This window comes from Sphaerodactylus townsendi, linkage group LG03, assembly GCF_021028975.2.
Source record: "Sphaerodactylus townsendi isolate TG3544 linkage group LG03, MPM_Stown_v2.3, whole genome shotgun sequence".
NCBI lineage: Eukaryota > Metazoa > Chordata > Lepidosauria > Squamata > Sphaerodactylidae > Sphaerodactylus > Sphaerodactylus townsendi.
The window spans coordinates 60,399,978-60,472,066 of record NC_059427.1 but is presented as its reverse complement, the minus strand read 5'-3'; the positions used below and the strand labels follow the sequence as shown (position 1 = coordinate 60,472,066).

General features: G+C 41.4%; 2 protein-coding genes across 6 annotated transcripts in view; one reads left to right on the top strand and one right to left on the bottom strand.

Moving 5' to 3' along the window:
* The window catches only part of MKRN2 (makorin ring finger protein 2), a 16,883-nt gene extending 8,484 nt beyond the window's left edge, over positions 1-8,399 (top strand). The window contains exons 5-7 of the mRNA XM_048490731.1: positions 739-849; positions 7,278-7,422; positions 8,069-8,399. Coding sequence (XP_048346688.1) covers positions 739-849; positions 7,278-7,422; positions 8,069-8,209 — 397 coding nt within the window. The 3' untranslated portion in view covers positions 8,210-8,399. The remainder of the gene's footprint in view (positions 1-738; positions 850-7,277; positions 7,423-8,068) is intronic.
* A 4,378-nt stretch (positions 8,400-12,777) lies between these two features.
* Positions 12,778-69,363, bottom strand: RAF1 (Raf-1 proto-oncogene, serine/threonine kinase). 5 transcript variants are annotated; one of them, XM_048490726.1, is made up of 18 exons: positions 69,202-69,363; positions 47,438-47,664; positions 44,127-44,239; positions 43,170-43,272; positions 41,220-41,377; positions 38,890-38,988; positions 36,956-37,109; positions 34,231-34,290; positions 32,005-32,032; positions 30,938-31,062; positions 28,216-28,333; positions 23,199-23,283; positions 22,359-22,535; positions 22,012-22,058; positions 18,290-18,408; positions 17,325-17,456; positions 14,595-14,729; positions 12,778-13,898 (listed from the first exon to the last, which is right to left on the bottom strand). In XM_048490726.1, the coding sequence occupies exons 2-18, from the start codon at positions 47,642-47,644 to the stop codon at positions 13,758-13,760; spliced, it is 2,001 nt and encodes a 666-aa protein (XP_048346683.1). In that variant the 5' UTR covers positions 47,645-47,664; positions 69,202-69,363; the 3' UTR covers positions 12,778-13,757. The 5 variants fall into 5 exon arrangements, with proteins under 5 accessions (XP_048346683.1, XP_048346684.1, XP_048346685.1 ...); XM_048490727.1 differs by lacking the exon at positions 69,202-69,363 and adding an exon at positions 48,971-49,093; XM_048490728.1 differs by lacking the exon at positions 34,231-34,290 and having other exon boundaries at positions 69,202-69,361.
* Positions 69,364-72,089: the final 2,726 nt, after the last annotated feature.

Here is a 72,089-nt window from a genome sequence, read left to right as displayed (position 1 = left end):
CAAGAGAAGGTGCTCTGAGTTAGTGACTGGGTTTATAACAGTAACTAAGGATTTGTTGATGTAGTCATTACATGATTTTGGAAGTCAGGATGGGAAAGGATCCAGGGCACAATAAGACACGGCCTTTACTGATTCCAGGAACTTGTCAACATCTGTCATGGAAATTGGGTCCATGCATAGAACAGGCAGCATTTTAGGTTGTTCTTTTGGTAGACCTAAGTTACAGTGGAAATTGGGCAAGGCAGAGCTTGAGGCTGCCTCCTGGGTTTCTTATGCACAACAAACATGATAGCAACGCAGTAGTTAGGGCTGATTCAAACTGCCTGTCTGTGTGAGTTCTGTTAATATTTTTGACGTGGCATTGATCCTTTGGTCCAGAGCCAAGCAAACAATTTCAGAGCTTGCTAACTGTTCTCTGTTCATAAGCAGAGGAAGTCTGAAGCCCCTTTCTCGAGAAGCTTTTGATCAGGGACTTAGAAACAGACCATCCCTATGGGGGACTGCTAACATTCATTCTGTTTATGTCTGTAGTTAGGAAGCCCATGTTAGGAAAGAAACTAGCACCGCCCATTTCTTAAATTGCTGGTCCAGACTGTAGGTGCAAATCACTGGAGCAGCCTTAGAATGTTGTAATGGAAACAGACAAGATTCTTGGTGCTTATAGTCTGGAGACATAGCAAATACTTTACTTCTCACCAAAATTGTGCTTTTCACTTTGCTTTTCATTGCCTACTCAAGGTCCTGCCCAGAGTGTCGTGTGATATCTGAGTTTGTTATTCCCAGTGTGTATTGGGTAGAAGACCAGACCAAAAAGAATGAGCTGATTGAAGCTTTTAAACAGGGCATGGGGTAAGTATAATGATTCAGAGATGAGAAACGTTTGATAGGTCTAAAATTAGGTCTGAAAGTTCAACTAAAAGTTCAAAAGCTTTCAGTCCAAATCCAAGGCTGGGGTGAGGGTTCCTGAATCATCACCACTGCCAGTTTTCCAGCTTGTATTTGACAGTAGCAAACCTACTTGCTTCATCTACTGGATGCCATTTTTTCCCACTGTTATTCCTCAGCAAAGAAACACCAAAGTAAGTACTGTAAACTGCCTGTTTGGATTCCAAGCACCTTTATGTAGCAATAGCATTTTCAGGAAGCTAAAATATAGTGTGGGCAAAAATCATCATGCCAGCACCCTGTAGCCAGTGAATTTTTATCTACATAATACTGAAGTCTAAACAGTGGCATCTTTGGTAAAGAGCTGTAGAGGAAAATGGTGCCCAGAGGGGATAGAAAGCACAGTCTTCAACATTAGTAGGTAAATGAACACTTCACCCTCTTTTACATATGTATAAAACTGTTTTTGTTAGGAGGAACTACATGTTATGTGTTTGGTCAGTATGTGAAGGGACACATCCTCCACCTTTCAGATGTTCCTCTAAAAATTTGAGCCCTAATGGCTGCAACCTATAAAATGTTGCAGCCAGGATATTGAGAAGAGTGGGTCGTAGTGCCCATATCATTCCAGTCCAGGCCTATTTACAGTGGCTCCTAATCTGTTTCTTTCCATAATTCAAGGTGCTGATGTTACCACACACCCACAAAAAACATGGAAATACATTCAGATTAATATGGTCAATTAGCTTGCATGTTTATGCAGAGTGTAGCAAACTAGGATTTTTTACCTAAAAGATGGCTGGGAGTAGCAAGTGGGGAAAGGATAACAGAGTCCTAATTTAAAAGGAATACAACATTTATTGAGAGATTTGATACAACAGTGCTGGGACACTTATCTCAAGCAAATACTAGCAGTGCTAAACCGAAGTACAGACACATATTTTTATTTCCTTTAATATAGCAACAATAACCAAATGTCCATCAGAGCAACTCTAGTTTGGAGCAAGAGTAAATATTTGATTGAAAAGTGCACAAGTGTGGAAAGTAGGGAATAGATGTTTGGGAAATAAGGAGGTCAAAGAGAAGAGCAAAAGGGTACTTGTCCTATTCTGCAAAGAAATGAAATGGAAGGAGGGATCCAGTGTGTTTTGGGAGTCTCTTTGTTGCAATTGATATCCAATATCTGACTCCTTCCTGAATCTAAAGCCAGGGTAGTTGTACAGTTTTTGGCCATAACCTTCAATGAAAAGATTGCAATAGAGGATAAAGGTAATATTTAAAGTTGGGCAACTGATCAGGATAAATCTGTAGAGTTGACTAAACGATACCAGGAAAGTGCAGTTTTGGACTGAAGAATAATTCAAGATTACAAAGGTGAAGCTATTAAGGTGAGTCATGTATTCAGTGGGAACTTTGGAGATAATAGGAAGCTTTGAGTCAGGTTCCAGGTTGACACAGGACACGGACAGCCCAGTCCACAACCTGAGGCAGCCAGAGATGGTGTCACTGCTGCACTGCCTCCAGACGGCTTTCTGGTGGTGTGGGGAGGCATACCCAGCTGCAAAGTGTGAGTGGAAGCCAGCCCTGATGGAAGCCAACAGCTCTGACGTATGGGTTTTGCTGACAGGGAACTGAGTGGGTCACTGGCACCTTTGTCCCCTCTACCAGTGAGTGTACCCCTTGCACCAGTGGAGGGGACAAGTGCATTGGCACAGCCCCATGCCAGCTCTGCAACTCAATTTGCCCTCCCCCAATGGATTGCACTCTCCACATCTGAACTGTGTTAATGGTCAGTGACTGGCTATTGTGTAAAAGACTATATAGGAAGAGGTATCTTTGTCTTTTTGCCTGGAATAGCTTCATAATTGTTGTCCTGCTGGCAATCCCTGATGTCTCCCAAAAAGCCTTCCCTTTGAAGCATTTGCTGTGGTTGCCATCCCAAGATACTCTGCTGTGTTCACCTTGCAAGGTTGTCTGTGAGACGCAAAACATGGCAGTGTTCCCCATGTTTGGTGTATGCCTCATGGGACTTGCTGAAAGTACTACTCTGATGGTATATACATTCAAGCTGGGAGGAAGAGTGTGCAGGTGAAAGGGGGGCTGGCAACACTGGGGTTGACCTTTTTTTCTCTCCTGTAAGGAGACTCAAGGCATCTGAGAAATTATTTTCCCTTCCTTTGTCTACAACAGATACCTTGAGAAGTAGGTGGGGCTGAGACAGTTCCAAAGAACTGTGACCAGCCAAGGTCACCCAGCAGGAATGTAGGAGTGAGGGGAAAATCTGGTTCACAAGATAAGGCTCCACCGCTCATGTGCAGGAGTGGGGAATCAAGCCTGGTTCTCCAGATTAGAGTCCACCTGCTCTTAATCACTACGCCCCACCGGCTCTCATTTAGGCAACAAGCTTGTATTACCAAATTAGCCCATACATTATTTTGAGAATGTTGTTCTTAGAATTGCAATATGGCCTTCATTTTGACCAATGACTCTTTGTGGAATATATATAGGGCATCTTTAAAAAAATAAATGGCTTTCTCCTCTTTATTGGGATCAAAAATTAGCAATTAATCCAACAAATCAAAGTATTTCTTTGGATATCCCACAACATTTTGACCGAAGTGTCCCCATGGAAAACCTGAAATCCTTAATCCCTTTTTTTTATTTAGCAAGTTAATTAACATGGTGTCTTTCGGAACAAAGAACTCCCACGTCAGCTAATGGCCAATCGAACATAAGTTCTATGATTAGAATGACATAAAATACAAACATAAAATACTATCATTAGTTAATCCCATGATTCTGTGAATTATTCCTTTGGGTATAAAGACACTTATGAATAGGAAATGGAAAAACTGCAGCCAAGACTTTTTAAATTTTCTGTGAGCCAGCCATGTATTATTTGCATTCTGTGTAGCGTTTGGTTAAAATGCTTGTTGCATCTAACAAAATGTCAGCTGTGTGATTCTGTGACCTTCTCTTTTGGTTTGTTTAAACATTGTATTTGTTTCTGAGTCGTGGAGGCTTTTGTTGTTTACATTGTGTTACTCTGTATTTATGCAATGTTTATGCTTATCAGTCACATCAAGGACTGTGCTATTAATAAATCTAGAGCTAAAATCTGCAGCTGCTGATTAGAACAAACAGCTTAGGGCTTTGGTGCCGTACTCTGTGTGCGTACTATCTGCCCATTGGCTATAAATCATATATTCCTGTGGGGAAAAGCGTATAATGATTCCCAAAGCAGACCACTGGACGGCATGACAGGCACTGGGCAGTAATCCTCCTGACCTATGACTGTGTTCCTCTGCCAATATTTTAGAGAACAGACCTATCAAAATTCACTTTGAATTTCTGACCTCAGGGTATTTCCAGAACAAGTGAAAAAGTATGATAGTGGGTGAGTCATTTGTGTAACTTGACCCTCCTCAGTACTGAAATAAATGAGTTCTCCACCTGATAGATCTACAGAGAGGCTATAGAGTTCTTGAGAGAACTGTTCTGGTAAATCTGTTTTGAATCAGTTCATTATCTACCTTTCTCAGTTATTTATTTTACTTATTTATAGCCTGTCTTTCTCACTGGGTCTCAAGGATCATTACAGAGTACAGAACAAGAAACAGCAATAGGACATCCATTGAACAATGCAGTAAGGCTAGGAAGGCAACTTCGATTGACAATGCAAGCAACAATGTATTTTTTTAATGTTGGATAAAAGACAGATATTCTTATATTTGTATCATAATTTTGGATAGCAAGCACACCTTTTGTAAAATTGATGTGAAATCTCTGCCACAAAAGGAAGCTGTGTACAACTTGTATTTTGGTGACTGGGTTTTTAAAGGAAGAACCTTCCTCTATTTTCTTTCTGTTGGATTATTTATTTGTTCTTTGAAACATTTACTAGCTGCCTTTCTCCCGTGCGGAATTCAAGACAGCTTATAGTACAAACAAAACACTATAAAAATACAGTTAAAAACATCTATTATAAATCTCCACCAGTAATAAAAGCTACATTAATCCAATGCAGTCCTAAATCAAACTATCTTCAAATGCCTCTTGAAGATCAACAATCAGGCAGTCAGGCGCACCTTCCATAATTGTGAGACCTCTGTGAAAAAGTCCCTCTGTTGTGTACCCACCAAATGAGCTTCTTTGATTGAGGGGGCAGCCAGGCAGACCTTTCTCTGTGATCTTAATTTCCAATCAGGACTCTATTGGCAAGGACTGTCCTTCAGATACCCCAGTCCCAAACCATGTAGGATTTTAAAGGACAAAAATAACTTGAATTGGGCATAGGAGCTGTCCAGTATAGTTGTTTTAGCATTGACCCCAAACAGCAGCCTAACCACAATGTTCTGCACTAGCTGGAGCTTCTCAACACCCCTCAAGTATAGCCCCAAGTGGAGTGCATTGCAGTAGTCCAGTCTAGATGTAACTAAGGCCACTTCCGCACGGCCACGATGGGGGTTGGGTTGGCATACATAACACTGACCTTCTCGATGAACCGCTTCGCGATGAACGGTCCCGGTGCGACAGAGGGAGGATCGGCGCAGCATCCGCACAGGCTGTGCTGGCCCCCAGAACGGCCGCATTGTCAGGCCCTCCAGCTCCTCTCCGCGCTGGTCGCGCATTGCGCTTTCAGGGGACACGCTTCCGCTGCTCCCGCGAACACTTTCGGCTGTGGCGCAGGGCAGGGGTGTGTGTTCCCTGGCCTGTGCGACGCGCCAGAGGCCGGAGGATACAGTACGGTGTTTGGGAAAAAGGAGGGGGAATGGCGCCTTCCAGCCGCTGCAGTTCACAAAAACCTTGCTGGGGAAGCGAGGTTGGGAAACAGCGGCTTCACGCCTCTGGGGAGACCCGAGGGTGGCGCGGCTGCACAGCAGCTGCGCCCCCTGTGCGAACAGCTCCCTTGGGATGGTGTTTTTGCCGTCCCCAGGGCGCTGTTCATGGCCCGTGCGGAAAGGGTCACTGTCATGAATCACTGCAGCTAGATCTGACTGACAGAGGAACAGAGGCCATTGATGCATCAGCTGAAGCTGAGCGCATGTACTCCAGGTCTAGTTTTCTAAGGTGACTTCAGCATTCCCAAGTTGTGGACCTGGCTTTTGAAGAAGTATAACCCAATCCAACACAGGAGCATTCTAAAGTTTCTGGTCTGCCTTTCTGCTAACCCAGAGGATTGTCAGAATTTAAATTTCAGCTGGTTCATCCTCATCCAGCCCATTACTGACTCCAAGCACCAGTTCAGAACATCAGTGGCATGTTTGGAATTAGGCAGAAAAGAAAGGTAGAGCTGGGTATTATCTAAATATTGGTGATATTGCAACCCATACCTCCATCTGACCTCTCCCAGTGGCTTCATGTAAATATTAAGTAGCATGATTGATAAGCAGAACCCTGTGGCACCCACAGGTTAATGCCCATGGAGCAGAGCAGGAACCTCTAACACTTACCTTCTGTGACCAACCCTCTAGATAGGATTCTAACAATAATGTGGTGACCCTTACTACTAGAGCTGAGAGGAGGCTCAGAATGATACTGTGGTTGATAGTATCAAAGACTTCTGAGAGATCCAACAGAACTGGCAAGGTCACTTTTCCTTTGTCTAGTTCTCAACAGAGTTCATCAACCAAGGCAACTAAAGCAATTTCTGTTCCAAATCCTGGCCTGAAGCCAGATTGAAATGGGTCCAGAAAATCAATCTCTTCAGGAACCTCTGGAGCTGAGTGGCCACAATCAGTTCTAGTACCTTGCCCAAGAATGGAAGAGTAAAGACTGGTCAGAAATTTTCTAACATAGTAGGGCTCAGGCTGCGTTAACTACTACTGTGGATGTGAGTCCTGATGCCTTATTGTAACACAGCGTAGCTCCAGATTTTCTGTTACTGTTCCTGAATCTTGTAGTGTTAATCTTTTTTAATATTGGATCATTTGACTTTTTAAAAAAATCATGCACTTTAATTGTATTCCCAAAAGCAATACAAAGTAATTATCCAAAAGGAAGAGACAGTAATTTATTTAGCCTTCCCAAAGTCTTGTGGCTTCCCAGAATTCCATCTCACCTTTTAGGCTAAACCATAATTAGTTGTAATTCACTTCTGTAGACATATGCCTTCCCTTTTTGCAGTGTAACAACTTGGGAACAAACAACAACTTTCCTTGAATGAATACTTTAAAAAGGTACTAAGCCCAGTGACTGTGCCATCCTGAAATTGTCTAGAGGAGGATGATGGTGATACTCTACAATCTTATGCAGATTTATTCCTTTGAAGTTGGCAGGATACCCTTAAAGAGTCAGAAAATTAAATAATGGATGCTGCTAGAAATTTATTCCAGTTTTTTTAAATGTAGCTGGTGTAAATCAAATTTAATTAATACTTTCTCATGTTTCAGGAGAAAGGCTTGCAAGTACTTTGACCAGGGTAAGGGAACCTGCCCATTTGGTGGGAAATGTCTGTACCTCCATGCATATCCTGACGGAAGAAGGGCTGAACCAGAGAAACCACGGAAACAGCTTAGCTCTGAGGGGACAGTCCGGGTAAGATGAGGCCAGCACTTCTACTTCTCATTGAACTGTGCATTGTTTAGACTTGCAAACTTAAAACATTCCTATAAGTCTTCAACATGTGAAACTGCTTAGGGGATTTAGCATTTAAAATTCAGCATTTGGCCTGAGCTGTCACCAGAATGCTGATGATACACAGTTTGTTCTGTTGATGGATGGACGGACATCTGCCGCCCAGAAGTTCTGACACAGTGGCCATGACTGTTGGGTTGGAAAAGAGCTGGTTGAGATTGAATCTGTTGAAGATGGAGGTCCTGTGGCTGGGTCGAGGTGGTCCGGTGGAGGGTTTCCAGCTGCCAAAATTTGACAACACAACTTTACATACAGCTGCATTGGTTAAAAGCCTGTGTGTGATCCTGGAGTCCTCCCTTTCCAGGAGGCTCAGGTCACCAATACAGGGAGAATCACCTTTCACCATCTTTGGCAGGCTAGACAGCTGCTTATCCTGTCCTGACTTTGCCACAGATAAATGAAGCAGAAGTGAGCTCCCTAGGTAGAATGATAATTCAGCTGTTCCAGACCCTTTTTGATCAGACTGCATGCAGTGCTTGAAACAGTTTCAAGATGAATGCTGACTCAGATATACCATTAGTAAAACATGTTTATGTTTTTATTTTAGTTTCTCAACTCTGTTCGACTCTGGGATTTTATCGAGGATCGAGAGAGCAGGACACTGCCAGTTACTGATAATGTGACTGAGCTTGGAGAGCTTTTCATGCATCTCTCGGGAACAGATGGTGAATCTTCTGCTCCTTCCTGAAATACAAGATCTCTACTACCACGTTGTCTCCTATATCAGTCCTTCTGTACTTTAGATAGCTTTATACTGTTTACCACAATATTCAAATTACTGTGCCATGGGGCTTATTGAGGTCCTGGTGAAATTTTAGTACAACACTGTTGCTGCAGAGCAAAATTGTTTTAAGTCCAATAAAAGTGAGTGCTTTGGATAAAGTGGTAGGTGTAATCAAATGAGAAAAGAGAGTTTCTCTAACTCGGGATTGGACATATTCCTGTTACTAATGATGGCAACCACCCCAATGGAAGATTCAGCACTATATTTGCAAACATGCCTGAACTCATGTTTATAATATATATACATAAACACACATGCCACCACTACTACCCTCTAAGCAGGAAGGTGAGGGAGCTACATTTTTCCTATAATCTCTTTCAGGAAATGAGGGAAGTGAGGTTTGGAAAGATCAGTTTGCAAGCAAACTGGCCCCTAACTTTTGTGGAAAGCACCAGCCCCCTCACTTTGGAGGGATGAAGGTTGGGGCTTAGGCATAATTTGGGACAGAAGATATTTTACAAACTTTATTTTGAGTCCAGCATTATTTAAGGGGTCCAGCTCAAACTGGATTGAAGTTCTAGAGGAGGGATGTTGACTCTTGGTGCCTGTTGTTTTTTTAAATGCTGCCTTCAAACTTCATTCAGGTAGAGGCAAGGTAACCCTGTGGCATTCACTTGTTTGGAGGCGTACATTATGAACTTGTCCTCACTGTCATTCAGTCTCACATTAAACATTGTTCCAATTAAAACCTACGATAACCTAGTTCTGATCAAACTGTGTGATAGTTCATACAGCCAAATGGGGGTGGTAGGCTGTTAAACATGTAAACTTTAAAAACATTCAATATCTTATTTCTTGAGCAGTGTAGTATTAACTATCACAGCTGTCTAGACTAGTGATTTATAGTCAACATTTTGTCTTTTTCTATCTGAGTCAAATGTTCCAGTTTTGCAGAGAGTGCAGAGAAAATGGGAGTTTAATCAAACTCTCTATTTTGCATATTATGGTCACAATGAGCTTGCATTGGGAGTTGTGACTGTTTGAGAGAAAAAGCCATGAATTACAATCTAACCTATTTCATGAAGCTTGGATTGACGCTACTGTATTACATGATTAATGAAGAACTATTAGCATGTTTATAGCACAGTCCAGTTTAAAGTTAGATAGTGAGAGGTAGGATCTAAAGAAGAGAAATGCTTTTGAAGGGGGAGAAGGAGGAAAATTTCTTCTTGCGACTGAATAATGGACACTGCTTTACCTGTCAGAGGAAACAGCTGAAACTGTGTGTGGTCTCCAGCTGCAGCATGCCCCATTATTTCTTTGTTATACAACCAGTTGGTCAGCCCTAAGTCTAAGTCATTGTGTAAATAGGTTGCCCTTTAAATCTTCCTAATAATTTAGATTTCTTCAGACTTTCACAATAAATTTTTTATCTTGGCATCAGACATCAAAAGAAACTTTGCTACGGCCACCCAAGCACTGCATAGTTAGACAGCGAGTCTCAGCATCCACATACACCAAACAGGCAAGTGGAGAACATTCTGATTAATGAATCAAGATGTTTTTCCTTCAGTAGGGTATATTTATGTGAACGCTGAGCTGCGGCTAGGGTTGAAGATGTTCTAAAATCATTATTAACATTACCAGCTAAAGGGGAGCAAATGAATTCCATCATTTCTGTAAAAATAGACTCCTTCCCCTGCTTTGCAGGGTTATGTTGCAAGGTTTTAGGGTTTGGTGCATTTGTAGACTGAATTATTCTCCCACTTGCATTTAATCAAGAGTACAGGATGGTTTAAATTTCATATCATATTTCCAGTGTTGGAAGTGTGCCACACAAGTGCTTTAAGTGCCCTTTTTAACTGATAGGCCAGTGCCTTGTAGTAGAGTGCAGAAACTAGAAGCTTAAATCAGGCAATAATTTTAGCTTGGACAGGAGCCAGAAGGGTTTCAGAGTATGCTGGTTCCATTTTGCTAACTCTTCAAGTTCTTAGGTTACACAGTGTAGCTCCCAGCATTGCTGTCATGACCACAGGCAGATGCACCCACTCCCCTTCCTGCTGGAAATAATTTTATTTTCAGCTTTAGCTTCAACCATTTAAGTGAAAATATCAGTATTTTACAACTGATGCCAGTTCTTTCAATTGCATTTATTTTACAACCCAAGAGGAACTTTCTATATGTAATGAACTACACCTTAGAGGTATACTATGCATGTTCATTACATCCATGGGTACAGGGCACCATTGTGATTTGTTGTAATAGAACAGCTACTTCCTAGATGTTGCCCATTCACCAGTTCAGACAAAGCTTGTTGCTACTTTTTCACAATCTACTTTGATTTCCATCATCCTGCATTACTTGGTATCATCTATAAATCTGACCACTAATCTTCTCAGCCCCCCAATTCCAAATCATTTATGAACTTATTAAATAGTACAAATCCCAGCACTGGAGCTTTGGGGGCTCTACTGTTCACTTTTCTGTATTGTGACAAATGACCATTTATTTCTTCTGTACTTCCAGAGGTGTATCAGCACCCCTCACTGCGTGCCCTTTGCACCCCGCACCCCCCTCGCACCCCCTACTGGTGGGGGGCGCTCCCCTTCATCGGAGGCTGCACCTGCCTTGCTTGACGCCCTTGAGCAAGGCAGCCACGGTCTCTGATCGAGGTGGGGGGGCGGCAGGCAGCAGCAGTCAGGGCCGGGCCAGGAGCTTCCTGCGGGCCCGTTGAGGGGCTTGCCACAACCCGGTAGGGGCATCGGTACCTGCCAGAGGGACATTCAGGCTCCTGGCCCTTGACCAAGGCTTGATCACGTGGGGGGGCGATTTTGCACACACACACCCCCACGTAATCAAATGGGTGGCACACAGGGACATGTGACCCCTGACTTCTTCCCATTTAACCTATTTAGATCCATGAAAGGACTAGCCATTAATACATGCCCCCAAGATCTATTTACCCCAACTTTCAATGGACAGGTAATGTACATGGCAAATATTACACACAACATGTACTATGAATGCAGTGTGTTCAAACAGCAGTGGAAGCCTGTAGGGTAAAAAACCAGTTCTCTCACTGTAGGTAAGTATCACCATACTAAAGTCAACACAATTATTTGGGAGATGCAACTAATCTCAAGCATTGTCACTTTGTTACTGAATTTTCCTATTTAAGATATTGAACTGCTACAAAATCCATTTGACAAGACCAGTTATCTTATTCATCCATAAATTACACTAATCAGATTATACATGTTTATGCTTAGATTTGATATAAAAATCAAAGGACAGAATGAGGTCTTCACAGCACAAAGCAAAATAGTGCCTCTTAGTGTGAATATCAAAATTATATCACCTTACCCTTTGGATTACATATTGAGTAAAAGAACCCCATAACATTAACATGAATTTTGATTTTATACCAACAAATTTGAACATAACACTTTTGAACTGCTGCTGATAGACATATTGCAAGCATACAGATGTTCAGCCAAATTAACAGCAACTATTAAGAACTGTGACCATAAAACCTGAGCATTTTCTATTCATCAATACTACTTGATTGCACAGCACTATTTCCTTGTTCAAGGAGACAAGAATGTCAAGCATGACAGAAATGACGACTGCATTAAGTGATCTAGCGAGCTTTTTGACACTGTCAAAAAAACTAAATAGTACACCCAAAAAGAAAATATTTTAAAAATGCAAATATCACAATTTATAAGTTCTAAAATTATGACCCAGTGATCCTCCAAAGATAAAGGGAAGTCTCCTGCATTTATCTTCCCAAAGTTAAGGTCAAATTATAAGTAACCTCAGCTAGTTTCCATTCAATACCTATGAACTGAGACAGTGGGTGAATTCATCTGAATGCTTCAACATTTTACAGACTTTAGGTACTTGAAGTATTGACTGTCCATTATACAAGAAGTAGTTTGCTATCTACATCTAAAACTCTGACACTAGGGGGCCTTTGAAAGTAATACATGAGCTTTTACACAAGGGTCTGTGAAACAGGACATTGCATGTATAACGAATGTTCAGAGAATACTGTGTACTGTAAACTCGAGTTTCCCTCTTACAAAAATAATGTATCTGAAGTCACTCTCTTCCATACTTCTTGCTTCCTTTAATCCTCCCCCAGTTCTCAAAGGAAACAAGTGGTGCAATACGCTTTTGGGGTAAATCAGATTTTATGAACAAGGCATTAGCTTGGATCACATGCAAAGATTTTGCTAAAAGGAGGAGGCATGATTTTTGCCAGTTCTGTTTTCCCACCACAAATCTCTGATTCCCGACTCATACAGGTCTGGGGAAGGCCTGTCCCCTAGGAACATTTCTGGGACCATTTTAGGCTGCAGCAGGAACACAAAGTGAGAAAGCCCTATTCCTGCTGATGCAAATATCTTCCATCGACAGAGATTTATCTTGGGATCCAAGTCAATAGTTCTGAATAAAATATATTTCTTATGAGTGTGGCACACAAGTCTGAAAGATCAGTTAGAAAGAAACAGCTAGAATGACACGCCTCAATTTAATTTATTTTATTAAAATAAGATAATCAGAAGAACATTGGTTTACAATAAATGCTTTTTCCTTAGGAGCAATAAAAACAAAATTAAAACCCAAATCAGCACGGGAAAAAACCTGTATATGCCAAAAGTTTCTTTATAGTGCATCTCAGAAAACAGTTTCAATCAGACCAAAGGCTGCTTTTGCAGAAATATATTGACAGCATTATTTATTTGCCTCTTCTTATCCCCCATACTATAACTCCTCACTGGACACATCAGGGCACTGCAAGAACTGAGTCTGAAGTACACAAATAGGTTTCTTGCAATACTGAAAGATGATTGCAGCATATTGTGCTACCTTTCTTCTCCAAGCAGTACTAGTTCCAATATACTCTCACTTTTACAAAGTGTGTTTTCTTCCATGTGCAAAAACAGTTTTGTGTTGATTTAGTGTTGGCATTTAAAGTTCCATCATCTTGAGCGATATGCCATAGGAGAAACGTTGCTGAGTAAGCATTCCCTTTTTTTCCCTTCTCTTCTTGTAGGCTCGCTATTTTAGTTAAAATCCCTCCAGCTTGGATGGCAAAGGTCTTAGGATATCAGGAGAGCAGCACCATCTGTTTTGAGTTTGCTCAAAGGCGAAGCTATTATTGCCGCTATAGAAATGTAACAGTTTATTTAGCAGAATGGAAGAATCAAAACCTGCTGAAGTAGTACTTTTTTGCATGAGAAAAATAAGGCTCAAGTGCATCTATAAAAATAGTAATAGGACTTCTGGTATACAGTCTGTTAACTATTTCAATAACCGTAGAAAAAGGCAACATGGATAATTGTCTGTGTCGGGTCAGAACGGTAAGAATTCATAGCAGCTCATTCCTGAAACTGGAATCCAGCTGAATCTCACGCTGGCCAAGCAGTCCTGTAGACCGAGGCATTACAAGCACAACCGCTATAACAGTTACTGGGGAGAGCAAAAGGCAGTGCGCTCTGATCTCTTAAAATACAGGTAGCTTCATCGATGTCAATGTGCATGAATTTATGTCCTGTGTATGTGTTGCACGATGCAGAGAAGGTTCTGAAGCACTTCGGTTTATTTTGGGTAAAGAATGCTGCAGCAATTCAATGGAAGACAGTATCTAAAAAGGGAGGAGAAAGAAGAGTAAATTATAAAATGACCACTGTGCAACTAACTGCAAGTCCTGTTGAGGGACATCGGAGCATCAAGAATCTCAGAAACTCCACTGAGGTACTTGCATTGTACATCACAGAGAATGTTTTCCAACCAGTGTGTGTGTGTGGGGGGGGGGGGGGGAGACCACAAAACGCTGCATTTATGTACACTCTCATTTTAATGTCAGTGCTTGTGATATATGAATATACTGTATACTTCCACCTTGAGCATCCTGCTACGTGGTGGTTGCAAAAAATAGTCCCTTTTGGTAGAAAATTAGTGACAGAACAAATTCTGTGTTTTTGGTCTATGATTCTTGTAGTTCATATTACTGAACTAAAGTCACAATCAGACCCCCAAATCAGAATACCAACCCATCTAAGTATTTTGACCTAGTAATGTAGATTCTTACAGAAATACAAAGGCTAAATATTTAAAAGAATGCTGTCTCAAATTTGAAGAAATATTTACCATAACCTTATTAAAAACTTAGAACTACACTCTACATTCTCCATTGTTTTCTGAAAGCATCAATATCTCTTGGAAACAACAACATGTTTTGTACTATTTAAGAAGGAGGAGGGGTTGGATTTATATCCCCCATTTTCCTCTCACCTGTTTTAAAGTTCATAGAAGTTTTTCAAATCAACTGAATTCTTACCTGTGGAAAAAGAGGTCTTTCTTCCCTTACTTTCTTCAAACAATCTGCTACAAGCCTCTTCATTGATTTTGGGCAATTTTTGAATAATTTACTAAGGTCTGGAGATGTATAACCTCGACCAACCATAAAAATTATCTAAGAAGAGGCAAAGATATCTTGGTTAGATAAAAGTATTAAGCATAAAAATTATTTGAAAGTAGGTAATTCACTTTCTCTCACCTAGAATCTAACACAGAAACATAAATACACGTATGGAAGCAGATTTTTCATGCCATTTTCTGAACCTCCTCATGGACTGAATGTGAAGCTCCAGTATTAGACATGGGCAGCTATGCCTAATTTATTACAGACCTTTGTTAATACTGATGTCTCCATACGTTTCAAGGTAAATTACCTTCTAGAAATTAGAAATGTGCAACCTATTGGTGCTGCTTAGCACTGCAAATTTCCTTCAGTGGAAAGACCAAAAGCCAGCTTCAGTATTACTGGAAAGCCAACCACCAATTCCAGAATGGAACAAGCAGAAAAATCTGGTGCTGGTCATAAAAAAGAAAAGAAAAAAGGATGACTTGCCATCTGTAAGAGAGGGACTACCTTCCCGAGCTGAATAGAACAGTCAAAACCACTCTGTCCTCTATCATACCAAGAAAGTTGAGGGTTGCCCTCACTCTGCAAAAAAATGCCTCTTAGTGACGAAGTGGCTTCCCTATTATAGAAACCTAATTACCTAGCCAGATGACACCAAGGTCTACGTAATCCAGCCCTGTTGCTCCTAGGATAGTTTTAACATATTAGTCAATAATATCTGTTTCAGCAACCATGGCTAATAGAAGTTGACAAATGTATATTACATTATTTTTTTTTCTAATAAGCCATCTAAGTCAAATTTCACCACTTCCACATTTTGTGATAATGGGTTCTGTACATTAATTGTATATCTGCCCCGAGCTTAATTTTGTTCACCTATAACTAATCAGCTTCATTGAGTACCCCAAATTCTAGTATTACAAGGAATTAATCACCTTCTCTACCATTTTTCACAACCCTTAGATAAGATGTTGCAAACTCTGATTATTTCAGTTGCCCCGTATACCTCCATAGTACCCTTTTTTGAAATGGGATTACTGAAATGGCACAGAAGTATGGTTTCATTGTCTGTTTATATCATAGCACTGTGAAACTTTCATTTCTTTTCTTTCCCAGTTTTTCTCAAAACTGAAGCTCTAACCAAACAATGCCTAAGGAAAAACAGCTTTGGCAACAGGTAAAATACACTGTGCATGCGGGCAAATGCACAAGTGTAAGTTTTGAAACCTACAGGAAAAACAGTGGTTGAGTATGTGTGTCCAATTTAGGCATACAGGAGCAATGCTCAGTACACACAACTGAGAAGATGTTGGTAGTCCACCTCTGCTTTTCTTCGGTTCCTAGTTCTACACATTACCCCAAAAATGCTGAGTGTAAAACCCAGTTGGATCCTGGGAGAAACTGATCATTGCTGTGGAAATACCCAAGGAAATAGTGCCCCAAAATCGTTCTGACTATCAAAGACAAGCTCCCTCCATCCCAGAGAAGCTAAAATAGGGACTAGCAAGGAGATGGCCTTTGTCAGATTTCTATTACAACCCTGGAAATGCTCAGCCTATCTTTAAGAAAGCTATCCAGACCAGAAACTCCTTGCACATCTTGAATCAGGTAGAAATTTTGTATTCTAAGTTAAAACATAAGACGAGCCCTCCTGGATCAGACTAGTGGTTCTTCTAATGCAAGTTCTGTATTCCTCTTCCCAAATTCCCTTCATTTGTATTCTGTGTGGGCTCAAAATAATATTTCCAAAATTGGATTTTATTCCTGAGAGGTTTTTCATGCTAAGTTTCCCCCATGGACAAACACACAGCAAAGGCTTAGGACAAAGAGAGGCTGAAGATGATGGTCCCGGCCCACTTGGGGCAGAAAAGGGTCTCTTTCTATCACACAGACACTCAAGACTCTTCTGGGGCCACAAACAGTTAATCCACAGACAGTGGCAGTTCTAGAATAGAATCAAAGGGAATACTGTGCTTAATTTCACAGCAGACCCTGCACTCTTGTACAACATACCACTGGTGTTACAAGTAAGCTTTCCAGAACAAACCCATAACCTTTCTGTGTGATCACAACCAACTTAAACACTGTGCCATCTAAACAAGGTGGGTATCCTCCTTGAGGAATTATCCAGTAAGCTAGCACTCCGAAATCTCTTCAGCTACAATGGTTAGACTTCCTGGGTTTGCGATTTTACTATTTTGCATTACTTTACAATAGTGCCAGGCCCATGTTTCTCTCTTCCTTTCTGGGCAAATTTTATCCTCACAACAATTCTATGAAGGAAATTAACTGAATGTGTGTGATTGGCCTCATGTCACCAAGCAAGTTTTTTATGGCAGAAGGGGGATTCAAACCTGGGACTCCCAGAACCTAGTCCAACATTCTAACCACTATACTTGTTACGACATGCTATTGCTACACTCTTTTCAACAAACTGGATTCCAAACTTTGGCTAAATTCTACTTTAAAATTCTGATCTGTAGAGAATGCTAATCAAGTCCTCAAACCTGTTCTCTGAACGCCAAAGAACTTCCATCTGATTATTCTGACAAGCCTCTGGGTTTGGCCTGTTACTCCAACTATTAGGACAAAAACTTTTTGTAAATAATCTTACAAAACATTATACAGAAATTACTCTCTCACCTGGTCTCTGTTGTTAATGTGGGAATACGGCAATTCTCCTGTCATCAATTCAAATAGAACTATTCCATAAGAATAGACATCTGACTGGAAAGTAAATGGATTACTATCCTGCATTCGGATCACTTCTGGTGCCTTTACAAAGACAAAAGTAGGTTACAAATTGATGCCGGGGTCAGAGTGGGGAATCTTTCAACATAGTCAGTGGCCATAATTTAACCTAAGAGTTCAGATCACTGATTTGGAAATAGTACCTGAAGCACATGAAACAGCCCAAAGCCAAAGAACCAGTTAATGGTGTTTTAATTTAAAGAAATTATAATGAATCAATTAAATTTGTCATATTACAACACATGATGCTTATATGTTACACAGATGTAGATCTTCAGTTTAAAAACCAAGATCTTACAGAACACAAAATTGTCAGGAGTAGAAATTAAATGTTTTGAAGCACAACAAGCAGCAACCTCCAAAGGCAGAGTGGCCAAGAAATAACACTGAGAAAGGCTCGATGTTCGATCACAGACCCATTGCATGATCTTGACCAGTCACCCTTAGGGCTGTTTCACACTTTAGGAGAACGAGCAAGTATTATCTGTATGCTTTGAGAGCAAAATTATTTTCCATCATACATATCCCTAGGAGCAGCAAGCAGAGCACGAACAGTAATCCTACACAAAAGGGGTTGCCCCATCTATTCAATGGAGCTTGCTTGCAAGAAAGTACTTCTAGCCTTGCAGTGCAAAAACCCCTCCTACACTGAGATTCTAGCATAAGCAATGAAAGATGGCAGATCACGCTACACATTAAAAAGAATTAAAAAATAGCAACACCGGCCTTTGATTTGATTCTGTTCCAAGTATTCTACCTTACACTGGAGGAAGGCTTCAAACTGCACTTGGTGCAACCATAAGTACATGCCCCAAACAGGCCAATTCTAAATATTTTACTACACACAAGATTCTTACCATCCAGAGAACAGATCCAGTAGGCTGTTCCACCTGCTGAGAGCCACTCCATCTGGATTTGACTGTTGCTAACCCAAAGTCTCCTATCTTCACTGTGCGATCTTCATGAAGAAATATATCTACACGATTGTTAAGGAACATATGAGGAAACTCCTGGCCTTGCATTGAGGTCAACACTTCCAAAAGATTATTACACTGTCTACTATGTACAGCAATTGATGCACTTGAAGTGGCATATAAATATTCAACACCAAGGAAAGTGCCACACCTCATCTAGGATTCCCTCTTTGTATCTTTCTCTAGATCATTTAGCATTATCAGACCCAAGTCTGATTTTGCAGGCAGACAGGGAGTGATTGTATACTGCAAGTCCCTGTAACAGCTCTGGATGCTAAGTTTCAGTAAGCCTAGGAAACTGCTTGGTGTGATCCCGTGGTTAAAAATACTAAAAGAGAAGGGAGTGCATGATGGCTGGGAGTTTCTAAAAAGCGAGATCTTGAGGGCACAATTTCAAACAGTTCCAATGAGGAGGAAAAATGGGAGGTGTCTACGGAAACAAGAATGGATGTTTAAAGAACTTTCAACTGAACTAAGATTTAAAAAGGACATGTACAAGAAATTGAAAAGGGGGGAAATCACCAAAGAGGAATTCAAACAAATAGCAAGGACATGTAGGGAGAAAGTCAGAAAAGCTAAAGCTCACAATGAGCTCAGGCTTGCTGGAGAGGTTAAAAACAACAACAGTGTTCAGGGGTGGAACCGGCCCCCCCCCCCCCCCCCGAGCCCCACAGTGGTGCCCCCGAACTCACCTGGCAGGGAGAAAGCGTCAAGCCTCGCCCCACAGCGCCAGCCTTCCCGGCCAGCTACAGAGCCAATGGGGCAGAAACCGGCCCAGGGGATCGCCACAGGACACCGGCAGCTCACCTGGCTGGCCGGCTAGAAAACAGCTGGTGCAGCTATAGCAGAGGAGCCAGCTGGAATGCAGGAGCCAGGAGGGAAGAACCGGGCTCCCAGCCGGCAAGGACTGGGGCTGCCAGCTGCCGTGAGGAAGGACTCAGCAGTGGGCCCAGAAACAAGCTCAAGGTCAGAGCAGAAAGCCGCTCCGGAAGACTCATCCCGGAACAGCAGGCATCAGAGAGGCCAGGCCCAACCAGGACAATGGGGCGTGACCAAGGCTGTAGGAAGTCAGCAGCCAATGACAGGGAGGCGAAAAGCTTAAGAGGGGTGAGAGAGAGGAAACGAGTGTGGTGGTTGTTGGAGGGAGATGGAGGTTAGAAGAGGGAGAGTGGGAAAGGAGTAGGAAGTGAAGCAGGAGAGAGGAGACAGCAGGGAGAGGGTCGAAAGAGAAAGAATAGGCTGGCAGGGAAGGGAAGCAGGAACGTTGAGTAGCCCTGCAGGGAACTCTCATAGCCAGCCTGCGCCTCAAACAGCTGGCATTAGGAACCCACTCCCCTGAGACCGGAGGGGGGGTGAGGCCGGAGTTTCCAGCACCCGGGTTAGGAACGGAAGGAAAGCAACAGGGCCCCCAGAGGGCACCCTGCAGGGGGAACAGGACAAACAACAAAAGGCTTTTTTGGGTATGTCCATAGAAAAAGGAAGAAAAAAGAGAATAGAGTGAATGAATGAAAAAGATGGCAAAATGCCAACAGGGGATAGAGAAAAGGCAGAACTACTAAACACCTTCTTTGCCTCAGTCTTTTCTCAAAAAGAAAAGTGCTTATCTAGGGGAAAACGGAACAGAAGATACAGTAGGGGAAATTCAGCAATGAATAAATAAAGAGGTGGCACAGGAATATATCGTTACCTTAAATGAATTCAAATCTCCAGGCCCTGATGAGCTACATCCCAAGGTATTAAAAGAACTGGCAGAAGTAATCTCAGAACCACTTGCTATAATCTTTGAGAACTCCTGGAGAACAGGAGACATCCCAGTGGACTGCAGGAGAACTACTGCTATTCCCATCTTCAAAAAGGAGAAAAAAAGAGGACCCAAACAATTACTGTCCAGTCAGTCTGACATCAATACCAGGAAAGATTCTGGAGCAGATCATTAGACAGATAGTGTGCAAGCACTTAGAAGGGAACAGTGTGATCACTAAAAATCAACATGGGTTTCTCAAAACCAAATCATGCCAAACCAATCTCATCTCTTTTTTTGATAGAATGACACGCTTGGTAGACAAAGGGAATGCTGTTGATGTAGTTTACCTAGATTTTAGTAAAGCCTTTGATAAAGTGCCCCATGACATTCTTGCAAATAAACTAGTAAAATGTAGACTGGACAATGCTACTGTTAGATGGATTTGCAACTGGTTGACTGCCCAAATCCAAAAAGTGCTCATCAATGGCTCCTGGAGAGAAGTGATTAGTGGGGTGCCACAGGGTTCTGTCCTGGGCCCGGTGCTATTCAATATTTTTATCAATAACTTGGATGATGAAATACAGAGCATGCTAATCAAATTTGCAGATGACACCAAATTAGGAGCTAATACCCCAGAGGACAGAGTCAGGATTCAAAATGACCTGGACAGGATAGAGAGAGGGGCCAAAGCTAACAAAATGAACTTCAACAGAGATAAATGTAAGATACTCCACTTAGGCAGAAAAAAATGAAGTGCACAGATATAGGATGGGTGACATTTGGCTTGACAACACTACGTGTGAAAGGGATCTAGAAGTCTAAGTAGACCACAAGCTGAACATGAGTCAGCAGTGTGATGCGGCAGAAAAAGGAAGCCAATGTGATTCTGGGATGCATCAATAGGATTATAGTGTCTAGATCAAGGGATGTAACAATGCCTCTCTATTCTGCATTGATCAGACCTCACCTGGAATACTCTATCCAGTTCTGGGCACCGCAATTCAAGAAGGATATTGACAAGCTGGAACGGGTCCAGAGGAGGGTGACCAAAATGATAAAAGGTTTGGAATCCATGCCCTATGAGGAGAGACTTAGGGAGCTGGGTATGTTTAGTTTGGCAAAGAGAAGGTTAAGGGGTGACATAATAGCCATGTTTAAATATTTGAAGGGATGTCGTGTTGAAGAGGGAGCAAGATTGTTTTCTGCTGCTCCAGAGATGTAGTAATGGGATCCAGGTGCAGGAAAAGAGATTCCATCTAAACATTAGGAGGATCTTCCTGACGGTTAGGGCTGTTCGAGTTAGGGCTATTCAGAGTGTAGTGGAGTCTCCTTCTTTGGAGGTTTTTAAACAAAGGTTGGATGGCCATTTGCCAGGGGTGCTTTAATTGTTCCTGCATGGCAGGGGGTTGGACTTGATGGCCCTTGTGATCCCTTCCAACTTTATGATTCTATGATTCTAGGACCACAAATAATGAACTATCATAGGCATCTTATATATATTATGAATCAAATTTATAAAATATTTTGTCTTTTGAAATTAGAGAATTTTCTTAATCAGCGAATGTCTCTGGTCTAAGTTTACTGGCACACTGAATAATGTACTTTCAATCCACTTTGCAACCAGATTCTACAGTGCAAAACTGCAAAATCTACTTGCAAATAATTGCTAATTGGAAGTGTGTTATTCATCACGTATGTAAGCGCCCTGAATAGGTGATATGTGCATAAGTATCTTTTGATATGTCAATATATGGCAGAATTGATCTCACTAGATCAGCACAACATACCAGGAATACTCAGCTTATTTTCCAATCGATCAAATGAAAAAAAGCCAAACAGAATTACATGAACAAAAGGATACTATTTGATTTCATATCTCTGTGTATTATATTCTTTGCATGCAAGTAGCTGTAAGAGAATTTGATCAATATAAATGTGAATATATTTACAAGGAGAAAAATATCATACAAAGACATCTGTTGTCACAATCTTTCCCCTCCATTATACAAAACTTAAATTTTTAAATTTGATCTTGACTATCCGTTTTAAACTAGAGGCTATTTTATCAATCAAGAATAAAACTATATTGTTTTTGCACCTCTAAAAGATATTTTAAGCATTCTATGGCACATCAAGTTTAACAGGAAGTTAAAGGTTAAACTTTTGTTAGCAGCTACCTTGGACATTGTAGCATCTAAGTCTACTCACTCCATTCCTTGTGCGGTCTGTCTTGCAATGTCAATACGCTGTAACATCTGAAACTTGGTCTCCTGAACATGCAAGTGCTTGTACAGGCTACTCCCCTCACACCACTGTGTGACAATAGCCAAGTTGTCTTTTGTCATGTAGCCCATAAATAGCAAAATATTAACATGTCGGGTTTTTCTGGCAAGAAAAAAAAGAACATTGTTAGATGAAGCTTTAAAGAGCCATAGCATTTGTCATCTGAACTAGTCAAGCCTACCAAATTGTATGGCCCTATATGGTTATACAAGATTCCAAGTCTACCACTGTGAATTTATAAGTCAGCACATGGACCAAGCAAACAGAAGTCCAGCAGGAGCTCTAAGTAGGAAATACTGCGCAGCTAAAACCCAAAAGCTTTTCAGATGAAACCCCCTTGAAAAGCCTCAGCAGCTGCATTCTATGAGGTATGAAGGGACATAAAGATACTACTTTGGATCCACCCTGAGCCTGAAGGAGAAGGGAGGTATAAAAAGTTCTCTCTCTCTCTCTCTCTCTCTCTCTCTCTCTCTCTCTCTCTCTCTCTCTCTCATGAATAAATCCCAGCCAGCAGCTCTGAGAACTAACAAGTACCCATCATAGATGCAATTTGCCAGAACTAAAGATCAATTATACAATCTGGAAGGCAAAAGATACAATACAGCAGCCCAATGGTCTATCAATTATGTTTGCATTTATTGTCCACAGGATATCAGGCAACCAAGATCTACTGCAAACACTATCAGCCCTTTACAGTCAATCCCTGCAAGTGAAAACAAAATCATTGTGAGAAAGGAACCAGGTGAAAATTTAGAGTTCATTTACCTTAGTACAGCAACTTCATTTCTAAAGGCTTGAAACTGTTCTGGAGTTGGATCTATAACCTTTAATATCTTCACTGCTACATCTCCTGTAAGCAGAATGCAGGGATTATAGTTTTAATTGCCAAAATATTCACACATATAAAACATAAGAGAAGGCAGTATGATATCTGCATCAAATAACCATAAACCAAATAAAATCTGAACACCAACCCCCATCCATTTTAAACATGGATTTTATAAGATGTAAATTACTTACCCTGCATTCAACCTTGCCTCAGATTCTAAGAACCATTCTACTAGTGCCACATACCTAAATGCCCTCTATATTTAATGACCAGCAGCCCCTCCCTCCCAAGATCCCAGGATAAACCACTTCTGAACATGAGTACCATTAAAAAAAAATTCCCCAATGGCATAAGAGGAGTTTTTTAAAGTTTTTTAATTCTGCAAAGAATATGCAAACTCTCTGGGACGCTTAAATTACTCTCTGCGTAGCAGCCATTGCTCTAAGCCCTGTATTCTTGGAAATACTTCTAGACTTGAAAGGATTCAAAAACCAATTCTTACATCACACTTTGAACCAGTGCAGCTCAGCCTGCAGAGCGTGTTTGTCCAGGTCAGAAAGTCACTGGTTCAAACGGCCTTTGCCATGAAGATCCAAGAATGACCTTGGGCAAAATCATTCTCTCAGCCTGACCTATTTTAGGGCTGTTGTAAAAACAGGCAGGAAAGAGAGGCACTCTGAGCTCACTGGAAGGTAGATGGGATAAGATGTATCTAGAGAGAGCGAGCGCTGGTGAACTACAGATTTGAACACCAAAAATGACGACATCTTTATGCATAACAGAAAACATCACTCCACTTTCATTTGAAAACCCCCCCACACACACACACACCCAAAAAAAGCCATCAAGTTTATACATGTGATAAAGTCAATTATTTTCACATGCATTCTCCCTGGTAAGTCTCCCAACTTATGGAACAGCCTGCATGAGGAGGCGAAGAATGCTTCCACATGCCAATCATTCTACTGAATGTGTAAACCAGCAATGTTCAGGAGGGCATTATTATGAAGGGCTGTAGCAAAAGAACACTGTTATAATAGAACAGGACTGTAATCCACTGCAGTGGTTGTTCTATGTATTATCCTGCTTTTACTTATTGTCTTCTACTTACTACATTTTTCTACTGTATACTCTGCCTAAGGTCCAGGCCCCCAAACTTTTTAATCCTGTGGACACCTTCAAGATTTCAAAACAGGGTAGTGGGTGCAACGGTAAAATGGCTGCCACAGGAAGTAGCAACCACAAAACTGCTGCCACACATGAAAGAGCCAACCATTACATCTGGGAGTGAGATTATGTGAAGTTTTAATAGTAACTCTTCAACATTTCAGACAGAAGCTCTGCTTAATAGAAAGACTTAAAAAAAATATGTTGTCAAAAATATTTCCTTGTTTAGACACAGATTTCCCTCAGACACACAGTGAAGAATCTTGTGCTGTGGTGGCTACTGTTGCCAAAGGGGAAAGAAAAATAGGGCTCCATCAAGCAACAAGCCTGTTGCCAAAACAATGTTTTAAAAATCTGCACAGCCAATCAGATCTTCAATGGACAACCAAAGGACCTTACTGGGAAAAGCTCCATTTGGCCCTGCCTGCTTTCTAAATATGCTTGGCAGGTGCCACAAAAGGTGTTGGGAATACCACAGCATCCAGGGCGCATACCTCTACATCAGGCAGTTTGTTCTTCACAATGTCAATTCTGTACTATTGTACTGTTTCATTGGACACCTTTGCTGTCTGATCTCATTGTTTTTATTCTGTATTCTGGCCTTAAGTCCCAGCAAGAAAGGTGAGCTATTAATAAGGTAACTGATCACTTCTAAATTGTCACAATGCTTACCAGTGAGATACTTTGTCAAAGTTTTTTGGCAAAACACAACAAGGAAATTAAGATGAATAGCATCTACTGCAGTCCAGTTGGTTATGTAAGTTATATACAGAGACAGTTTCCTTAAACTTGCTTTTAAAACTAGCTGATCACAGTCTCATGGAATTCCTCTGAGAGTACAAGAGGGCAGAAGCCTCTCTGGGAAATATGGTGCTTGCTGTGCCACTGAAAGAGGAAAGAAAGGTTTGGGCAATCCTGGGCTTCTAAAGAAACAAAATGGGGATCCCTGGTTTGCAGGACTACTAAGAAATAAAAAGAAAACAACACTAGATAGTGTCCACTGCTGCCCCGATGAAGTGCCTATCATGATTATTTTCCAAAACAAAACAAAATCCTGACTTGTACTTTCATCAATAGATGTTTTACACAAACATACCAGAAGAGGCAAAATTAAAAATAATTATCCTATCGCTGAACTGACCTATTGCTGACTGGTACAGCATCACAACTGTACCAGTCAAGGAGATGGCAACACGGTCCCAGAATGATAAATGTTCAAATAGTGTTTTGGCTGTCTTAAATACAGTACATTCTGTTTTCTTCAAACAAGAATGATGACAGTGAAGGAGCATTTGAGGCCAGTAAAGAATAACATCAGCTTTGCTGTCAACTACAGCTAAAGGACCACATCTGAGAAGTGGGGATTTGTGTTCTTTCCACTAGCCATTCCCATTGTAGATATTCAACGTCCCTTTACCCTGGCTTGTAATTGTCTGATCAACTGTGCTCTAAAGTAACACAAACCTAGATTTCATTTTTACAATTCAGGAGTAATTAAATGTTCTGCTAATCAGGATCAATGCTGTTGCCCTGGCTCAGTCGTAGGGCATCATATGCTTAACAGGCAGTTGCCCCCCCGCCCCCGACTCAATCTCCAGCATCCCCAGATAGCAGTCAAGTGATGCAAAAAGGGCCTGGTCGGATGCTGCCTGTCAGAGCAGGCCACACTGACTTTTGGGAGGCCAGTTGCCTGAATCAGTTTCCGAAGCAGTACGTGAGTGAGAAGGGATATCACACCCGCCTAGATGCCAGCATCCTGACCAGCTAGTGTCATGTTTACACAAGCCCCAAGACACTGTCCTTCCTGCCATACATTTCACTCTCTTGTAGCACACCATGAGACTTCAACTTGCATGCAGACGTATCAGAAAATCTTCCAGGCCTCCCATGTGGTATATTTTTAGAATTTTACTCACTTTGGAACTCCTTTGTATTTTCCTGCCTGAGCCTTGTTTTATTCTTTCCAATCGTTTTTGGATCCTGCCATCATTAATGACATGGGTCAGACAAACAGAAATAAAGAATGGAGTTCCGTGCAAAGTATTTCAAATACGTGTCAGGTACTATAGGGAAACTACAAGGTGCACAGAGAAGCATGGAAGAAGTGCTACTTAAGAGTCTTGAGCAGTGGCACTGAACATGAAAGCTTACTAGCATTTGCAACCAAATTCATGTTAGTGTAATTGTCTCTTCCCTCCCTCAACTAATTTGAGAATATACACACATCAGAGTTGCTTGAAATAACCATTCTCATTGAAAGAAAAACATTTCAGCCAATATTTGCATGTTTTAAAAGCATCTCAGTTCATTTGGGTGCTGTGTGGTTTCCGGGCTGTATGGCCGTGTTCTAGCAGCATTCTCTCCTGACGTTTCGCCTGCATCTGTGGCTGGCATCTTCAGAGGATCGACAAGCCTTCGACAAGCTCAGTTCAATTAGCTTATTTTACAATTTGCTCTTGAACCTACCACCAGCTACCATAAAATTTTAATCAAATATGTCAACTTGAGATGCTCCCCTAACCCCACACTGTTTCTCCCTGTGATTAAAAAAAGGCCAAGGGAAAAGAGACATTTCTTAAAAACAATGGTCGAATAATCTGACATTTTCCAACTCAGTTACTTCTAACTTCCCTCTTCCTTTCTCCCACCCCAGACTAATAGGCAGGTAGTTGACAAGAAGAGAAAACAAGATTCTCGTTTTTCCAGCTGACCCATACCACCTCAGCACCTAAACATCTATTTTTTGGCATGTCTGGCATACCTTGACAAATGTTGTCTCCAAAGCACTTAGCATTAGAGGCCTTAGAGTGCAACAACTTGCCAAGTATTGGGGGAAGGGAAAATAAAGCAGCTCTCCCCATGTACATTGACTAGTAGGCAGGCCATTAGCCACAGCCATAGCCATGGAGGTGGGGAGAGAAATTATTCTTCTCGCATACAGAATGTAAAACTATAATGGTCATGCTCATATTAAAGGTGAAGGAAACATTTGTCTTCCTGCTCTAACCAAATACAGGCATACAACCTAAAATTAATGGCAAATCTTGAAAAATACATATCTAGAATCATTACCGGGACTGGCTCAAGCTATCTCTTATTGTGTATGCATTTTTAAAAGTACTTTCCTCAGAGATGCCTTCAGACTGTTTTAGGTGGTTAGCAAGTTCATTTAAAACATCTTAATTCAATTTATCAAGGCACATTTACCCCATTTAAAATACAACAAAATGAATACAAACATTCAACTGTAACAAAACACATCTAACAAAGAAAACAGCAGCAGAATCCAATCATATGATTTAAGCAGCATAAAAGAACAGTGCTGTTATCACATCATGCATTAAACTTTAGAGCAAAGGGCCAAGCAAAACGGTGCAGGAATGTTCCAGGAGGCACACTGGTTGTTTAAAGTCAAAGATAAGGCATACATTCATTATAATTTGTGGTTTTTTTCCTTCCTCTTTCCTATTCTTTAGACATTAGGTGGAGAAGTATTATGTAAAACCACACACACTGAACAACAGAAAAGAAAGTTACAGAATGTATCACACTAAATTGAATCTCGGCCTATTCCACTTATTTTTTATTCTTGCTATACAGCTTAGAATAAACGAAACCCCTCTTGTGTAGTATTCTATTTCACCAAACATGTAACAGGGCACAAAGCTATGAATTAGGAACAGAACTGTGAACACAAGGCCTCAATTCCACCACCACCCACCTCCTGGTAGGCAATTTTAATACTGTTACTTTGGAACAATTATAATAGAACTATAAATTGCATACCATGCCATTTGCCCTTGTAAACAGTCCCAAAGGAGCCCGACCCTACTCTGGTCGAGAGCATAACTTCACTTGCTTCTATTTCCCAATAATAACTTGAATCTCTTTGTCCACGAGGTCTCTGAAAGACAAGTAAATATTTATAGATAGCACATCCTGGAAAACAAGTTTTAGCAATTCATATTAAAATGGGTATCAAATATATTATTAGAAACAGAAAATGTCAACAGAAAAGATGTATATGAAATCTGAGTAAACAATTGTTTGTGAATACTTTGTTTAGAAGACTGATGAAGAGCTGGAGAGCAAGCATGGGGATAATTTCAAAAACATTTAACTCTTCAAATGATGGTTAGAATTCCATTGTATATATAGCACTCTCTACTGTAACAGATGAATTGTAAGAATCTCTGAGTAGCAAGCAAATGCTTGGCAGAGGGCATTATCAATTATAGTGATAATTAGTGATATATGATATATAGTGATATATAGTGATATATAGGCTTAGAGGCTTAGAGACAGCTTCTACTCTAGAGCTGTGGCTATGCTAAACTCTGCAGCTTCGTGTTGATGTTTTGGGGCTGTGTAGGGATGGGTGGAGGAAGGGGAAAGTGAGGATGGGGTATGAGTCTGAAATTGTGTGCATCGAGGAATGCTGCTATAAATTTCGTTGTGTGTGCACAATGACAATAAAATGCTTATGCTTATGCTTAGTGCCACGATGTTTGGCTTCTTTTGGCTCAAGAGGGTGATGCAAATAGGAGTTGATTGGTTGTGAACCTGAACATATATATCTTAAAGCAGGTTCTACCAAATCCACCCCCTCTGTGTACTCACGGTCACAGGGCCAGTTTGCCAACATAGCTATTTTATTTGAATTAACGTAAAGCAAATGGTCTCCTGGTTTCTTTCAGGAGTTCACACAACTTGACTATGACAACAATGGCAACAATACAATTAAGATTGGATAAGAAAATTACCTCTTCAGCTTTCCAATCAGCATAATCACATAACCAATTCAAACTTTGAAAACTAACGTCCACATCCATATTTTAGTTACTAAAAAACCTTTCTTTGCTACCTTGCCACCCAATCCAGGGTCCTCAAGCAGCAAACATTAAAACAAAACATGAACACATTAAACATTTCAGACATTAAAAGGCATACACACACACTACATACAGATATTATAAACTCATAGAATCAATCACTCAAAAAATGAAGAGGGCTAATAAGAATCAGTAAGGGAATGCCAACCAAAATATAAGTCATCACACGCTGGCAGAAGACAACAATATAGAACAGACAAATCTCCCTGGACATGGACTTCCAAGTTTTGGAATCATGACCAAGAAGACCCTCTCTCGAGTTGCCACCTATCTAGCCTGAGATGGTGGGGGCACCTGAAGCAGAGCCTTTGAATATTGTCAGAGTGACAGGGTAAGGTTAATGCAAAAGCTGGCCGTTGTCCATGTATGCTGCCCCCAAACTATATGGTGCTTTAAAGGTACCTTGAACTGGACCTGAAAGCAAATTGGAACCAGTACCTTGAATTGGACCTGGAAGCAAATTGGGAACCAGTGTAGCTAGAACAAGACTGGAATTATATGGTCCACCCAACCCATACCTACTCACTGTTCTGGGTGCAGCAGACTGCAGCAACTGTACCTTCCGGACAGTCTTAAAGGGCAACCCCACAAAGAAGACTATGCTGAAATCTGTAGACATTAACAAGGCATGCACCACAGTGGCAAGACACTTGCTGCTCAGGAATGGGTTGCAAGGGACAAAGCCTGCTGGATCAGACCAGAGTCTATCTAGTCCAGCACTCTGCTACTCGCAGTGGCCCACCAGATGCCTTTGGGAGCTCACATGCAGGATGTGAGAGCAGTGGCCTTCTGCTGCTGCTGCTGCTCCTGAGCACCTGGTCTGCTAAGGCATTTGCAATCTCAGATCAAGGAGGATCAAGATTGGTAGCCATAGATCGACTTCTCCTCCATAAATCTGTCCAAGACCCTTTTAGACACCCCTTGCCACCACTGCCACCTGTTTATGCAACACGAGGGCTGGGTCTAGCTGCAACCCCAAGTAATGAACCTGCTCCTTAAGGAAAAGTATAATCCCATCACAATTCTTAGGTCAGACCTTTCCCTCTACCAGTAGCACCTCTGTTATATCAATAGTAAGTTTCAGTTTGTTAGCCCTCATCCATTCCAAAGCTGCCTCCAGGCACCAGTTCACATTCCATAAACTCCCTAAGATCTGCAGGAAGTCCAAGATGAAGTGCTATCTGCATATGGATAGCCACTCACTCCGCCCAATCTCCAGCTGCTCTCTCCCAGCAACTTCAACATCAATATGCTGAAAATCAGAGGCCAAGAAGCCCATCAACGCCACATTACGAAAGCTACCTTTCATATTGTCCACTGTCTGATTGTGGCAGACCCAAACTATCACTGGATTCTTCCTAAGGCAGATCTGAATGAACTGCTAAGGCAGAACTGAATGAACTGAATTGAACGGCTACATTCCATCCCCTGCTCTGAAAAGTGATCATTCCACACAACAATTCCATGTGGGTGCTGTGGTTAATGTTAATGCTGTATTTAAATGTTTTATTGTGTTTTAACTGTTGTAACCCACCCTGAGCCCTTTGGGATAGAGCAGGATAAAAATGTGATTAAATAAAAAAATTCTCCCTGAACACTGTTCAGCAGATACTCACAATTTTTTTTTCTTGTGTGCTCGATCCTGTAGCTCTCTCTCTCTGGACTGGAACTGGCATTTTAGGCTGAGACCATCCTGTGGGACTTGTATTGTTGGGACTTCCAGACATAGCAGAGGGAGATGCTTCGCGTAATTTATAATTTTAAAAGCAAAAGACATTTATTAATTTTATAACATACGTTGGGAGTAGTCCAGATCTTTGCATACACAAGGTCCCAAATTATACTTCTAACATCTGCAGTTAAAAGAGCTTCAGATACGAGGGGTAGGGGAAAGCCTCCTGAAGCTTTGGAGAGCTGCTGCCAGTTAGAGTCAACTATAGGGGCTATGATTCATCATAAGGCAGTGGTGGCGAACCTATGGCACGGGTGCCAGAGGTGGCACTCAGAGCCCTCTCTGTGGGCACACATGCACAGAGTTTGTCATGGTGGGGGGTGGAAAATCGCCCCACACACACACATCTAGGCTGACCTGGGCCACTGGGCATGACGTGTAGGTAAGCCTGTTAAGTGCTGTTAAACCCCACTGATTTTCATGGGAAGAACTAAAGCGCAATCCTTTACCGGAGTAAGCTCGGTTGCTGACAATGGGGCTTGCTTCTAAACCATAGGTGTCAAACTCGTGGCCCTCCAGATGTTATGGACTACAGTTCCCATCATCCCCTGCCAGCATGATGGAAACTGCAGTCCATAACATGTGGAGGGCCGCGAGTTTGACACCTGTGTTTTAAACCCTCCTAGGTTCATGCTTCACACATTCAAAGCATTGCATGGTTGCTTCAAAGCAAAGCCACCAACTACCACCAAGCTTACTCCCGAGTAATGCACACCTTGGAGCCAACCGATTTTTCTAAACCAAAACCTCAGTATTCGGGTTAAATTGCCGTGTTGGCACTTTGCAATAAATAAGTGGGTTTTGGGTTGCAGTTTGGGCACTCGGTCTCGAAAAGGTTCACCTTCACTGCCATAAGGTAACTGTACTGTCATAAAACTCCATGTAGAAATTTTTGAAATTTGCCAAGTAGCTCTTAGAATACCCCAGCTACCTTTACAACACAACACTCACCTGATTCACTGTGACTACGAATAGCATCCTGAAAAAGAAACAATATTAGTACTTTAGCAAAATTTCTGCGGACAGTAGAAAAGGGATCAGGAAAATTTCTCAATAACGAGAAACTGACTCAGCAGCTTTGATTCACATAGTAATCAAAACATTCCTTCTTTAAGAGAAGGTGTTGGCTACTGTAAATATTAAGAACCCTAATGTTTGCTGGCACTAAACATTACGTGTACTTAGTTTTCAAGGAGCCTTTCATCAAGAATTCATCCAATCAGTTCCGGCATTTTTATGGAACCACCGCATTTCAAATGAGGGCACTATTAGCCGCTACATTTGTGCACACACTTGAATGTCAGCTTTGTGCAAAATGTCTTATATACCTACCACATACAAGAAATGCTTTTCCATTTAGGAAAAATGACTGCATTGTGGCATTGTAAGAACTGGACATCTAAAAATTTCACATCTGTGGAAACCATGGGGCTCCACAGTACCACTGCTGCAACTGAGCTGGTTTCTCTTCCCCTCACTTCATGCCACACATGCTTCCCTGTGGTAACATGCACACCTTTGACATAAGATAACTTGGTAATTTGTTCGCCATCTGTCTAACATGATCTAATGCACAGTTTGAATAATCAACAGAAAAATAAGCACTGAAATAATTCACAAGACAAAAGCCACATCAAAAAAAGGCCCAGCAGATGGCCAAAAGCTGCCAAGAAACCACATATAGATTGCTCTTAATTGTTTTGAGGGAAAGTGGGGTATAAATATGATACATAAGCAAAATGAATGCGAGATATGGGTTTATAATCAAGCAGGATGCAATATAAAATGGAATACAAAATATTTAATATTTAAGGTGAAAATTACACATTTTTTTTCATTCTGAAGAGATTCATTTTGAAAAAGGCCAACTGGATACAGTTCCCAGGATGAAGAAAAGAAGCAAAGAACACCTTCTGAAATATACAGGGAACAGGGAAGGTGGCAATTTCCCAGTAGAATAATGAGTTGGTTAGGTACTGATTTTCCCCTCTGCCTGTATTCCCTTTTACCATGCCAAATTCCAGTAAGGCAATGTTTCCCAACCTGTAGGTCTTGACCCAAAAGTAGGTCACAAAATCTCTTAAAGTGAGTCCCAGGTGCCTGTGGTTTCAAAGCTGTTTTATCAATTAGGTCCCCAAACCAAGTATATTTGAATGTGTGGGTCACCATACGTAACAGGTTATGGGCCACTGCAACAAGATTAGTTCAGGGGTAGAATTTTTTCAGGTGAGGGGGTGATGCTCTGGAAAGTGTGGTGTACTCTTGGGATCCTAGCTGCTACATTTAAATTTGTACTTCGCAGCAGCACATTGATGTGCTTTGGCTTGCACATACTCCAATAGGTCACAGGGTTGTCTACACTACTTTACAGCAATCTGAACACTCACTGAATGCATAATTTGGACCCCAAATTTTTAAGCAAATATGTACACTGTATCTCAAGAGTTTTCCATTTTATCTTTAAGTTAGAACAAAGTACTAGATTTCCATTGTTTGAAGCACTATCTCTGAGGTGCTCGGGAGCAACAGCAGCAGAAGGCCATTGCTTTCACATCCTGCATGTGATCTCCCAATGGCACCTGGTGGGCCACTGCGAGTAGCAGAGAGCTGGACTAGATGGACTCTGGTCCGATCCAGCTGGCTTGTTCTTATGTTCTATGTTCTTATCTTCTACACTTAGAAGTTTTTGTTTACTAAAGTCTTGCTTTATGCAAAACTTATTGTTCATCTGGCTTTCTGTATGGCTTCTTTGTGGAAATATGCTATAAATCACTACTCCCAAGGGACAGATTATACAGTAATATTTTTCTCTATGTTTTTGGATAATTAAATATTTAACCAACATACCCACATAGTTTGAACATACTTATACAACTAAATTCCTGAGGGTAAAACTGAAATGAAAAGGCTTACTCCAAAAGGTATTACGTTTGCTGTGTACTGCTGACTCAAACATTTTTTGTAACTGAAACACTATTTGATATTACCTATTCCAATTTCAGAATTAATACCAAACAAACATGCCACACAATTTCTAAATTAAATTGTTAATCTATAGTTGTGTTAACTCACACTGTTTCTCTTATTCTCACTCTCTCTGTTTGTGGTGTGTGTATGCGTGGGTGTGTAGCAATCCTATCAACTGCAAGAAAGCAAAGGCATCCAGGCAATACCTACTCTTCCCCTTAAACAGAATCGTCTGCACCAGGAGCTGGGAGAAGCATTCAGGCTGTTATTCTAATTCAAAGCAATGAGAAATAGGAAAAGAACAGAAGGAGTAGTAAAAAAATAGTTTCCAGTTCTAAGTGATAGTACAGAAAAGAGCTTGAAAGAAGGATGAGTTAACATTAATAATGTGCATGCTACTTTATCTGCAGAACTTTTACATCTGATGCAGTAACGATACTCAAAGTTAGGCAGGCAGACATTTCTGATCACCAGAAACCGCTAACTGTACAATATCCTCTAAGGGAAGCTTGCTAAATTGTATGGGTTTTTCCCTCCTTGAAAGTTTGGAAAGAATTCAATGTCTGCTATAAAGCTAGTGTGCATCTTAAAAAGACCCATAAAAGAAGCTTCAAAATCTTTGTGGGAACTCAACTCCTGCAAGGCAGATTTTTAAAAGACTGTGGTAACATCTGAGTTAATCCAGTGAAACAGCTAATACTCCACAAGACCAGAAAAGCATTCATAGGGAATGTGGTTGTCCTAGAACTACATGCAATTGAGTCACTATTCTAACATCAAGGCAAGAGAAAACTCTTACTGTACACAGAAGCCTGAACAGTAAGGGTGGGTGGGGGAACTATTCCTTCTCCTACCTCTACAAATTCAACATAGAACTCCGGGAAAGACTTCCCAGTCAGGTTAGAAAAAGTGTGAAGGTTTCTTCCATTTATAATAACCTGGGCCACTCTAAGACACAGGCATGTGCACAAGGCCATTAAGAAAGGCAAACATACAAATTCATCCCATGAGACTAGCTAGGGAACCAAAACTGAGAAGAAGAGCATGCTGAGAAGCCGTCACAATTCTGACTGACAAGGCTGTCTCTCTTCTGTAAAAGAAACAAACTGAATTCTGTAATAAGATTCATGTCAATAAAAGATGACCTGTACACATGATGCTAATTAAACTCGCAAGTTTATTTTGCATAATTCAGCTGTTCATGGAAGGGTAAGGAGCTGTGCTAAGCACTTTATCTCCCTTGCCAGTGTGAAATCAAGCTCAATTCTCCTCCTCCCCCTCCCCGCCCCTTCCTCACATTACTCAGTATTTCAAACTTATATTAACAGTCCTAAAAGGCTATACACTGAATATGACCTAAACCACTTCCTGGCCGATGATGCAACTGCAAAATCATAATATATATACACAGCTCTGATGATCTAAGTGCTCCTCTACTATAAAACTTCAGCTTCGATGTGTGCATCTGTGGGAAAACAGGATACTGGCATTAAAAAAAATCAGCCCAGAAAAAGAAATCCAGGATTGCTGGAAAAAAAGGAAGAATCTTGCCAGCAAAATCTTAACAGAGCCATAAAAAGTATTTTAGAATATATGTGGTGTTCAGTCCAAGGAAGGTTCTTTTGTACAGCGTATAAGCCTGCCATTATGTATTCTGAATTCAGACTACTGATGGCACTGAAATTCAGAACTAGGATATCTAGAAATAACTTGCTGAGGCCTTTAAAAGCAGAACCCAGAACTAAGAGCCTAGTTTACAACAAGCTTGACTTGACCTAAAACCAGCCAGCCATTGCAGTTGTCACCATACTAGGCAACTGGAATATAAGCCTCAACATGGGACTTCTTAAAAAAACCTTCAGCAGTGCTATAGGGATGTTTCAAATGCAAAGACCTAGGGAAGATATTGCTCCAATGGATCATGATCATAAGACATTCAAATCCTCAGGAACTACATCTTCAGTGGATCCTTGTGCCTGGGTGAGCACCATGACAATAGCAAAATGTTAGTGGAGGCCCCACTAGGAAATTGTTAGAAAAAGGGGGAAAAGGCAGCAAAAGGAAGGAGGTCACAACACAGCTAGGAACATGATACAGCCTCAGCTTAGAAAATTACCAAGCAAACTCAGTTCTGGCCTGAGTTGAAGCAAGCCCAAATGAGTTTGCCTGAGGTAAGCCAGCAGGTGTTGGCCCATCTCTGCTTCCAAAATCTGTGCAAGCCAGAAAGTTCTCTTCTGACAAAAACATTTAAAATGAACATTCGTGTCTATTACTTCAGAAAAGCTCCCATATTAAGAATACCTTGAAAGATCAAGCACGGGTTACTTACTATCTTGCCATGTGGTTTCTATAAAGAAATTTATTGCACACAATTTAGTAAAAAAAATTGTACACAGCTGAACACCATGATACAACGGGGTGTTGCATTAAATATTAATCTATTATGGAACAATTTTAAGGGCTTGTGGGGACTCCAAAATAGTATTAATTGTAGCCAACTGCTTTCAACAATTGCGAGCCAATGTATTGTAGTGAGTAGAGTGGTAGATAAGGATCTGAGAAAATTCCAGGTTCAAACCTCCACTCTACCATGGAAATTCACTGGTTGACCTTGACTCAGTCATACACCTCACACGGTTGTTGTAAGGATAAATGGATGAAAGGAGAACAATGTATACTGCTTTGGGCCTCGCCCATCAGAGAAAACGGCAGGGTATAAATGAAGTGAAATAAACAAATGGAAGCATCACTTTATACAAGTCAACTTGTTCAACTTTGAATAGGTCTCATATTTCTGTGGAAATCCTGTTAAGAGGCTTACACAGATTATGGCAAGTAAGATATCATTAGGCTGGGGAAATAATTACTACCAATAGGAATATACAGATATACAGTTAGGAAAAAAGGCTTTGGCTAAACACCCAGACAGGATTACCTCAATTATCCGATTGTCTACAGGCATGGTGGTGCTGACCATATGTACATTGGGGGTTGACGTAGATCTCTGTCTTTGAGAGAGGGAACCTTCCGGGGAAGGATTTGATGTGTTGAATATAAAGGCATGAGGTGTAGAATATCTGTGCTGAGAGCTAAAGAAGAGAAGGTAGAAGTTATGGTTAGTTCTATTTCGATGTAGTTTCGTATCTGTAAAGTAATTCCAGGATACTGCACAGAGAATAGTCCACAAATAGCAACAATTTGGTAAACAAAATTTCTTCTTATAAAGAATTGGTACATAAACAGACATTCCTCCAACACAGAATTATTATACTGGTCAGATTATATCTGAAATCATTTTGAAGAATAGAGCTGTATCCTTAAGCCACAGTGGATCAACCAACCTTGGGGCATCTCTGAGCAGTAAAATTTCTCATTGTCAAGAATAAGTTTTAGTACAAGGGACTAAAAGCACTTATGAATGCCACCAGATATGCAGTTTAATAAACCTAGCACTAACTTGACGCTTAATTGTAATGAAAACATCGTGACATTTTCACGTAGGGCCAATTCAGTCTGTCTTCAGTTGTTATACAATCAATACGTTATTTTCCTCCTGCATAGTGCTATTAAAAACAGCACAACATATTTTAAGGACAAAATATGTCTCCCAAACAGAAATTAAAAAAATTAGCCAATAAAAACTGCATTGCTCTACTCTAGGCAAAATTGAGAAAATACATCATTCATCCAAGACTCAAAGACCAGAAATTAGTGAAAGAGGGGAGAATTTGAACCAAAAAGTAAAGCGCAGCTAACGCTACACAGTAATACTGAACACAATTATGAATATTCCACACACAATTACAAATTGTTTCCAGCTATCTCTTTGTCAAGTGCTGATCACAACAATGTAATTCAAAGCTGTTTGTGTGTTCAGATCACTTAAAAATATAAAACTGCTTGAAGACCAATAGTGACACAAATTTTAAAGAACATAAATAGTTGATAAGCATTCTATAAATTCTATCAGCACTTAATGTTAAACTAAGATACCCAAAAACTACTCATGTCTCATTTTCTTGCAAGCATCCACTAATATACAATTAACAAGTTAATACAACTGGCTAGTTCTTGAAAGTCACTGAAAAAACAGTGTGTTCATTCTATACAGTGTTTATCATTCAAAATCAATGAAAGCTCTTTTCTCAAATTGCCTCTGCCCTATAAAAACCATTCAAATACTTGCACACTTTTAATATGTTGTGCAAATTTCTGGACAATTTAGGGAATATTTAGTCACAAATTGATTTGGCAAGCCACGCCCAAATTATCTGCATACCCATACCAAGTAGACACTGTTTCCCTGCTATATTCATCTTCATATCTACATTATAAAGGAAAATATATGGGCCAGGTGTTGTCAAATATTTCAAAGGAAACTAGGCAGTTTTATCACTAGAACTTTGTCTTCTGCAGTCCAAACAAAAACTTAATTACATAGACATAGCTGCTGAGTTGAATATTACTGACTCCTTCAGCGTGTACTGGGAGCTGGGGCTCCGTAGAAAAGTGTCTGCATGCAGAAGGTTCTCGGTTCAATCCCTAGCATCTTCAGTTAGAAAGGACCAGACAGTAGGTGGTGTGAAGGCCCTCTGTCTAAGGCTCTGGAGAGAGCTGCTGCCACTCTGAGTAGATAGTGCTGTCCTTCATGGGCCAATAATCTGATTCAGTATAAGGCAGCGGTATGTATGCTTAGGACTGCAGCATTAGACTGCAGATGAGTGAAGTATTTCAAATGGTGTCGCTTACACAAAAAGACACATGTTTTAGTCATAAAACTCAAATATTTTACACATCTCACAGGGAAAGTATTATAAGATTAAACTCTTTTATTGGTGAAACTAGTCATGAAATGAAAATACAACTTACTTTACAGGTATCCGGGACACAGACTCCCGCATTCGGCGTGTTGTTAAGGGAGGAAGCGTAGGAACACCACTGTCACCCACATTTGAGTGTGGAAATAATCTGAGATCAAAAGCAATGTCAATGAGCAAACACAATTAAAGTGAAGTTTTACTACATCCAATTTTACAACATCCTTGACTTTATGTTCTAACCAATGCAGTCCAAATGACTGAATTTTCCTCTAACAGATAAGTAAAAGGCAACAATATCACAGAACATCTTGAGCCTATATCCTTTCTTGGAATGTAAAATCTGAATGGGATTAGTTTTGCAAATCATTGCAAAAGAGCACATTATTTACTATTCTTCACACAATGCCACATGCTAAATTTCTTTTGGTATCCTTACATTGTGCTCTAAAAAGAGAAGTATTAATTTGAAAACTGCATTATATTGAATGCAAGTACACACGGAAAACGAACCACACACATATGCACACTAGAGGCCAAACATGTACAAATGGTAACCGTGCAACACACGAACTTCTAGAGTTTAATGTATGCTTATATTCTGTAAAGCCTATGAGGAATTGGAGGGGAAGGAAGATGTAATCTTTTCCCTTCCCGTAATGCAACAGTACAATAATGCTGAGGTCCCAGGCAAGTCTTCTGCCTCAGAACTGCTTAGAGATGCATGGACAGGAAGCTGCTAATCTAGTACTCAAGGGAGAGGCTGTGGCTCTGTGGGAGAGCATCTGCTTGGCATGCCTTGTATTCCATCCTGTCAAAATTTAGGCTAAATTCCTTTCAACCAGAGGCTTTGTTTTTCTGCTTAATTTAATCTGAAAAGAACATGGGGAGGAGCTGAGACTTAGTGGCAAAGCAGCTGCTTGGCATGCAGAAAGTCCCAGGTTCAGGCCCCAGCATCTCCAGTTACAAGTACCACTAAGTGGGAAATGCTTCTGCCTAAGATCCTGGAGGACTACGACTAGTCTGAGCAGGCAATGCAGACCCTGATGGGCCAACGGCCTGATTCAGTATAAGGCCAGCTTCATATGTACTCACTCAGCAGGAGAATGCAGCAGAAGGGTTTCTGTACTATTGCTCCCCATAGTGGGAAGGGGAGAGGGATTGAAACTGAGAGACAAATACCTCACAGCATGCATCCTCATTTCCAACTTCAAGATCACGCAAGTTGTTAGGGGTTGTGACCCATTCACACATTAAAGAATGCTTGGAGGAACAAATTCATCAGCCCATTCAGATGGGAATTTTCCCTTTCATTTTTCAATAACTTGTTTTTCTGCATACCCAGGCAGCCACCCCCCTGCTTTGTCTTCCGGTCACCCCATCTCACTGCCTTACTACCAGATCTGGACTGGAAGAAAAAGGGCTGATGTTCTGATAGGTATGGATACCTGTTTGCTGTTGGAAACTTAACATTCAAAATACCATTTTCAGGGAAAACTTCTGCACTGTTCACAGAGGGCTCCTAGGGAAATCAGTCATCAGCTGGATGCTTTCTGCTGTGGACCAACTAAGGACCTCACTTTTGGCACAGCAGAAGTCTGCACATCTACAGCCCATGTGTGTTCATTTTCAGCAGCTGCTCCCACTCTATTTGGCTGCCTTCCAAATATGGATACAGAAACTCCCACACACGCTCTCTTTCCCGCAAAAGGTGCGAAGTGGAATGATTAAAAAGCACATTCAGTGGAAGTAATTAACATCTGGCAGCTGGTAGTGACATCTCAGTTGTAGGTGTTGCAGTTTTATCTTGATTTATGTTTTTCAACTATTTTTTAGTTGTATGTTTATAATTTGTAAGCTGCCTTGGGCAATGTGGGAAGAAGGGATATAACTATTTTAAGTCAGTGTGTTGTTGTGGTCAAGAGTGGTGGACTCTAATCTGGAGAATAGGGTTTAATTCCCCATTCCTCCACATGAGTGGCAGACTCTTATCTAGTGAATCAGATTTGTTTCCCCACTCCGACATGCCTGCTGGGTGACCTTGGGCCAGTCACAGTTCTTTGGAACTCATTCAGCCCCACCTACCTCACAAGGTGTCTGTTGTGGGGAAAGGAAGGGAAAGGGGTTTGTAAGCCCCTTTGACTCTCCTCACAGGACAGAAAGGGGGGGGGGGGGAATAAATCCAAATTCTTCTTCTTTGCCTTCAATAAATAGATACTTACAAGCCCCTATACCAATGACAATATGGTAGAAGATGGACAGCAACAAAGGCTGCCCAGCTTGCTCTCTTTTTACTGTTCAAGCTTCTGCATGCTACATAAGTACAACTACTTCACAACATATCAGACAACTAGTTTCATCATTTAATAAACAAACTCTTACAGGAGTTGCCGGATGTTACTCCAATCCACACACATTGTTGGAACTTTAGTGCTGCAGTGCTCATGGAATTTATAGCCACATGTCTGACACCGGAACCCATTTAGTAAGAACTTCTGGCAGATATCACAAAATGCGAGCTTCAGAAATGTCTTTCGTGCCTAGAAAACAAATTTAACTGATTTATTGCAATTTATGTGCGAATTCTGTGTAGAAATCTCCAAGGTCATCTGTAAGTATTATGGACGTAAAATGAAACTAAACTTAAGTAAACATTTGTTTCGAGTTGTATGGTAACTCTACATTCACAGAGAATTCACTCTATAGCATTTGAACTGTCTACCTTTTACAGTTCAGGATGTTTGCAATGTTGAAGTTTTAATACACTTTTATCAGACAATCTTATGTACATTTTACATTTAGTTTTATAAATGAGCACAATTTCAGTAGCTGCACTGCTTTTAACGTGAAAGCAGATCCTATATATTTTCACCTACATGGACAACTGACTCTACCACCAAAGCACAGCTGCAAAATCAAAGGAAACAAGTTTGGGTAGCTGTAATGAAACATGAGAAGCCAATTTTCTAACGGATCAGGGCACTAAATTTATAGCCTAGGCACTAGGACTAGAGAGTGGTTTCAGATCCCTGATCAATATTCAATTTTTCTGTTAAGTGCTAATCCCAGACTGAAATTTTAAAAAAATTACTGAATTTGGTCACCACCACCACCCTGCCCATTCTGTCACTCTCTGCTGTTTTCTACTCTTGCCACTTCTTGCTTTACATTCAAAATTTAGAATAAATTGGTTTGAAACCAGACTTTGTTTTTCTGGTTAACTTAATCTGAAAAGAGCTATGATGGCACATGGACAGGGGCTGTGGTTTAGTGGCAGAGCATCTGCTTGGCATGCAGAAAGTCCCAGGTTCAATTCCTAACATGTCCAGTTAAAAGGAACACACAGCTGGTGATGGGAAATTCCTTTGCCTGAGACCCCTGGAGAGCTACTGCTAGTCTGAGAAGACACCACTGATTTTGATGGGCCAATGGTTTCATTCAGTATTTGACAGCTTCAAGTGTGTCTATCATAAATCATCACACCCCTTCCAGAAATGCTACTATGTTTCAGAGAACTGTGACTGATCAGTGGCAAGTAAAGAAGACTCTGTAAGCATGACTGGTTGTTATCTGAGTCAAGGAGAGGGCTGGAAACTCTTCTCGCTTATGGAGACTGAGCAATAACAGGAATGGGGTTCTGCAGCAGAATGGGGGAAAACACTGGAAATTGCCAGTTTAGTTGGGATCCAAACCAAAAGGTGCCCAGAGCATGAGTCAGAGCTTACTTCATCAGACACAACAAATGAACATTTTAGTGCATACATTTATAATGAAGTAAAATAATATATTTATACTAAAACTGTATAAAATATCTGCCTAATGGATGTATACTTCATGAATTTGATGAAGAGAGCTCTCACAAAACCTCATGTTGGAATAATTTCCATTAATCTCAATGATGCCACTAGATTGCTGTTCAATTCTGCTGCAAAAGATTAACACAACTACACATCTCCAATTACCACTCTGTGTGGAACTACCATGCTCAGACTGCATTGGCTTGCAACTAACCCAAAACACACTGTTGAATTAGATGTATAATCATTCAAGGGATGTTACAATTAAAATTAGAATTCATTAGGAAATATGGACACACAATTTTAATCTTGATATACAAACATCTGGATTCCCAGTTCCATGAGAACACTAAGTAAGGAACATGCCACTTACTATTCATTTCTTGTCAAGACTGGAAAGATAAGAAGCTTAAATATGCTATAGTGACATATATTATATACTGAACGTTGCAAGAAAAAACATTAAGAGAGTCTCACTGAATATCGCTATAGCAACAGCTCTCACACAAAAGTCTAATTAAGAAGAGCGACATACAAAGTTGTGTGTTGTGAGTGGAACGTGATCAAGGAAGTCCACTTGCAGCTCTTCTCCAATCAAGGATGCAGCATCTGTGCCCCAATCCAATCGTGATTTTTTACTGGAAGATGCAAACAAACATACTCAGAAGTTATCAGTAGCACTTAAGTTCTTATTCCGACCTACTGATTTAACAGAACCACCTTAAACATGTACCAATAAACTACCAATAAACATATTGCATTCTAAAGCAATGGTCACTGTGGTTATCAGACTATTAACTGAAGACAATGATACAGAGCCTGTGTAATGGACTTGAGCCCTGCCCTGACTTTATTTGAAAATAGCATGGCTCTGATAGCAGAGATGAAAACTGACAAAAGATTGTGGCTTAACACAATAGGCAACACAAGCCTTCAAAGGCACAAAATCAGTTTAGTTACATTCACTCGCAACTTGTTAAACAATCATTTGGTGTTAAAAAGAATAAGTGTGTTTACCACGTGAAGAACATTTTTGTTTAGGTATAGAAATGCTGAGCTATACCCCACAAAGAATTGGGGGGAGGGGGGGATTGCCTGTATTTCCTCAGACTCCTTCCTCTGTTTTACTGTTTGGGGAGAGGGAGATTTCCCCGTCTCCCAGGAGCAATATTTTGGATGTATTTTGGATTGCAGCAGAAAGGAGGTGAGGTGAGAACCAAGTGCTTTCCATGGGTTCTAGGCAATTATAATCAGCAAAAACAATTAGTTTTACTTGTTACAACACAACCAAATTAAGCATTTGCCAATGCGAGAGTTTAAAATAAGCTTAACTCTTCCTTACATGGAATACAAAAATGCTGCACTAATTTAGCATTTATGGTAATTAATACTAACAAAGCAGTAAAATGCAGAAAGGAAAGCAGAACAAAAATGAATGGGAGATAACTGTTTAAATGACCTTTGCCCACTCAACTTAATTGATAGTTCTTACCCTTTGTGTTCATTAAGCAGTCTAAAAACAGCACAACACTCTGGCTGCAGACCTCTAACTTTGAGTGCTTTCATTAGACAATCATGTAAGGTCATCCCGTTTCGCACATTAACCTGTTGAGTAAAACACATAGTTTAAAAAAATGCAAACGGAAGGTCTGGAACAAATGACACTACAGTCATGGAACAAGTTGTGAGTAGTTGGACCCTTCTCCCATTTAAAGGGTGCCATGGCAGCCAGGGGGTCTCCAAGACCAACACCAAAGCAGAATGCTGCTCCCACAAAATGTTTTGGAATCCATCTTGTGTGTCAAGCCTGGGCAAGAAGGAGGTGGGCAGCTGAACTTTTCCCCTGGCTTCACAATGGGGCTAGCTAGACTTAATTGTATCACCCTATGGTGATTTAATCAAGCACTGAGCTGACCATTTCTCACCCTATCTAAACCCATCCCTCCAATCAATCAGTATTCAAATCAGTGTTCCAGAGAATAGTCCTGGCATTCTCTTGAGACCTGGTGACCTCTCCTACTCTTTTGTCAGGATCCTGGAAAAGCAATCAATTCTTTGTTCTCTGTCTTTCCTGCCAGCTTGCCCCAGGACCCATTTTAGAGTATAAAAACAGGTCCTTCGGCCATAATGTGCGTGTCCTGGATCAGTGCACCCACTCCCACATGGGCTTTGGCTTCTGGAAAGGCTGGTCATTTTCCTCCTCAGCACTGCTTTCCTGGACTTTCCTTCACGACGTTAACTATCACCTTTCCTAAAATGCTATGTAAACCTCCTCCCTTTTCTCTTAATCAGCTCTTTTATGCTTGGCATGTGTATATTTATTGTTTGAAATATTTTTTATTATTTTGCTTCTTCAATTAAGCCCATCTCAATTATCACAATCACCTGCTAATTTAAGAGTTTTCACCTAGGACAATCCTGGTAGACACTGGTTACTGATCCCATTTACCCCCTCTTGCTCTATCTCCCCAGCAAATTCCCCCAACTTAAGTAGAGATTGCCTGTTCTGGGTAACAAAGTAAAAACATTTTTAAATTAGACCAGGTGCATTCACCCAGCTGCCTTTTTAAACTGATGACTACAGGTTCTTAGGATAGCCTGTTAACTCAGAACTCACACAACACAAGAGCATTTCTGGATCAAACTAATATTCTCTCTAGCCCACCCTGTTTCCCTATGGCTACCTAGATGCCCTTGGAAAGCCTACAAACTTTCCCTACAGTTATACCTGGCAAGTGATATTGAACAGTGTGCTATCATCTGAACATGAAAAATCCATTTAAGCGCTCATTTTTGTAGTCCCTGCTAAGGTTACAAAAGAAGGACAATGGGAAACGAAGAAGTTCAAAGTTGTTTAGTAATTTTATCTTGGTCGTTACTCAGTCCCATTTTGTCATTCTACTTGTTCTTTTATAAGCCTTTCCTAGCTCTTTAACATTTTTTTTAACTTTGCACAGTATCCCAAACTGTGCACAGAATTTCAAATGCAACTTCAGATCAATACAAAAACATTAATACAGACAGGTTCATTTGATTTCAATTCTTTCCTAATACTCACCAATAAAGAATTTGCCTTTTTCTCTGTTACTGTCTAGTGTATCAACATTTAATAGAATGACCATCTTCCATTGGCCCCAAGGTCTCATTTATTTATTCCATTTATACCTTGCCTTTCTCATCTTTCTGGCAAGTCACAACCACTGTATATGAATATTTTTGCTGCAATGTACTTTATACCTGCTTAATTTAATCTTGTTTGTCATATTATTGTTCAATAGCCCTGTCAAGCGATCCTTTTGGAACTCTTTACAAAACTCTTTGGCTTTTGCCAACCTTAATAATGCAATGTCATCTGAACATTCAAACATTTTGCTGTTCTCCCTTATACCAGATCATTTATGAATAAATTAAGTTGTCTCGGTTCTAAACACAGATCAGAAGAGATCTATTCCTTCCCGCTATGGTGAGACATGCCTTCTGGTTCCTGTTGTTTAACCAGTTACTAATCCCTGACAGTATCCATATCTTATCCTATGATTGCTAAACATACTTATTTGTCATTGGCACGAGACTTCCATTAAAAGTGAAAAAAACATTCAAAAGTCCAAGCAAGTGCCTACTAACCATCCTTACCCTCATTCTTGTCAACACTCTAAAGAACTCTGACTAATTGGGAAGGCAGGGTTTCTTTCCAAAAGCCATGCAGATTCTCTCTCAGCAAGGCTAGTTCTTTTCACATGCACTGTGTCAACAGGAACTTCCCTGCCTGCCCTGCTTAATGACATCCCTCCCCCCACTGGTCCTAAAGAGCAGAGGACTCCAAGAGGAATACTAGGCACAACTGAAAGGTCAGTGGGAGAGACAACTGGCACAAACCAGTGGAAAACAAACTATTACGTGAGTCTTCTATCCTTCATAACTGTTAACACAGAATAGATGTTAGGTTATTTACCTCTACATTCCTGGATTCCCTTTAGTCCTTTTTTAAAACTGGCATTTTTTTCTAGGGACAGTCATGCTGCTAACATTGAAGCGTGTATGAATGGACTCCTTCTCTTTTCGAATCCAAATTCCCTCCCTTCATTCCTTTGCGTTACCCACAATCGGTAGAGTGTCTGCACTTTTACTGTCCCCAATGAAGGCTAACAAGGGTTTCCATCTTGACCAGATTAAGAAGGAACTTCGTTATTTTTAGCCAAAGTTGATGTTGTCGTAGATGTAACACTAAATGACATATTGGAAGAGGAGGAAAAAGGAGTAGGTAACCTACATCCTGAGCAACCATACATAGAGAAATAGCTCCAATGTGTATTGTAATACCTGACAGGAAAGATGCAAGGTCACATGACAGTCCCCAGAAAAAAGTAATTCAAAGGAATCAATACATTCCAGTTAGCATATGATATTACAGTACGTCAGGTTAAGCAAGCTGAACAATTTTATAATGTTTTTTAAAACCTTTTAAACCTCTGGGTTATATATACGCCTCTTGAGTCAGAAACCACCCAAAAAGGGGAATTTTTCTGGCCAACACTACTTTATTATGTTCAAATAATTCATCAGCAGAGGGCAATTTATAAAATACAGAATCACACATTCAGTAAAGTGACACTAGTCTTATTGCTCTTCCCAAAGTTATGCATGTGTACACTCAGTCAGCAGACTGAATAAAACATCACTTTATCTATCCTGAAGACTCTACTTTTAAATCTTAATACCATACTGGTGAAAAGGAATGTTTATGCATCAGGGGGATAAGAACAGCCAATCTTTCATCTTGCACAAAACAAGAAACAGGCTCACCACTGTGCGTTGCTTGTTAGGCAAGAAAACACGAATAGTATTGCTTGTCTTGGAGGAATCTGAAAGCTTTCCATCATCAGATGCTCTGCGCTGATAACCAAACTCCTGGACAATGGTAGGTGAAATACAGTTGGAGCCATTGAAGACAGAATCCTTTAAGCCAATTTCTTCACTAAGAGCCTTCCAAGCTCCCTTCATTTGCTCCATTGAAGCAGCCTATATGGAATCTGTTTAAAAATGAGAAAAATACATTAACATTCTGAAGTCAAGCCTTTAAGAACAAAACTAAGACAGCTTCTGTTTGTCCTGCATCAAGATGTCAGTCAATGAATTATAACATACCGGGGGATTGGCTCTAATGAACCACAAGTGTACCAAGCTCATGGGAGAGATCTCATGCAAGCCATTTTAACCCCTTAAGTAAAAAACAAAGGAAAAGTATTCCTGAGGAGCAAAGATAGACAGGAACAGCACCAGGCCTAAGGGGGAAGGGGGAATCAGCCACAATCACCACGCTTCACTCATGAACACAATAGAAAAAGAGGGGGGGAGGGGTGTTTGTGGAATCAGTCCCCAGACTTCATCTTACACTGTTTGGGATGTCTGGGCAAGGAGACTGGGTTGCAGTGGGAGGAAGCTCAAGTCTCTTCCCATGAATATATGCCATTCACAGATGGTGACCCCCTCCAAGTACGAAAGCTTTGTTACAGCAGCCACACTTCATTTGCTTCTGTAAATCAGCATATTTCTGCAAAAGCACCTTGTAACATTAAAGTATTGTTAGGCCAACTTTCTCACTGGAAAGAAGTCTACCAGTCCCTTCTGATGGCACACAACACAATAAGTATTCCACCAACCCAAAAGAATGGACTGGTGAGATGAAACTCAGTATATTTTTGTATAGTCAAATAGGAACTACGTTTCTCTAAGGAATTTCTATCGAACAGAATAGTATTAAATATGAATGTGGTTGTGCAATTTACAGCGCTCGACTATGACTCTGAAGGCCTGGATTCAAATTTCCACACAGCCATAACGCTTCTTTTTCACCATAACCTGTCTCACGAGGCAACTGTGAAGTTAAAACGGAGACGAGAATGATCTGTTTACCATCCAGACGTCCACAGAAAAAGGAAAGTTTAAAAAGCTGGACTCTAGATGAAGTCAATCCCCAGTGGTGCTGTTAGGAGAAACAATATTTAATCTGAACTAAACCCATTGGCAGGTATTATAAAATCAAGATTTTATTGTACATTTAGGTGGGCTGTCAACAATTTAAGAATTTAGATTGGCTTTTACCAATTAACTGATTAACTTGAAATAAATTTGCATATAAAAACACTGGCATAAATGCCTTTAAAACAATGACAAGTTACCACTTGCCATACTTTTTTAAAAAGGGGGATTTATTAAATCTCAAACTATTAAAACTGGCTTCTACCACTTAATCTACTCAAATCCTAGTTGATTTAAAAGAACAATCCAGCGGTGGAAGAAAGCCCATAAACAAGAGATGAGCTGGCCCAGCCCTACCATTGCAACCTGCCCGTTCTCCACCAGAATAACCTCCTGCATCAGTGTGGGAAAGACACGGGCCAGTTCATTTGCTGCTCCAGCTTAGAAAGATTCCCAGAACCGGTGGAAAGTTACACCTGCAAAAATAACAGCATAGCCCTCAGGCACCCATGATAGCTACTGAACACAACAACACCCATCCCAAGCAGGCATCACGCTGCCGCCACCCCCACCCCCCACCCCCCACAATCCCATAGGATGCAGGAAAACACATGGTTGGAACCCTCCGGTCCCTGCCTGAACACTCCTCCAACCCCATCGTTAATGGTTGCTCTCGCCAGGCAATATAAATCCGACGTTGTGTATAGGCAGGCCAGATACCAAGTTGCACAGCACATAGCCAGAATTGTGGGACAGCATCTCACCCCTCGGTCTCGGTGGTGGTGCAATCGCACTCCCACTCAGGTGAGGCGCACCATGTGGGAACACTACTCACTGACAGGGCAGATAGACAGGAGAAGCTGCCATAGAGCAGGCCTCTGCAGACCGGTTCCCGTTCAAGGAGGATGCCCTTTTGCAGTCACAAGAGGGCACCCTGGTTCCCTCCTGCAGGCAGACTGATCCGCAGGATCTGCAGCAGCAGCACACCAGCCAAACCTGTTGCGTCTGGCAAACAGTCAGGGAATTAATATCTAAGCAAGGGGGACAGTAGGTCCATAACTACTCCTGACTGGCTCCATGGACACATTCAGGCAGCTGTGACAAAGGGCACTCTGTATAGGCTGATCTTAGAGTGGCCTACACAGATACACATCCCATGATTTTGTATGGGATCAACAGCCTGGAAGGTGTCCATAGCACTGTTGTCCCAGAGAACAGCTGACCACCAAGGCCTGACCCCATCTGACCAAAGTCCATTCTCAGTGTACACATCCACACACCTACCTGGAACCTCAATCTAGCACCCCTCCAGGTACCCACCTGCCACTTTCATTGACAGCCATCCAGTAGCCCAGAGCTGTCTTGTATGAGCAGTCTGCCTGCAGACCACCAATTATGATGAAGACAGCCAAACCAGCAAGGAAGCTCCTGGGCCAAAGCCCCCTCCACACCCCAACCAGAACCACTGAACCCTTTTCCCAGGATGCTGCAGGTAGAAAGGGGGCAGCAGTTAGCTGCACATTTATAGCACTGAACAAGGGTCAGTGTTGCTTCCTTTCCAGGTAGGACCTCTCTGGCAATTTGTTGACTTGCCACCCCATTGCTAGATCCAGGGACCATCCACAGCAGCACCATGACCACCACTACCCCACCTCTGGAAGGTCCTGGGAGCATAGTGGCATAGTGGCTAAGAGCAGTGGCTAAGAGCTGGTGCACTCTGATCTGGAGGAACTGGGTTTAATTCTCAGCTCTGCAGCTTGAGTTGTGGAGGCTTATCTGGGGAATTCAGATTAGCCTGTACACTCCCACACACGCCAGATGGGTGACCTTGAGCTAGTGGAGCTCTCTCAGCCCCACCCATCTCACAGGGTGTTTGTTGTGAGGGGGGAAGGGCAAGGAGATTGTAAGCCCCTTTGAATCTCCTACAGGAGAGAAAGGGGGGATATAAATCCAAACTCTTCTTCTTCGATCACCCAGCCCTTGGCCCTAGTGGAGCAGTGGAGGGGGCCAGTGTGAACTATACTGTCACAAAGTTACAACAGCACACAAGAATCAGGTTAACAATAAACTTTAGTTTGGAAATACACCATTAACAAATACTACACTATTTAGCCAAGGTTCAACCTTGGTGTAAGGGAAATCCTGGATCAACAAAGTCCCAGGCTGCACAAGTACCAGCAAATAGCACAAGAACACCAACTACTGGGAGCTGCAGAACAACCCATCCAGAGGCTCCCCAAGAAGTGTCAATGGCCTGTCCATGGCCCTGGAAATTTGCAGCAAATGCCCCCAGATTTCCTTGAGTCCTATTGGTGACAGATGCATGATAATCAGCAGTGGTTAGGTGGCTCTCCCAGCAGTGGTTAGGTGGCTCTCCCAGAGCAGCAGCGGCATAGGAGGTTAAGAGCTCGTGTTTCTAATCTGGAGGAACCGGGTTTGATTCCCAGCTCTCCCGCCTGAGCTGTGGAGGCTTATCTGGGGAATTCAGATTAGCTTGTGCACTCCCACACACACCAGCTGGGTGACCTTGGGCTAGTCACAGCTTCTCAGAGCTCTCTCAGCCCCACCTACCTCACAGGGTGTTTGTTGTGAGGGGGGAAGGGCAAGGAGATTGTCAGCCCCTTTGAGTCTCCTGCAGGAGAGAAAGAGGGGATATAAATCCAAACTCTTCTTCTTCTTCTTCTATTGCACAGGAGAAAGGACATACTGTCTGTTTCATACTCCATGCACTAAGTGGCCATTGCCACCTGGTTCAATCTGACCTCTAAACAGTGTTGGACCATCAATATGGTGATGAATGGGAGTCCTGCGGAAGAAAAAGGGGAGACTGGGGCTCAGCATGCCATGAGACCACCTGGATTCACTCCTGCAGCCTTGCTGGAACACAGGAGGCAGGCACCCAGCCTTGCCCCAGGCCCAGCCCTAAGCTCACCCACAGCCTGCAAGGGGGATGCTCACTTCTTGTGGGTACAGCAGGCAGAGAAGGCATCAACTTCAGGTCCAGGATAGCAGTCCCTTCCATGGATGTCAGATGTTCACTGTGGAGCATGGCACATATGGTAAAGAGTTGGCAATAACTAGGTGATGTGTGGCCCTGCTGTTGTGTTGGGCAGTGGGTTCTGCCAAGCCAAGTGGCTGTGGACAAGGCATTGCAGCAGGCAAACTGCCATGTACTTGGATGGTGGGGTGAGGTGCGGTTGGGGAGATGGGAGGGATGCAGCACCCAGGACAGCTCAGCTGTCAAGACCCCAGGCATATAGTTGAGGACAGTGTGGTGAATCTTTTCACCCTCTTCTTCATATTGGTGATTGAGAAGGAAATGCTAAAAATATAGCATGAATGAAGGGATGCTGTATCCCATGATCAGTGACTCTGTGTGCCACGATGTGGACACCAGAGAGACGGGGAGCTCTCGCTGGAGTCACAGATGGTAGGCAGTCATGCATGGGATAGCTGCTGAGGGACACATCTGTGGTGATTTATGACCTTGGGCCAGCCCCTACAACCCCTCCCACACCACCAGTGGCAGGATTCGTCAAGCGCATGCTCCTGGGCTGGTCTCAGCAGTGTGCCTATGGTGCAGGGCGGTGCCACCGCCAGTGACCTTCAAGAACCCACTGTCACAGCTGCTTTCCTTTTGGACTTCCCATTCCATTATCCTTGGCGCTACCCCCACTGCACCACATGAGACATGGATTTCCTATCTAAGAAAAATTTAAAACCTTCGACATACAAATCATATTTATCCCTGGTTGAAGAAAACTGCAAGAGCTTGCTGTTTTAGCACACTGCTGTTCTCACAGACCAACCAGCATGGAATTTCTGAGAAGCCAGAACAACAGATAGATCTGCTGGGGCAGGGATGCCTAAAGCACAAGATGGGGGGATCATACTGGACTATGATTGGGAAAGATGTTGTCACAAGTAATTATTGTTGTTAGCAAATTTCTAATATCAATCAATCACCTTGCCTAGGGGAAGGCCTGCTTTGGGGGAAAGAACCTACATAAGGGACATAAAACCTAACAATGGATGAGTACTGCCAAACAGGTGAAGACAAGAGAAACTGGCATCTACAAATTGGTACAGGGTCTCATCTCATGAACGGAAGTCCCACCCTCACCCAGGGGTAGAAGATGCAGAAAGGAAGAAGTCAGGCATAAAGGTCTGTGAGTTAGAACTGCCCTCAGGAAGAAATAGTGCTGTGTAAGATGGAATATACGATCACTCTATGAGGACAAGTCACAAGATCCCTACACCTGTCCTGAAGGATGGTAATGTTCCTGAAAAACCCGAAGAGAACTGGAATAAAGACCAGGACTGTGAAGCACAGGTAGGACACACATTTCTTTGTTTTTCCTGAAAACTGGCTCTCTGGTTTCTTTCTTTCTGGTTAATCTGAGACTTTATGTCAAGGCGTGCTGAATTACTGAGATCAGGGAAAGTTTGATCACTCTGCCTTTGAATCCCAACAACCCCAGAATTTATTTTTAACATGGGCCATTCTCCAGGGTGTCCTTGCTTGTGATCACTCCTTGGGCACAGAGATGTAGAGCCCCTTTTCTCTCCTTTTTTAATTGCTGCCCCTGTTCTGTCCCTTTAAGGAGGTGCAGTATGTACTGCAGGTGTGACCCAGCAGTGAATAGCCACATTTCCTGCCATCCTCTCAATCAGCATATATGTCCAGGGGCATGCTCCACAAGGTTGCCAACCTGTGGTTGCCTGATTCCTCCCCTTCCCTTTCCATCCCAACCATGTCTCTGTGCCATCTTTGTAGTATCAACAGCATAGCAGTCAAGGATGCCAGCACGTTCAAGTTATGTGCAGCCTCCCTGCCACGTTCTTTGGCTGCTCCCCAACCATTGTTAAAACCCTTTAACGAATGGACTAGCAATGCCACAGATGTGCCAGCAGCCTCCACTTCAGCAGCTCTCAAGATTGGGCGACCAACCTACCACCGCTTGCAACCTTCATATTTATTTTAGAATATTTTTATGCTGCCTCTCTAGGAATCTGCCTGTGGTAGCTTACAAAATAAATATATAGTGAAAATAAATCATTAATATCTTAATTAAAATCCAGCATTAAAAAAGCTCCAGTGCAGCCTGAAAACATAGATCATAAAAGCAAACCAGATTGATTAAAGAAAAGCACTCCCTTAATTAAAAGCCCAGGTGAATAGAAATGCTTTGGCATGGGGTCCAAAAGACAGTAACTTAAGTGCCAGGTGAGTCTTGAGGGAGAGAGGCTACTGTTGAAAAGGCCTATCTCTAGTTGCCTCCACCTTACCTCTGAAGACACAAGGCATGGACACAGCAGGGCCTGCCTCGCAGATCTTAACTTTGGACTTCTTTTGAACCATTTAACAGGTTATAAATCCTATTTTTATTACCAAAACAATCCAGCTGAGGAACAGTTTGTCCAAGGCCACCCACTGCGAGATAGGGTAGCTCTGGGATTTGAAATGTAATCTCCTGTTTCTAATAATATTCTGTTCACTATATAACCTTTACAGATAAGAACTAACTTTAATAATTTTAAGTACTAATTTCTTAGACTCAGCATAAATTGGCTTGTTTCAAAATACTCTGATCCCAATCACGACTCAGTAGCTGAAACTAACTGAATAGGTTTGAATTGAGATTTGGTCAATGCCGCAAAGACCGTGTGTAGTCTCCACAAAGGGAACCTGTGGTTAGTTGGAGGTTGAGATTGTCTTACTCCCTTTAAAAACCTGATCACATCCGGGTGATAAGAGGTTGGAACGTCTTGAAAGGGCTGCCAAACTGTAGTCAGAGCAGCAACCTCTCATCTGAGGGTTGAGCTTTTAAGCCTGGCTCTACAGGAATTCCTTCCTGCAGGAATTCCATTACTGATGGCAGTGAAGTATTTACTGGATCTACCTGTTCCTCCTTTGTCCACTGGACAAAGGCTTTCCAGGAAGAATGATAGATCCTGACAGTGGATGGAAGCCAGTAGTGTGTTGATGACGTCCTCAGAGTATCCTCTGGACTTTAGTCATTGCCTTTCAAGATCCAGGTGGTCAAGCTGAGCCAGACTGGATTGGGGTGCCAGATGGGACCTTAAGAAAGGAGATCCGGTGTCACTGGAAGTCGGAGCAGAGGTGCCCTGGCTAGTTCCTGGATGGCTGATTGAATGGGAAACGCCTTGCAAGCTGTGGCTCTGGTAGACTCCGCTGCCCCCGTGAAAATTTTCCCTCTGAGGGTAAAACTCATGATCCGCCATAACGGCGATAGGAGGCAAAAAGGCAGAAAAGAGAAGGAACAAGGTGGGGGCACTGAAGTGCTAACTAACTGCACCCCACAGACACGAAGACTAAGAGACTCCACTCGAAACACACTGACAAAGGGAGAGAAGAAATTAGACAGAATTCAGACAAATCAGACAGAAAGGAAGTCCAGCTAAGGAGTCCCAAAGAATCCGTGCACTCCCTGTCGAGGCAGGAAAAATACTGAGGAAAATGGAGTCTGCACAAAGGCAGGAAGTGACAGATTCTTTTTCCTGCCTACCTGAGATGGAGGTGGAAATCACCCACCAAGATGGCCTCTGCCTCCAAGAGAAGGGCAGTATTAGCAAGATCGATGTACCACTACAAGAGACAGTCTGAAACCCATACACAACAGAAGCCTGGGGTGGGGAAGACAAGCATTAACATTTAGCAAAACGAAGCCAAGTAGAAGGCTGCGGAGTGAATGCTTCACAAGCTGAATAAGGCCTTTCTTTACTGGCTACTAGCTTTATGTCTGTCACTGACGGAACTCAAAGCAGTCTCTGCAAACTGGCAGGGATGAGCCAGGTCTCAAGAGTTTGCAGAAGTCCTACATTAATTTGGGAACCTCGTTGGAGATGTGCTTCCTACATCATAATTTCCACAGGTTAGTAGAGATAGCACTGAACATCAAGACTTTGAATTTTTCTTAGCAGAGGCAAACAATAAGGTTGATCATGTTAACCATGTTTAGATATTGATGCTTGTATTACTGAACTATGGAAATGTGAACATCATGGCACCTCTTATTTGCCTGTTTCAATATTTTGACCTTTCTTCAAGGAGCTCCCGGCTGCAATGAGTCACATCATGCTTGGATAGGGCAATCCAAAATTCAAATTCCTCCTCCTTATGACATGACTGGTGATCCTTGGCCAAGGAACTGTCAAGCAAACCTACTTGACAAGGTTGTTGTAAGGTTAAAATGTTTCTCTGAGATCCCTGAAGGAAGAAGAGGACAGAACTATAACAAGCTCAGCTCAATGAAGATCTGCCTCAACTGGCTGTCCCTTAGAAAACAACAAATCCCCTATAATATTTTTTTAATTGAGAACAGGGGTCTGAAACCAGTTTTTTTTTTTTACAATATCAAGTGAATTGGTTGGGCTGTTTTCCTTGCTCTAGGGTAGTTAATTTAGGACAGACTCCTTCAACATGGGGTAGAATTTCCAAATAAATAAATGCAGAATCAGAGTGAAAACTTGGCTTTGAACTTAAGAACTCTTCACAAGGCCAACTAGGGAGGAGAAATAGGGAGGAGAAGAACTGTATTGAGGAATACCACATGGTATCAGATAATTCCTATTTCATATTTGACAAATTTAACTATCCACTCTCTGTACTATCCATGTACTTCTTCAATCAGGAGCTCAAACGTTATCAATTTAAAATACCATTCTATCTTTGCTTCCCATACTTTAAAGGTTTAAAGAGAAATAGTAAAAGAGCAAAAAGATGGCAATATCTAAGGGTACGTCATGTACAAAGGAAAAATGCCTCCAGCTAAGCAGAAAAATTCCAGGCAACCATACCCCCATGGGCGCCTGAAACAGCAACATTGGCACGAAGTAATACAAAATATTTTCCCCCGACTTGCCTTTCATATTCACCAAGGAAAAGTCTTCACCTCTTGCCCAGCTGCAGAATCCAGCTATTAAAAATAACAAATGCAGACAACTGCCTGAGGAGAAGTTCTGGCTTCAGTGGCAGAACAATGATTACTTTACTGAACCTTAAGGATTCCAAAACATATATAGTCAGTTCACAGACAAAAAAATTAATTATTTTGTAATAACTCAAATTTCCACATCTTGAGCACAAAATTAGATATCACATTCAAATGTAACCAGAGCCTGACAGCATTTTTAGAAAAAGTCCTCACAAGCACACCCTGGAAGCCTTGGTGAAAAAAAACCCCAAGGAATTCAAGAGATTTGGAGAAGGGACAAGGCTAAAGCACCAGCACACCTCTTATCATCCCTCCAAGAAGCAGCTTTTCCTTTTGTAAAAGGGCTGCCAGGCTAGCATTTTGTTTGTAGATACCATGGGCAGTCTGAAACCAATCTTGCTTATCATAATTTGTTTAGCCACAAACTGCAACATCTACAACTAACTTCAAAGATTTATAGGAAGCCATTCATGTGTAGCATTTATGGACAGCTCGTAATTCCACAGAGGAACCCAATCTAAAACGGGACAAACACTCCCCAAATGAGAAATTAACACTACATGTACAATACAATCCCCAGCAGAGTTACTCCAGTCAAAGCCCACAGAAGTCAACCAGCTTCAACTAGAGAAAAAATGGGTCACAAAACCTCTGAAAGTCAGTCTTCCCTCATGGCCACCCCTACCCTTCCCATTTCTTTCTATTCTGTTTTAGAAATTAAGATCTGACCATGGAAACTGTATATTCTATGTCATACATTAGTTGATATTTTTCTTCGCTGAATATACATATTGATCAAATTAAATGTGTCCTGATGAATATGAGAGTGAGAATCTTGGGGGGAGCAGAGCGAGTAATGGAAGAGAAAAAGGCTGGAATGTAACCTCCAAAGGGCTAATCCAAAGCTACACCCTTTGTGCAATGTTGGTTTCTCAAAATAATCTAGTTAGCCAATATCGAAAATGGCACGCTGAACTAGATGGCTGCCAAGGTCATAGTTTGCTGAACGTGTCAAAAACACCACACGTCAGCCCTGGCTGGGTCATCATAATAAAAAGTTGGGAATTGCTGAATGAGAGTATTACTTTGTTGTCTATAGCCATTTGGTTTAAGAGATTTCTAGAAGTCTCTCCCTGAAACATTAAAAATGAGAAGTTATAAGGAACACAAGAAGAGAAGTGTCACACTATGATTAAGAGAAAGTGAAATGCTTACATGTGAAGGAAGCATAATGATTTTAGAATACACTTTTAGATTTGGAAAGTTTCTTACAAAAAGTATATCTGTGTGCACACATGAACAAAAAACAAGACTACAGACTAGCCTAAAATACTTTAATGTTACCCAACTCCAACTGGACCAAAATTTAAATATGACATTATATGATTAAAAAAACTATTGTATAAAGTAGGGACTAATTTTGTGTTTCAATTCTCAAGGGCTGACTGAAGTATTTTGCAAATAAAACCATTCCTTATAAACCACTGGAGTATACATTTCATTTGCTTTAAGGATGCCGTCAAATCTTATCATCCTGAACATAACGTATGTAAGTACTTCCATCAAGGAACACAACCATCACACTTTCGGCAGCACCACTGCTATGGAAAATGTAGCTATGTGCTGCAGCCCGATGAATACCAGACGAGATACATCCATCAATTACAACCAGGCTCTCAACAGGTACTTTAAATACCCATCACGTTCAACTCATGGTAAGTTTCCACTCCCCTCTATGATACATATAAAACTATCCACATTTCTGCTAAAGACCTATGCTCCACCACAGCACAGGGGAAAAATTGACATTTTTGTAGAAATTGAAATATAGGCAAAAAGAACTTGAGAAATACTAAAGTATATACTTATTTTACTACCAAACCTAATTGTCCTTTGCTGATTTAACATCATAAAATGCAATATTTATAACTTAGCATATAACATTAGTATAAGGCAGTGTGGCCTTAAAAATAGGGGATAGCTTGTTGTAAACAGGCAAGACACAAAGACTGGAAATGTCTTTAAATTTACTCAGAAGTGCTACTTTATGCATCTATGCTTAATGAACAGACCATCTCATTCAAAAATTCTACTATTAGCAAATGCATAACAGAACAGACAGTAGTTAATGCTTTGTGTCATAACACTCTTCACCCATCCTGCGAAAAAGTAAAATCATTCTCTTCTTCTAGAATTTTATGACAGAACATGTTACATGAAACATTGTACTCCCTCACATTTCCAACTACAAAATATGACAGCAAAAGGTAACATTTAGAAAGAGAAGAGTCTGGATTTAGGCTACTATTCTAAAATGTTCTCCTACTGGAAATACCTATTTTAGTGGAAGATATATATTTTAAGAATCAGTCTTCTTTGAGCCACAAACACCCCTTTCTTGGCAGGATATTTTTGGAACTGTAGTGGTATATTAGTTACCTGTTTTAATGCAATTTCATTCATTTTATTATTTTAAGGTAAATGAGTCCAGTTAACTAGAATACTTACAAAAAGTCAGAATTCTGTAACTTTAAAAAAAAAGTAAACTAGCAGTTCTCAAACTGAGAACTGGGGGTCTACAAGACTGGGGGTGGGGGGAGAGAAATGAGTAGAAATGAGGAAACCTCTCATCTTTAGCGTACTACTTGCCCTTGTCACAACAGGCAGAAATCTCTATTAAATAGAGATAAAACTTGGGAAAGCCCATCACAAGTGATATCTTGTACCCATCAAAGGAAGCCATTTCCTGCAAGTGGGAGTGTTTATCCATATCTCTCCCCCCTCCCGTTATGGGCAGTTTAGCCACCCATTTATTTGCTTTAGGGACCTAATATGAAGGAAGGTTGCCATGACTTGCCCAATCCAGATGTGCATGCATAAAATTTTGTCTACGCTATACAAAAAGGTTGGTAGAAATGAAGTAGGTGAGCTGCTGTTAAAATGTTCACAGTTCCAACCATGGGGGCGGGGGGGGGGGGTTTACTTTTTCAAGGGAGAGAATTCCTGCTGTAGATTGGACAGAATTCCTTTTGTTCAGCCAAGAAAGCAAAGGCAATGCTTCACTGTTAACCAAACAGAGGAAGCAACCAAGCAAAGGAATCTGCCTTTGTCATCACTCCTACCACACACAAACACGTAAGAGATTTAAAGCTGGTTCACAACTACACCAGGTTACACTACACTACACGCTACAGGGGTCAGTGCTATCAGTCACAGACCAGGAAAGGGATTTGGGCGTCTTAGTTGATAGTTCCATGGGAATGTCAACTCAATGCATGGCAGCTGTGAAAAAGGCAAACTCTATGCTGGGGATAATTAGGAAAGGAGTTGATAATAAAACTGCAAGGATTGTCATGCCCTTTATATAAAGCAGTGGTGCGACCACACTTGGAGTAATTGTGTTCAGTTCTGGTCACCACATCTCAAAAAGGATATCGAAGAGATAGAAAAAGTGCAGAGAAGGGCAACAAGGATGATTGAAGGATTGGAGCACCTTCCTTATGAGGAGAGGCTGCAGCGTTTGGGACTCTTTAGTTTGGAGAGGAGACGTCTGAGGGGGGGATATGGATTGGAAGCTCCCTATAAAATTATGCATGGGAGTAGAAAATGTTGACAGAGAGAATTTTTCTCTCTTTCTCACAATACTAGAACCAGGGGCATTCATTGAAGAAATGCTGGGGGAAGAATTAGGACTAATAAAAGTGAAACACTTCCTTCACTCAACGATGGTGATTGGTGTTTGGAATATGCTATGCCACAGGGAGGTGGTGATTGCCACTAAACTGTATAGTTTTAAAAAAGGGCTTGGACAGATTTATGGAGGAGAAGTCGATTTATGGCTACCAATCTTGATCCTCCTTGATCTCAGATTGCAAATGCCTTAGCAGACCAGGTGCTCAGGAGCAGCAGCAGCAGCAGAAGGCCATTGCTTTCACATCCTGCATGTGAGCTCCCAAAGGCACCTGGTGGGCCACTGCGAGTAGCAGAATGCTGGACTAGATGGACTCTGGTCTGGTCCAGCAGGCTAGTTCTTATGTTCTTATGTTCTTACTCCAACTGCATCAGGTGAAGGAAAAGTTAATGTCTTTCTACTACTGTAAAAATTAATTTGCTTCTAATACGAAAAGCACTTCAAAATCTGCTATAGAGGTCTCAAGGAGAGTAAATCCACAAACTTTTCTGTGGCAGTTCTCCCACATTCCAGTAAACTTCACATACATTCTTCCACATTTCCCTCATCACTGCAGAAATCCTATGTTCAGACACATTGATGACAAAGAGAGTCACTTCCAAATAAACCTGTATAGGATTGAGCTGGCTTCCTTACTGCAAAGGCAGGCCAAACCGCCTTGATAGGTAGGGGGCAACTTGTGTCTCTTGGGACGGCAGCATTCCCTAGCTGCTAAATAAGCCTTTACACTTTAAAATACATAAACAATTTGCCATTCTCTACGAACCACAAATAAGAAACATCTTTTGCAGTGGGGTTCAGGAGTTTGCTTTGTCAAGTCATTTATCCTACATTGCCTTCAGCTATACAGTGAGTATTAATTGCTTTTCATACCATTATGCTACTTTTTTTTAAAGTTACATTTCTTCAAGCATAAACTAACATCAACAGGCTTGGGGATCCACTAAGTGAAAATGGAAAGGAGAAAATGGAAGTTTAAGAAGCACTGCTCTCAACAATTCATTAATGCAAATATTTAAAAACGGCATGCTATGAATCACAGACTCATTCCACACATGCAGAATAATGCACTTTCAAACTGCTCTCAGTGCTCTTTGAAGCTGTGCGGGATAGCAAAATCCACTTGTGAAAGTGGTTTGAAAATGCATTATTTTGCATGTGCGGAAGGGGCCACAGTGTTAGAAACTGCTGCATCTGGCTTATAAAATATACTGACCTGAATAATATGCAGAACAATATGCAATCTAATAATTCACTCCTGTAGATAAAGAGTCCAAATGAAGACTGCCAGGGAGCCATAGAAACTCATGTGTGCTCAGTAGAACAGCAGCCTACAGCAAATAAATATTGCTAAATGGAGGTTTACTTTGAGAAATCTGTAACAAAAGCAGCACAAAGCTCATTCACAAAAAGTTATAGAAACCATATTCCTAACAGTAAAGAGGGTATTTAAGTAATAGTGTTTATCTGCCATATGTGTTTAACATAATTCGCTTTAATGTGATGCTCCTGAAATCCTCAGGTCAATATTTTGAAACATCTTGTAACACTACAGAAAACTTTTACTCAGTTTGTTATCTGAAAGTCATAATTACCGAGTGCAATAACTTGCCCAGAGAGTGTCTAAAGGCAGCACCGTTTACATCATGTCTACAATAGCTGTGTAATATAGACCTCTGGTGATTTCTTTATAGGATGTTTGACTGCATATGTAAATTGACAGTGAAGCTTAATATTAAGCTGTGGTATCTCCAAATATTAATCACTAATAACTTTCAACATGAATAATGTTATTTCTTTAATGGTCTCACTATAAACACACAATTCATCCAAAAAGCCAAGTTCAATCAAATCTATCGAAGCAGATAATCAAATATTGCCCAGACTAGTCATACTAATTAATTCTTTCTACTTGTTCTAAAATATAAGAAGTCACACATTAACAGTCTAAGGCTGCCTAATAAATGAGGTGACAGCTTTTTACATTGTTCTGACTAATGAATGAGACCAGATTCCTTCCCTGACAGGCAGAACAGAGGGACCCAAATGCACCATTTGTATTATGCATTCCCAATTATCAGTGCTGTGGAATACAACCAGCCAGGCAAGCCTAATTCTGCTGAGATGTCTCCATTTCAAATAGGAAGCATTGCAAGCTTCTGGTAGATCAGAACCTATTCACATTAAATCCAAATTCCATGAAATAGTGGGTAAAAAGGCTGGCTATTAATAAGACTCAGCCTAAATGCTAGTTGTAGCCACCATGGAATTCATTACTTAACACTACATAAGCTGGCTCTGTATGCTATGTTTTACATGCTGCTACACATCAAGGTACTTGCTGCAGAAAGTAGGTGAGGTCAACAAGAAAAATCAACTTCTGAGATCACTGTCACAGGCCAGACAGTACTACAACCAAGCAGACAAAGCACAGCCTCCAAACTGAAGTCGGTAGACTTCAACACCTCTGCAACCAGACTGCTTCTACTCACTACTCACAAGTAAGACATTGTTGAGTCATCACTCACAAGTGACACAAACATTTTTAGAAAAGCCTCTAAGAAGAAAGATGACCAAAAGTGTCTTCTCATCCAGGGAACCTGTGGTAAAAATTGCCATTAACACTGCTGAAAGATTTCAGTCAGCTGTCTGAATGACAAAGCTCCCATAATCTTTACTTGGGAGTTAGGACACCATGAGTAAAACTACTCAACATATTGCTTACACACTTTGCAGATTTCTAGCTGCAAGCCTTATAGAGACAATCCATGTGAACATATGGAGAACAGTTAAGTATGCTAATGGCTCATTTGTCTTTGAAACCAAAGGAAGTTTTGTAAGTTGTTTTGTTTGGTCTCACTAGAGCATCTAGAAAAAGCTGGGACACACATGTAATGGATTTAAGGAAACGGAGGGTTCAAACCAGATTAAAAGAAGTTAGTCACCTGCTTAATTTTAAACAGCCACCACCACTGAAAATGTGGGATATAACTATTCTAAAATAAATTAATAAGATATAGGAAAGAGCTGAAGAACATGCAGGTATCAAAGGAGAGGTTTTTATTCTGTTTTAGTGTCCATCTGATTTCATGAAAAGTACAAAGTCTGCTGTAGGGTATCCAAAGCACTTCAGCATGCCAAATACAGATAAGAAGAAGACTGTGCGAAAACATTCTGTAATGACAGGCTAAACCATGCATTCTTGAAGTATTTGCAGAATATTATCATGCAGTCTATGTTCTGTACATAGTCCCACAATTCTCAAATTACATATAAAATTAACACAGCTTTTTCCTTGAAGGGTGCCAAGCATGGTTGAGATAACAAAGGCTGGAGATCCAATTCACACAACATATTGTAGCTAATGCATCACCTAATGATTATAGTGGCCAGTGATTGGGCGAACCTTTTGAGACCGAAAGTGCCCAAATTGCGCAAACTCCAAACCCCACTGTATTTATCGCGAAAGTGCCAGATTACCATTGGCAATTTAACCTGAATGCTGAGGTTTTAGCTTCTAGAAAAAATGGTTGGAACTCCCTCTCTTCCTCTGCTCCCACCTGCTCCTCCGGAAAAGCAGGTAGGCCAGCCTGCTCTAGCCTCCAGCAAGTCCCGCACGTACCGCTCTGTGCCTCTCTAGCATTTCTGCCTCTTCTGCCCCCCCCCCACCCCCCCCACCCCTCACAGGCACTCCAGGCCCGGCCAGCCGAAAGTCCCTCCCCTGCTCACCGCGGTGCGCTGCGACATCCATGCTCCATGACTGGCCCAGGGCTAGCTCCTAGGTGTGTGTGTGTGTGTGGGGGGTGATTTTCCGCCCCCCACATGACGAACTCCGTGTGTGCGTGCCCACAGAGAGGGCTCCGAGTGCCACCTCTGGCACCCGTGCCATAGGTTCGCCATCACTGTTATAAACCATTACAGACCATCACAGGTTCCATGATAGGCTGCCACTTTTTACAGAAGCTGCAATCAGAGGACATTATTGCCTATGACTGTCAAGTCCATGAAGGAATGGGATGATTGTACCTCTCATATACAGATAAAAAAACGATCCCTGACAGATGTTGAATGTTTTCTCATTCTAGAAGGTCCACCACTACTTAGTGAAAAAACAGATTGCAAAAAAATTTCCTGAAAATAACAGTAATCATGAACGAACATCCTGGCCAGAAATTTATCCCATAGCATACACAACAAATCACTAGCATGCGGATATGGCACAGCACTGCAGAGTTCGTGAAGTTTAAGAAAATATACAAGTTTAAGAAAATATACAAGTAATCAAGAAACAAGGAGGCATGAAAAGGTACTACCACTGCTAAAAGAGCAAAAGACTAGGTTCAACACTAGTCAATCCAGAATTAAGAAAAAAAAACATTCCAAGACAAATGGAGTACTTTCAAAGTCTCCCATTAATTCAATCTCTATCCAACAAAGGAGCTGACATACTCTTCCCTAAAGGTCTATGAAAGAGGACCATCACCATAATAAAGAGATCCAGTGATGCTACAAGTGTATATAACAAAGTCCCAGGTTCAAATGTGATCTCAGTCATGAGCTACCAGAACGCCCTTGAAGCCACTATCATTCAGCTTCCCTTTCCCAGTTCTCAATGATGGTATTATTAATACTGGTCTATGAAAAACTCTGAATGCTGAGACCGCTGTATAAATGCTACATATTATTATAGTTGTGATCAAGGTTCTGGAAACTTTGTTTCTTCCCTAAAAAGCATTTCAAAAAAATCTTGGATTTGAAGAAAAATCAAGTAAGGTATTCTTCAAGATTGACCTAATTTTTAAAAAACATTTTTTGTTACAAATACAAATGATTCACACTTACATGTTGTTGTATCATCCCCCCTCTTTCAGACTCAAGAAAGCATTTATTCCATCATGTACTTTCTTATAGATGTAATGCAAATAAAATTATTTTCAGTTATTGCCCTCTAGTTTAAAATCACAAGGACAAATCTACTGGAAAATGTAAAAATAGCACTACTAAAGATGCCAAAGAAGAATCTTTCCACTATATAGCTGCTGCCTAGACTGCAACATCAGCTGGCTTTCTTTTTATAACCCATTGGCTGCCCACGTATAAACTGCAGTGATCACAGTAAAAGGCTAAGAAAGCCAACTCAATCCTTTATTTGCATTCAACTTACATATTTTCTAAAGTAATAGCTTATTTTATTTGGGATCAGAGCCTACAAAAATACATCTAAGAAAAGAACTTATTCTCATTTATCCACAAGTATTTGATAAACTGTCTGTTATTTGTTGTAAGCCAGGAACTGCAATAAAAGGGAAGTTGTCAATCATCTGACAATATATGGGTGGTAGGTTGCATTTTGCTTGGTTGGTCACAAGATGTGCATGCCTGAAATAGATTAAGAAGCACAGATGTTACTTATTCTTCTGCAAAACACCAATATGAAGAAGAGAACCAGAGTGCAAACAGCTTCCAACCATGAGTACACCATTATATTATTTGTCTACAGCAAGTTACTGCATCACTGTTTCCTAGATATCTTGTAGCATAATGGACAGAGACTTGGGGAGCAACCCTAAGCAGCGCTGCTCAAAAGTCAGTCACATTTTATTCAACAGGGCTTACGCCTAGAAGAATGTTCATAGAATTGCAGACTTAATTAGGGTAAATGAAATATAACAGACTGCAGTAACTCCCTCCAAGCTGACCACTGAGTCTAGGTTGATGTTTACCCAGCAAAAATGCCTATAGTTTATACTATGCTGTAATTAAGCCGACAGCATAAAGTAGCCTAATGATACTATCTCAACAGCTGGTTAAGGAATGAGTACAACCTCTGTAAACAGAAGATACACAGAACTCCTTGTCCTGCTGAAGCAAGCTAATACTTAAAGAAATAAAATATGTTATTTCTCTCCTAATTCCTCTTCACCTCAGACTTCATGTTTGCCGACTGCCCAAAACAGGTTGTCCATAAAAAACAGATTTCAAAATTCTGGCTCCCACAATACCCTAAAAATTATAGCATGAAATGCAACCTTAAGGCACCTTCGGTTTGAAGTTCTAAACCAGATTTAATTACTATTAATTAATCCATTTAGCAATTTAGTGAATTAACTTTTCTCTGTTTGAAGCCTAAAAATATACATGTCCAGTATATTCTTAAGTGATATGATATGAAAAGAACAGAGTTCATTGTTCATTGATGCAGTTTATTAAGATTTATCAAAACTCAAAGCAACTTAAATTATGCCACAATTCATGAACATCAAGCTGGGAGGCAAACAGCAAGTTGTTATATACATGATGAGAATCCAAGCGGCATTGAAATTTTGAACACAAGCACACACAACATATCACCCAACAACAATATTCTATGTACTGCTGTAAAATGGAATATCCAAAAAGCCAAATTTCACAACTTTTACCAAGTTAAAAACCAAATACTTTTCATGTTGATTACATCTAAACTCACTTGCACAGATGAAGCTTTCTTGTGTAAGACCTGCTTAGAAAGGACAAGAGTGCAACAGTGCCACACTTACAACTGCAAACAAATTCATGGGCATATGTTTGATATGATATTGTTCAAACAAACAAGGTATCTACATTATAATAAAAATTTTTGAGACAGTTTGTGGCCCAACCCATCAGCATTCCTCTTCTGAATTACTTTGACAATGGTTATATCCTTCAATGAACATATGTGCCCATTTGTTTCAAAAATAGCAATCCAGTCTCAGCACCCCTGAGGAGTCATGGTTAAAAATTATGAAGGAATTATTCACCAGCATGTTTATTCACCAGAACTTGCCATTCTTAAAGCTACAGGAGGGTTGAACTTCTATGTATGGTTCTCTTGAACAATAAATTCACTCTGACAAACAAAGCATGTGTGCATAGCAAGAATAGTTTCTCAGACAAAACAACTTTTGCATAATATAATCTCCCAAAATCAGAAGTAGGACCATTTGAAATCAGAATTCTTACAGAAGACAGAAAGGACACCAATCAGCTTCAAATAATATCCAGTGCATTTAAACCAATAACAATAGTAACTGATGACAATTGAAACAAAAAGATCCAGCACTTGCCTAACTAATCTCTGTCCATTATTGTATTTCAACAGTGAGCAAGGTTAGAAGGGTTCTTGCTTCAGAGATCTATTTTCCCCCCAAAAAATGGTACAGAAGTGAGAAAATGCTAAAGTAGTGAGAAGGTGGCACTGGTTTTTTTTAGCTCACTACTAAATTTCAATTAGGCATCAGACAAGCCTATAAGCTCCCTTTAATTGGAAATGGCATGAACTGGCCCTGAGATGTTAAGTTCTCTATAAGACTATGAACTACGTTTCTCCAACCCAATACGGACTGGCCACATTTAATAGAAAGTTCATTTAGAATTACATCATTTTCTACACAAGCAGGAACTTCACTAAGTCTATGATACTCAAGTAACAATTTGGGATGGAATGTCACGCTAAATTCTTGTTGCAGCTTAAACAATAAGTTTGCGCTAGCAGAGCCTTCAGGGTTACACCACACACAGAAAATCATGTACTTGTTTATATAAGCATGATTTTCCCACTCCAAGCAAAAAAGCCAAATTGAACTTAAGACAAGTCTGTTTATATTACAATTCCTGGCTTGGTTTGCATTACCTAAGCTGTGTTTGATCTTAAACAAATCAAGACCCGTTAATGTCAAAGAAACAATTTAAGAAGGCTCAACCAAAAATACTACTTTGTCATTTAAAAAAAAAAGACATAAAACTGCTGCTTAAAGTTCTTCCTCCAAATTGTCTGCCTTCTGTATAGAGCCCAGGGACGACCTCAGTTTCTGTGCAGGATTATACAAGTTAGCTGTGAAACAGCTATGATACTCCCACCTAGTCCCTACCTACTTCAAACCAATCAAAACTAAGGACACATCTGGAACACAGTTAGAAGAGTCTCCTTTCTGTAGCTTCTCCTCACCACCAGCCCCCATGACCATTTATGAATGCTTCTAATTCACCTTTTAACTTGATTTAAAATCAATTTAGTTCACTTTTGCCAAAAGGGTAAATGAATTCCCCCCCAAAGATGCTGCTGTTATCACCTGGGCAGACAAACGCCTTTTAAAGCGTTTTGGCACTTTGAGTAGCAGCACTGATGTACATAATGCCGCAAGCCACGGGCCCAACTCATCACCTGCCGGATCACCCCAAGGCAGAAACGAAGATCTCGGACCAACTGCAGGGGGCGAACCGCTGCTGGACCAGCGGGCGTTTTGCCACCAGACGTAATCCACAAAACCCGCAGATCAAGAAAGCGCCAACTAGCAGCTGATGGCACTGGGGAAACGACGGTCACAGCAGCTCCTACGCTTGCCAATAAAGCCGAGGAGGACCTGCTACCTGGCACTACTGCTGGACGCCAAAAGACAGAGATGCCTGCGCCGCTCGACTTCCTCGCAGCCAAACACACACACCCATCGCCTAAAGGGCACGACGGCGAGCATTCGCCCACCCGCCAAACAAAATGAGGAAGAAAGCAAGGCGGAAATGGAGCGCGGGGCAGCGTCAACATCTGAGGTCCCAGAAGCCGGCTGAAAGACGGGTCTCCCGCACGAACTGGGAGGGAAAACGGACGGGGGGCGCCCGCAGCAGGGAAGCCAGCGCAGCCCCTGCCCTGGGGTCTCTGCACAGCATCCCCTTCCACCGTGCAGGGTCTCGGGGAAAGAGGTGCCGTCCAGGCTGGACGCAGCAGCCAGGAACAACGGAGACGACCGGAGTAGCCCCCTTGCCAACACTGCAGCCCTTTTCTAGCGCCCGCTGCTAGACCAGGAAAAAATACAAAGAAGGACGAGACACCCCCTTTCCAGTCGTCCACTCCGACGGCTGCACCCCGTTATCGAAGCTCTACCCGCAACAGGCTGCTACCCCGCGTCACACCGGCCCCATCTCACCTGCCCGCGTCCCGGTGGTGGCGGCGCCGTCCAGTCTTCTCTCCCAGGGTTCGTCCCTCCCGCAGAGCCGCCCGCTCGGCTCCGCTCCCCATCTAAAATGGCGGCCCGACGAACAGCGAGACATTTATTCCGAGCAGATCGAAAGAATCGGCGCTCGACTCCTTCCGCCTGGAGCGGAGAGATGTCGGAGTCGCCCGCCCCTTTCTCCTCCCAGAGTTGGACGCCTGTCTTGAGATCCGACTAGATTGGGCGGAGGGGGAGGGATAAACCGGCTCTGAGAGGTTAAGTAGAGCGACGATTATGAATGCCCTTGGGGGTGGATCCCAGACGAGAACATACTGTTTGCCCTGGCTTCCAAAAGTGTATTCTGAGGTGCCTCCCAAGTCTTGTCTAGACGGGAATTAAAGTTGCCAGATGGCCCTTGTTTTCAGGGAATTCCTCTTTATTTCCAAATCATCATACCTCATGAAACCCCATGCATTTTCATTCACTGTAACAGCAGCATTCGTGGAGAATCCTTTTCAGTACTTAGTTATAGATATTGGTCTGCAGTTGTGTTGCGTTTGCCCAGAAAGTATCCTTGCAAAAGCTTGCTTTTGTTAGAAAGAAGCTGCGTCCGACGCTCCAGAATCCAATTGTTTATGTATACAAAAGTTACCTGTAGAGACCCAAAGTTTGCATTAACTCCTGCCTGGTCTGCTGGTGACTTAGTTTTATTTCTTTGTTTTTATTTGTTTTTGTGGACCAAAGTCGTTTAGATATAGCGATAGGTATGCTTACAAAATAGTAGAAAATTAATAAAAGGCGGGTGTGGGGGTGTTATACTGTAAATATTTAACATTCATAATGAATTTTAGTGAGTACAATCAAGATGATTCACAATTTTTTAAAAGTTCAACAAAATAAACATGGTTATATCTAAAAATAAAATGTCAGCCAAATTTGTTCTAGCAACTTGTAGAAATAATCCATCTGCACAAAGAACCCCATCCAAACAGGAGGGGGGAGAGCTTCTGGGAGTGGCCGCCCTCGCATTGGTGCATTAGCCCTCCCTGGGGCACTTACCCTGGGGGAGGGGGAGATGTGCCAGCGGCTGGCTATCCCACAGTTCCACTGCAGCAGAACACAGAAGTCCGGGCTGTGGCAGGGCTGCACTGGAGTCCCACTCTGACTTAATGTGGCTCTCTCCCAGGATTGAGGACCAGTAGCACAGCATGCCAGCCCTTGGACATATGCCACCTAGTGTATGTCCTTTCTGCCCTATGGGACTTTAGAAGTGGGGACGTTTCAGGGCTTTTCCCTGCTCCCCATGCCACCAGAAAGCCCCCCATCTCCAAGTTTGGATGGGGCTGCCCATTACCAGTGTCAAAATATGGAAATCTTTTCCACCCTTCTAAATCAATACAAAGGCAAAACTAGGCAGATCTCCATATTTGTAAACATGCATGTAACACTTATGTCCTGGTTTTCTCTGAATAATAGAACATTTAGTTTACAATAAAATATAAATGAGAGAACTCTGTTCCTTACCTTGTTGATCTTAAATCCTTTTCAAAGCAAGACCACACCTGCCTGTTTCCTATGAATGATGTTGCCTTAGGTATACAACGGCTCAGACTATTTGGAACCTATAGTCAATTCTGCACCTTGAATCCTATGTGGAAGCAAACAGGCAGCACAGACAAAGCAGACAGCATACATTTTGTCTGTCCATTGCCTGTCTATACAAACTGTTGCATTTGACTAAGCTGAAATTTTCAAAACAGTTTTAAGGATAATATTCAAATATCTATGTTTGACGGTATGTATTTTTTGTTGGTATATATTCATGGACTGTACATCATCCATGACCTTGCGATCACTCAGAACATGTAAACAAGGAAATCCACATGAGATGTTACATAGAAGATGAGCAATCTACTACTGTAACCCACCACAATGTAACACATTAAAATAGGGACATTTTCCTTATGAAATACCTCATTAAAAACTTAAAATAAATCACTACAACTGCATCTATTGTTATACGGAAATGGGTGTAAATGGGTTTCAACTGTCCTAATTTCAGATGCATAGTTTAAATTTTTTTTTGGTTATATAAAACTCAGATCATTCCCACAGAGTGGATTTTATAGTTGACAGATGCAACTGCAGTGGCTTGATTGTAAATTTAAAACCCCTGATAAAATAAAACTTCAAAAGATGTCATGGCAACAGGGTCTTTTCCTTCACAGCTATGTTATATTTTTCTTCTACACGTTTTCACAGATGTCTGATCCCTCTTCTCTTGCCTGAACAGGATCCTTCCACATCCTCAAAAGCCATACCAGGATCAAATCATAGAGAGATGTAAGAACTAATCACTAGCTAATGTTAGAGGAATTTAGAGGCAGCACAACTAGTGTCACTGGGTTTGGGGGAGGATCTGGAAGAGATCACAGCTTTCAACTGTCTGTTGGTCCTTTCTGTCCTTTGTGTCTTTCTTACCACTCCAAGGCAATTTCTCTATAGCCCTTCTATAAACCTGATTTAATCCTACAGTCTTGTACATTTTTTAGGATACTGCTAATCTTTGTACCGTATTGGAAGGATAAGATTAAACAGTTTTGCCCCATAGAAATCCTGAAGGCTGCTATAAGTGAATATATAAGTGAATATATTGGCTGCTTTTGTCCATTAGTGTTGATCAGGAACATTTTTCCCATTTGCTTCTCTGGCACTTATATCTTTCCTCTACGTTGGCAAATTGCAACTCTGAGGGACAATTTCCATTAGAAGGGTTTCTAAAACTCTATTCCATGCCTCAGTCCTCGTGTGCTGCTGGCAGGCAGGACGTGGTCAGGTCCAGCCTTGTGGGGCCAAACAGGCAACAGGCAAAGCGTAGTCCG

What these genes read in the sequence shown, in the direction of transcription:
- RAF1 (XM_048490726.1), bottom strand. Translation starts at nt 47,644, where the DNA reads ATGGAGCAAATGAAGGGAGCTTGGAAGGCTCTTAGTGAAGAAATTGGC. An exon ending in GATTCTGTTTAAGGGGAAGA is followed by an intron (nt 32,033 to 34,230) that starts GTAGGTATTGCC and finishes TTTCTTTTTCAG; the next exon opens with GATGCTATTCGTAGTCACAG. An exon ending in AAAGACCTCTTTTTCCACAG is followed by an intron (nt 13,899 to 14,594) that starts GTAAGAATTCAG and finishes CTCCCTTTTTAG; the next exon opens with ATACTGTCTTCCATTGAATT.